The 60,948-nt window shown below is 37.8% G+C and overlaps 2 protein-coding genes across 4 annotated transcripts; both read right to left on the bottom strand.

The window, feature by feature from the left end:
- Positions 1-32,191: 32,191 nt before the first annotated feature.
- LOC122298577 (BRI1 kinase inhibitor 1-like) lies at positions 32,192-34,584 on the bottom strand. The gene is made up of 2 exons (XM_043108394.1): positions 33,115-34,584; positions 32,192-33,007 (listed from the first exon to the last, which is right to left on the bottom strand). Exon 1 carries the CDS (start codon positions 34,404-34,406, stop codon positions 33,483-33,485), a length of 924 nt encoding a protein of 307 aa, XP_042964328.1. The 5' UTR covers positions 34,407-34,584; the 3' UTR covers positions 32,192-33,007; positions 33,115-33,482.
- Positions 34,585-54,082: 19,498 nt separating this feature from the next.
- On the bottom strand, positions 54,083-60,352 carry LOC122299848 (probable protein phosphatase 2C 12). Of its 3 annotated transcripts, none has more exons than XM_043110311.1 (10): positions 60,068-60,352; positions 59,355-59,643; positions 58,367-58,538; positions 57,587-57,740; positions 57,447-57,510; positions 56,874-56,981; positions 55,606-55,731; positions 55,212-55,447; positions 54,872-55,074; positions 54,083-54,781 (listed from the first exon to the last, which is right to left on the bottom strand). In XM_043110311.1, the coding sequence occupies exons 2-10, from the start codon at positions 59,550-59,552 to the stop codon at positions 54,732-54,734; spliced, it is 1,311 nt and encodes a 436-aa protein (XP_042966245.1). In that variant the 5' UTR covers positions 59,553-59,643; positions 60,068-60,352; the 3' UTR covers positions 54,083-54,731. The 3 variants fall into 3 exon arrangements, with proteins under 3 accessions (XP_042966245.1, XP_042966244.1, XP_042966246.1); XM_043110310.1 differs by having other exon boundaries at positions 60,048-60,352; XM_043110312.1 differs by having other exon boundaries at positions 54,083-54,785; positions 60,048-60,350.
- Between the last annotated feature and the right edge of the window lie 596 nt (positions 60,353-60,948).

The following is a 60,948-nucleotide window of genomic DNA, read 5'->3' on the forward strand; positions in this document are numbered from 1 at the left end:
TCTATACTTTATCTCATTTAATTAAATATTCTACATGTTAAGCTATCCATTGAGTGAAAGTCTGGCCCACACATGAGGGGGTATTAAGATAAAAAATAAATAATAAAATCTATCACTTTGTATTAACTTAAACTTTTTAGGATAAGTGATGATTTCACAACATTCAATACTGATAGTACAAGAATACCACGATATTATTACATTATCGGTATTTATTTCGAAATATCTAATAACTCAGTTTTAGTGACAGCTCTCATCGGCAGCTAAATTTGTGGCACATGCTAGGTGTAATTTATTCTTATGCTAGTGGGTTCTACTAATAATAGGACATGAGTCAGCTTTAGTTTTGTGACGGTTAAGCCAAACAACTTGGCGCCATCCCTTTTTTCATGATTCTTTCATGCGTGCATGCAACTACTTTTTTATATTAAATTCATGTGGTTGTTGTATCCCCCAGCTTATATATCTACCTAATCCAATCCACGTACAGTAAACGTCTTGCTTGTCAAGATAATTTCGAATATGTTGTCTCAACATAGCATATAGTAACAATTACACTCCAATCATAAATGTTCTTTAACCATAGGTCAATAAAGCCTATAAAACCCCCTTGCATGCAGAAGTCCTTGGAAAACCAAACCAGAAAAGTCCATAAACCTATTTGCCTTTGCCACTCAGCTCCCTGTTCTAATAACATGACTCGTCTTGTGCATAAGCAAGGACCCCTAACTGCAGATCAGTTACGAGCTATTGTTAAAAAATACGATGCTAACAACGACGGGGGTCTAAACAAGGAAGAGCTAAAGGATGCCTTCCAATCCCTTGGTGCTCGTCTGCCTGGCTGGACAGCTCGTCGTGCACTCCACCATGCTGATGCTAACGGAGATGGAGTAATCGGGGTGGAGGAGCTTGGCGCCCTTCTGCAATATGCTTCGAAACATGGATATAACATATAATCATCTTCCCCTGTACCTTATTTTAATATCGAATCCATATATGGTGTGTCTGGCAACATGTTAGTATATAAATGTAGTAGCTAGCTAAGTTTCAACTTCCCATGATGTAAGAACCAAGTGGCGGCCGACTCCTTGTGTACTGCAAGGTTCAGTGCTTGTATGTACGTATGCATGATGAAGTAGGGCTTCTTTGTGTTAGCTTGCTATTTTCTGTTCTTCTATATATATTGTTGTTAGTATTTACCCAACGGGAAGGTTACTATAAGTTTTACCAATTCGATCCAAGCAATTTTCCTTACGAATTTTAAACTTGCTAGGATTGGGTCCTTTTGGGGACTCGTCTCTAAATACTTCTTTTTTTTATAATGCTTTTGGTGGATTTGCTAAAAAATTGGTGTAGTGGGAAAGTGAGATGATTATTGAACAAAGTAGAAACGTGGTAATTAAGCAGGGCTATTGAGTTGAGCATTAAAACTTGGATATATTGTTGCACTCGAGAAGCCAAACTAAACTGCAAATTATATATATATATATATATGAGAATTATCTTTAAAATATTGCTAGCGTAAATTGGGATAATATTTATGACCAACCTTGCAATTACAAGGTTGAGCTATAACCATAACATCCAATTTAAGAAGGGTGAGTTATAACCATCTAACTACAAGTTGACGAATTCAAACCACAAGAACGGTCGAATTGTAGGTAGCTAATATACAGGTTTTTAAATCTCCTAGAGTTCATGAACTCTAGGGTTTAGAGTAGGAGATAGATAGATATACAAATTAGATTTGATCACAATATTTATTAAGTATTTAATACTACCCACAATATTTACTCAGGCAGCCTTAAATGGGATGGGACTCATTATATGTGTCTATCTCTCTTGCTTTCACTCCAGGCCTAGTATCTGCAAATCTTGCATAGTCCTTTTGATAAAAGTGGAACAAATTTCAGACTCATGGCCCATTAGTTTTTGGTGGAATATTGTCATCGACAAAACCAAAGAAATAACTAAAAGCTGCATGGGTTAATCAACATCTTCGATTCACCATTAATGCTAATGCTATATATATATGTGTGTGTGTGTGTGTGTGTGTGTGTGTGTGTTTAAGATAGGGAGATCCCCTATTATTAATAGAAACACTCACTTTTGGTAAAGGAATACCTTATACATTCCAAATGTCATCCAACTTATTTCATAATGAAATGAGTCACTATATATCAAGAATAAAGCCACCATATACCCTACATATAAACTCCTCCCCTATAATCAAAAATATAAAACGTGTAAAGGTAAAAACAAAACCAGAACCACTTCAAACCATTCTGGCGCATGAAACTTATCTTTAAGTATGGTAAACCAAGTCTATCATTTCTGAGAATACCAATAAGCTAAGAAGAAAGATGTTGAGCCAAAGACTAGATGGAATTACAACCACTACCACCCATCCTAGCCAAACAATCTACTGCACAATTAACTTCCTTGACACATGCTGAACCCAAACCATCAATTCCTGTAACAGACACCTTATTCCCTCCCAAAAATCCTCTAAATACCACAAACTACAACGATCCTCCATCAACCAAGAAATGACTAACATCAAATCCATCTCTACCATAACATTGTTAAAACCCATTCCCTTGTAGTGTTGAAGTCCCTGCAGTAAAGCCATCAACTCAGCTTTGTTATTAGAAAAGACTCCAAGAATAGCAGTGTGATGCCCCCAACTCCCACATACGGAAATGCAGGAATCGAGGTGTCGGGATGATGACAACATGGGTCACACACCCCAACGACAAGTGCTAAGTGTATGCACATACAAAAAGTGTACAACAAAAACTGCAGTTGAATAATTAAAGTCAGTCAACTAAATACCATAATTGTTTAAATATAAATTCATTTAAATACAACCGTATAAAAAAAAATAGTACAATTTTCCATTAACAACATCATAAAAACTAAAATACATAATTCAAAGCGGGGAAATAATTCCCAATAAGTAAGCAAAGGCACCAAATCACTCCCCCGGCAGAGCTGCCTCCTCAAGCTCAGCCTCCTCATCATCTGTATCAAAATCTACGGTACCAAGAAACGATATCGCAAGTAAGTAATAATCTAAACAGTCAGTAAGATAAAAAGACATTCATGCAATAATAATATGCATGCACATGATGACAAATGCATGAGACCCGAAAATCATTTTCCCCAAAATGAATATTTTCCAACACATGCCAAAATCTCATTTTGGCCCAAAAAAATATCCAGTCCATTAAAACTGCCCAATATCAAATCTTGCCATTTTCCCAGAAAATGGCTCATTATCCATTTATCAAAATCCATATCCAATTTTAATCCGTATGTACCATGATCTCCCCTAGGGATCATTCGCACACCCTGACTCCCTTCGCCACATTACGGGTAACGACCCGCGTGTGTGTGACTTCATAACGAGTGATGCCTAGTAATCAACCAAACACGCGAAGCATTCTCTAGCCCCCGCCAACAGAGAGGCCACGGAGTCGGCACAAGAGCGCTACCATCCCGTCCGATCTTGTTGTCTTCCAACGACAACCCAGGTGACGTCACTCATTATATTACTCTCCCGAGTGACCAGAGGAGTTTCATCGAGATAATGCCCCATATTGGCTTGGGGTCGTGATATACACGCACCCAAAAAAATATTTTACACATGAAAACCTAGTTTTCATTCATACTCATGACCATGCATGCACTTATGCAATGCATATGACAAGATACAAAAATAATCAACAACCAACAAATCCCAACACCAACCAATCACACAAACAACTATGTTCTCCATTCCAACCGACCCCATGACTCCTTAGACTCAGTCCAGCACAACCAACCAATTTCACGGAATATTTGTTAATACAAAATATATTTAAATCTCAAAGGTTATTCGAAAAATACTTACAACACTTTAAAGGCAATAAAATCTGAAAGTAGAATGCACAAACACCCGATTAAACTCCCAAAAGCTAGCTCAAAAATAAACCACCAAAAATTACAATTTTTGGAAGAAAATGGGTTTCAAAAACAAGTATATTTGAGGGACATTTTGTGGAACAAAAGGGCTGGTTTACAAGATGAAAAAAGCCAAGAGTGATGGCTGGAAAATGAGGTTCACAACATGAGGAAAATAGCCAAGAAAAATCCAAAGTGAAGCTCACGGCTGGACCAAAAACTGGGCATGGTTTGAGTCAAAGAAACACCCGAAAATTCAAGGTTCAACCCACAAGCTAGTACACAAAAAATACTAGAGAAAATGAGAGGAAAAACCGAGCTTCAAGTTTCACGTTGGAACAAAAATAGAGCATGCTTTTCGGGTACAAAACAGGGCATAATTTCATGGGAAAAACAAAGGGGAAAGCAGGGGGTTTTACACCACGTTAGCAAGGAATAAACAAGAAATGAAGGAGAGGAAAGATGGTGCGAAATGAGGCTTCAACAGACCTGCAGAAAAATATAACTAGAGAGAAGAAAAAAATAAAAACACAAATGAGAGAAGAAAAACGAGTCGGTTTTGCAAAAAATTATAGAAACCAAAACAAGGAGAAGTGAAAGGTAGAAATTACCAACTGAAGAATGGTGGGAGAGAGCTACGACAACCAAAAGAAGAAGAAGAAATGAAAGAAAATGAAGGGAGAAGAAGAAGATAAGTGAGCAGTTCTGGGAAGAAAAAGAAAGAAGAAGAAGCCCTAAAGGGCATCCAAACGATGCTATATTGAAAAGGAGAAAGGGCTAGGCCTTGTGGCAACGGGCTGGGCCCCAAAATGAAAGGGCTTGGTCCAAAAACAAAGAGAAAATTCACTAAGAATAGCCCAGTCCAAAAATAGAAAGTCCACAAAATAAAAAGGCATAATAAAAATATATAAAAGCCAAGTAAAAACACTACAACTAAACATTAGTAAAATAAAATATTTAAAACCCAACAATAAAATAATTTAAGCTAGAGAGTAATTTAAATGCAAAGAAATTATTAATAGTAAGTAAGCACGTAAAAAAATAAATTTCACATCTTAAAAATCATAAAATAAATCCAACGATTAACACTCTAAATTTAAAATAAGAGAGCCATTAATTATAATAATTTAAATAATTCTTCATTAAAATACACATAAAAATGGGGTATTACGAGTAGCATATGCAAATTGCAAAGCACCTTTGTCGATGTGCAAAACACCACCTGCACCTGACTCCCCGGGATTCCCTTTGCTACTACCATCTATGTTGAATTTAAACCAACCCAAATTTGGTTTTTGCCAAGAAACAGAAATCACCTTATTCGGTTTACAAGGCTGAATAGGGACCTACAACATATTAAAAATTTCCACATCTCTCCAATGCAATCAAGAGATAGCTTTAAGTTTAACACTTATCCAATCAATCCAATACTTAACTGACCTCCATAAAGAAACAATAGTTTCCCTTTTCCCTTCCATATGAGCTGAGCATCTCCAACACCATAGGCTCCAAGTGATAATTACTGGAATTTACCCAATTAAATTCCCGACCTGCAAAGTATTTTTTGTGCATCTAAACCATGCCTCCACCAACTCCCTCCAAGTTATTTGAGCAACATAAGGAATCCCCAAAGCATTAGAGGTCAATCTCCATATAATAGCAGCTACCCTTTCCCCATAAAGAACATGATTTAAATCTTCAAAAGCATCCTCCTCACAACACACACATTTTGATACCAAATGTATACCAATATGCCATATACAACCATCAATACTCAAACTTTGAGACAAAGCTTTCCACATAGTAACCGAGAACTTCTTAAGCAACACCAAATGACATATCCAATCTAACCATTGCCTTTTAGAGCTACTACACGCACCGGCTTCTATGCACTTTTTGTTGAGAAATTACCATTTGAGTTCCCTAACCAAATCAAAATATCTGACCCCTATGTTGTTCCTCCAATCTTAGACAGAATATGATCAGTACATTCACTGCCCACCAGCTGCACTAAGAGATCAACATCCCAACTATTTTCCACCATACATTGCATAATACTCAAGTTTGGATTAGCCATAGCTTCATGTTGAGCACATAGAGGACCTGATATGAACTCGTAGGATTGGAATCCCTTAAACCCACAATCAATTTGAAAACTTATCCAAGAAAACCAAAATCAAGCCAATGAAAAATCTAGACACATTGAAAAACTTGTCTCAAGAACCTAGATTATGGGAAATTTAGACCTGTTGAAGAACTTGTTTCAAGAACCCAGATTATAAGGAAAAATGTCACAAAGGTTGTGATTTGCCTTTGATAAATTCAAAAGTTTATTCAAGAACAAAAGTAGATAAACTCAAATCACAATTAGAAATATTCATCAAATTTCATAAACTCCCTCAAAGGTGGACTACAGTAACTTAAATACCCAATCCCCCAAAAACCCTAGGCCAAATAAAATAAAAGTCTTCCCAAAATACCCCTGGCCCAAATTAAAGACTTCAACATACTTTCCCAAACTGCCCTTGGATGGGCGCCCCCTCTATTGTTTACATTCAAAACTTTTCCTTAAAATCCTAGTGGGTTAAGACATATGTAGGCCCAGCATCCTCAAACCCAATTATTCTAAACTAATTCTTATGACTAATAAAATAAGCCATTTTAATTAACTAAACAAGTCCAAAACCTCAATCTCATAAATATAATAATAAACCTTAAATCATGTTGCCCTCTTCCATAGTTTGTATGACATGGATCAAAACTGGTTCTCCATCTTTCAAGCTCATCTTAAATGTTGAAGTCTTGTTAGTTTCGTCCTAAATGGATTGCATGAATCCTTGCATAGCTTTCTTGATCTTCTTAGCACTTGACCTTGTAATTAGTCCATCTAGAACTTGCAAATGATCTTTAAAACTTGATCCACCTTGGTGCCCATCAAGACCAAAATCTAGCCACTTATCCCTCTAGAAAGAAATATGTCCTTCCTTTACAAGCCATTTAGAATTTTCAAGAATAAGTGAAATCGACGCCATAACCATCCTCCAAAATCTGGTACCTTTCTTTAGATTTACAAGTGAGATATGTTGATGTCGCACATATTTTGCCCAAAAGAAATGAGCCCACAAAGAGTTACCAATCAACAACTTCCAAGCAAATTTGATGTGAAGCGATTTTTGAATATCAAACATGCTTCTCAAACCTATACCTCCCTCATCAGTAGGCTTGCAAAGTAGGTGCCAAGACACCCACTTATGCTTCAACATACCATCTTTCGAATCCCAAAAAAAGTTACTAAACAACCTGTGCAAATTGTGCAAAACAGATTTTGGAAATTGCGTGACTACCAACAAATGAATTGGCATGCTAGTAAGGACGTGCTTTATTCGAATCAGTCTTGAACCTGAGGACAGAAACTTCATCTTCCAACTTTCTATTTTATGCCAAACACACTGCAACAACTCTTCCAAATAAAGTCCTTTCATTCTTCCAGTTATAATGGGAACCCCAATATATTTAACAAGGAATTGGCCTTCGGAGAAGCCTATCAAACATAAAAGAAACCTTCACCTAGTGGCCAAAATCTTAGAAGAAAAAAACAGGAATGACTTAGCTGCATTTACCACCTGTCCTGACCAACTCGCATACAAACCAAGAGTATTTGTAATAGCCTTAACCTACCTTTTTCCTCCATTTGCAAAAATCACCATATCATCCGCATAGAGAATATGCAAAATTAAAGGGCAACCTCTAGGATGAGAAAAATAACTAATGTCACCAGTCTCAAACTTGCTTCTCAGTAAACACGAGAAAACCACCGCCACTAAAATGAATAAAGAAGGTGAGAGAGGGTCTCCTTGACGAAGACCCCTTCCACCCTTTAAAAAGCCTTTAGTTATCCCATTCATAACAATCAAATACCATAGCATAGCCACACATTGAGAAATAATATCACACATTGAGAAATAATATTACATACCTCAGCAGAGAAACCAAAGGCATGTAACACATATGATAAAAACTCCCAATCAATAGTGTCTTAGGCTTTAGCCATTTCTATCTTCATCATAATATCCCCACCCCTAACTAGTTTATTAATATCATGTACTAACTCTTGAGTAATACTAATATTCTCAAATATACTTCTCCTAGGAAGAAAAGCACCTTGAAAAAATAAGTTGGCTCAAAACCAACATCTAATGGCTTACCAGGATCTTAGAACATATTTTATAGACCACTGAACAAAGACTTATTGGCCTAAATTTGTCAAAAGATTAAGGATTCAATACTTTTGGGATTAAAACTACGAACGAGGAAGTATAAAACCTAGGCAGTGGAGCACCCCAAAAAAATTCACAAATAGCCTCCATTAAATCCATCTTGACTAGCTCCCAACACTGTCAAAAGAATCTCGAGCCGAAGCCATCCAGGCCTGGCCTACTATCCACCAAAATAGAGAATAAAGCTTCCTTAATCTCCTGCTCTGAATGACATCTAATCAGAGCTTGATTTTTAGCATCCAAAAAGAGGCCTGAACTAATTAAGAGAGATCAGGCAACTAGCACCTTGGTCTGGCTTGCAAGAAATTGTCAAAATAAAGCACTACTGCTTCATGAATAGCTTATGGAGATGAAAGAACCCAACCATCACTTAGATGCATATCAGTCACAGACATATGCTTCCTCATCTGCAAAGCTGGAATAAAAAATTTAAAAAAAAAAAAGAATTAACTTTGCCATGATCAACCCAAGATTGCTTAACTTGTTGAGCAATATGGATCTCCTCCCTTTTTAACCAAGTAAAAAGCTCAATCTTCGTGGCCAAGACGTCAGACTCAACCCCTTTCGATAATCCCGTCTGAAGTCATAAATCACCTTCCAAACCCTTTTAATATGCTCCCAAGTACACACAAAAACCTCTTTATTCCAGCTCCTAAGAACCAATTTAAATCTTTTTAATTTAGAAGCAAGTTTAAACAAACCCAAACCACCAGTGTCCTCTTGCCAAGACTAAGAAACACACCTCCAAAAATCATGGTGAGTAGTCCACATTTGTTAGAATTTAAAGGAGCTCGGACCATACCTCAATAAAACCTCCGACATAGAAAGGATCTATAAGGATCTATGGCCTAAATAAGTAACTACACAAGAAGGAAAAAGATCCAAACATTTGGGATTACAAAAACCTCTATCCAAGCGCACCCTAGCTCCTCACCAAACCCCCTTGCCCATTGCACCAAGAGAACATGTTTCCATTAAAAGGAAGCTCAATAAAACCCCAGCATCAATGAAATTACATAAATCCTCCATTGCACAAGGCAACCTTGGATTACCTTCCCTTCTTTCACTATCATCACGAATAATATTAAAACTGCCAAGAACGAAGGGCACCAAAAGATAAAATCCCCGACCATAAACTCCAACGTTCCAAGTAAAAGCACTTTGCGTAAGCCGTTGTAACTACCAGTGATGAATCAATCAACAATGATACTTGTTGGTTAGAAAACCCAACCGCACTAACTTGCACTTCTTTTTCCCAGAAAATCCACAACTTTCCATTTTGAATGTCATTCGAAAAATGTTCATCAATCTTAGAGAATTTTTCCAGTGCAACAACTTGTATCATCTCTAAAATGCTCTGCCACAATCAATATTTTTGGTTTTTCTTTCTTAAGTAGTGTCCTAAGTCTACTTGTCAAGGTACCAAGACCACAGACATTCCAGAAAATAATTTTCTTAAACATAAATTAATCCTAAAAGGCCTACTAAAAGCCCTAGACGAACTGTGCAACACCCTCCCTGGAGCAACATCATGTTGGACTAATTTTGATTCAGAGATTACATCCCTTGCTTTCTCTTCACCATTTGAGACTGACACATGCTTCTCACCAGCTCTAAAATAAACCACTACTTGTAATTCCTCCCCATCATCAGACAATTCCCCCGACCTATCCTCCACTAAAGGAACATGTGCCAACAATTCTACACCACCAGATTCTACTAGACCACAACAATCACCCACAAGTAAAGCCCCATTATCGTTTACATCACTAGGTTCCCTTTGAACAAATCCTTCGTATAGAGCAAAAGTTAAGTTTCCTGAACCTCAGGTGGAACAGACGCATTCTCAACCATCAGAACATGGCCGTTATCAACAACCCAACCGTCCTTGCCATATTGAAACTCTTCAACACCCCAATAGGTTTTAAAATTTTGTTAACAAGCAATTCCTCTAAACCTCCTCCCTTAGAGTCTTGAAAGATTTCTATAGTCGCCTAATCCTCTTAATTGTTTTTAACCCAGACACATCCCTAATTTCCTTTCTCCTTTTGTTTTCCAACATTTTCCACCTGTTGTTTACATGTATTTTGATTGTGTCCTTGTACTTTGCAATGACTACAGAAGGCTGGCAAAGTTTCATAAACAACCTCTTGATAAATACTCTTGGGATTTTTGGGTGTACCAATCCAAAAAGATTGAATTGGATCAATAGAAATATTCATCAAAACACATACCCGAGCATCGTCTGTTCATGTCACACATCTCGTGGTATTGTCCCTTTTCTAGTTTTCCATAGGGGTTGTAATACTTTTCAAAAACACTTCAGGATAATAGTTTGGTGGAAGACCAGGAAACGTGATACAGACTGGGGCCATGATCGGTTTAGATGCTTCTGTAAATTCAGTAGACCATGGAAAAATTTTGTAAAACCACTCCATCAACATCACAACTCTCTCTAGTCATAGCCTTAATGAAATCCTCCTCATTCGAGCAACGAACGAAAACATTCCGAGGCCTCAATATCGCTGAAACCACAGGCTAAGAACCTAAACCCCATCGCCCATGGATAAAGCTTTTGATCCATTCTAGAAAAGACATCTACCGCAAGAATTTCAACACCATTGCAATTCTAAAAGGCTCGTAGACCGCTCCACTTCTTCCTTAGAAAACTAAACAAAAACCTCTCAGTCCAAAATTTTTGGCTACCTAAATGGGACAACCATCACAAGAATGGCCTAAGGGGATTGAGACAACAATTCCATGAAAGACCGAGCTTTGACTACCAATGCCAAGGGACCAGGAGCACCCCCTACGGTAGCCATACCAACAATTGCACCAAGCCAACACTAGCAGAGAAATTTGGCTTTGCCACGCGTCTCTCCTTTATATATATATATATATATATATCTTACTAGGATCATTCGAGTTTTTATGTAAACAATTAAAAGGAATTTAAAGATTCGTTTCTTTGTTTCTCTTCTAATTGTTTTGATGGCTACATGGCCCATAAATTTGGAAAATGATCCTCTCTACTTCACATTATATCAAAGCATACGGCACAATCAGCACCGAAACCATTATACCCAACAGTCACGTGAAACTTGAAAATTGAAAAGTTAAAAATTTGAAATTGAAAAATATTTAAGTTTGAATGATATTTAGATCTTAAGATGAAATGGGATGAGATATGTTGAGAGCATCTCTAATGAAACTAATGGGACCTTAATATAAGAATTATTAGATATAGTTTAGAAATAAATATTGATAATGTATTAATATTGTGGTATTCTCGTACCATCAATACAGAATACTTTAATGACATGTCGTCCTGTGATTGAAACAAGATTGTATACCATTACTCTAAAATTACCTAATAAGTACTCGTTACATCATGCTTAACTATCTTCTTACAATTCATATAATATTCAAACATCTCAAGAAATGTAATCCCGCCCATTTTTTCTGTTCAGATAACTGATAAGCACTGCAAGATGCAAATATAGCAAAGATAAAAGAATATTTCACATCAAAATATATATCAGATCGTAAAAAGTTATCGATTTTAGTAAGTGGTCCAAACAATAATAATGGAATTGGGAATCACCTCTTTCAAAGCCTCACTTTTATGTAACTTTTGGATGCATTTGCTGTTGGCAGATACTGATAACTACTCTAGTAAAGGTTCTTACTTATCTTCCCATGTTCTCATGTTCGGTTTGCTCATCTTTGACTGATCGACGACCAATGTGGACCATGGACAGTGCCACATGATTGACCACATGACACTGGCACGTCAGCCTGGCCGGACACAGTGCATGTGCAAAAAGTTTTTCGACTTTAAATTCTAATTTTTTTTATAAAATTAAAGAAAAAATTAAGAAAGTATTTTATTTTTATTTTTGTTTTTTTATTTTATAAGCGCTTGATTTACGAGTCTGATCAGGGAATTAGCATTGACAATAAAATAACTATATTACCCTTTATTCTACTATAGAATAATTACTATGTATATTGGCCCGTCTGGAATAGATGGAATAGTATAATCGTCTCACACACTGTATACTTGTGGTTGTTTTATCTCCCTTATGCATCGAATCCAATTCACGTACGTAAAAGAAACGTCTTGCTTGTCAAGATAATTTCGAATATATTGTCTCACCATAGTATATGGTAACAATTACACTCCAATCATATATGCTCTTTAACCATAGATCAATAAAGCCTATAAAACCCCCATGCATGCGGGAGTCCTACGAAATCCAAACCAGAAAAGTCTATAAACCTATTTGCCTTTGCCACTCTGCTCCCTGTTCTAATAACATGCGTTTCGCGTGGACATCTAAGGAAGGGCCCCCCCTACCCCTAACAGCAGATCAGTTACAGACTATTGTTAAAAAATATGATGCTAACAAGGACGGGGGTCTAAACAAGGAAGAGCTAGAGGATGCCTTCCAAGCCCTTGGTGCTTATCTGCCCGGCTGGAGAGCTCGTCGTGCACTCAACCATGCTGATGCTAACGGAGATGGATTAATCAAGGGGGAGGAGCTCCGCACCCTTTTGCAATATGCTTCGAAACATGGATATAACATATAATCATCTTCCCCTATACCTTATAATATCGAATCTATATAGTGTGTCTGGTAATATGTTAGTATATAAATGTAGTAGCTAGCTAAGTTTCAACTTCACATGATGTATGAACCAAGCGGCGGCCAGCTCCTTGTGTACTGCAAGGTTCAGTGCTTGTAAGTGTTTTGGTTCAGTACTGCTTGCATGTATTTATATATGATGAAGTAGTGCTTCTTTGTGTTAGCTTGTTATTTTCCATTCTTCAATATCTTCTATATATATTGTTTTAGTATTTACCCAATGGGAAGATTATTATAAGTTTTACTGATTCCAAGCAATTTTCCTTAATGAATTTTAAACTTGCTAGAATTGGATATCCTTTTGGGGACTCGTCTCTTAATACTTCTTGTCTATAATGCTTTTGGTAGATTTGCTAAAAAATAGGTGTAGTGGGAAACTGAGATTATTATTTAACAAAGTAGAAACGTGGTAAGCAGGGCTATTTAGTTGAGCACTGAAACTCGGATTGTTGCACTCGAGAAGCCAAACTAAACTGCAAATTATATATATATATATATATGAGAATTATCTTTAAATTGCTAGCGTAAATTGGGATATATATTATTTATGATCGACCTTGCAATTACAAGGTTGAGAGTGGATCTCAATTACAAAAAATAACCATAACATAAAATTGGCTAGGTATAACCATCTGCCTACAAGACGAATTCAGCCTTAATCTAATTCTAACCACAACAAGGGTCGAATTGTAGGTAGCTAATATACAGGTTTTAAAATCTCCTAGAGTTCTTGCTTAAACTCTAGGGCATGAGTGGATCTTATCACAATATTTATTAAGTATTTAATATTGTCCACAAAATTTACTCGGGCAGCCTTAAATGGTATGAGAATCACTTTATGTGTCTATCTCTAATCTTGCTCTCAGTCTAGACCCTATAGTATGTGCAAATCCTGCACAGTCATTTTGAAAAAAGTTGAACAAATTTCATACTCATGGCCCACTAATTTTGGGGGAATATTGTCAACGACAAAGCCAAAGAAATAACTAAAAGCTTCATAGGTTAATCAACATCTTCGGTTCATGCACTAACTTGAATTATACTTCAACTAATGCTATATATATATATATATCTATATTATATATCTTACTAGGATCGTTTGAGTTTTTATGTAAACAATTAAAAGGAATTGAAAGATTCATTTCTTTGTTTATTTTCTAATTGTTTTGATGGCTACAAGGCCCACAAATTTGGATAAGGATCCTCTCTACTGAGTTAAAAATGAGTTGGATGACATATTCTTGTGAAAATCTTTGTAAAATTATGTTGTAACAAGTGTTGAAGTTGGGTGAGATGAAAAGGGTTGAAGTGTGCTCAACACATCTCAAGCAGAACTCATAACAAAGAGTCCGCTCGACGTACACTCGACATAGCACTCGAGCATAACTCAAACAGAGAGTTCGCTTAAGCATCACTCAACATGGCACTCGAGTGAAATCTAAAGCACAACGTGCACTTGACTCGCGCTTGACCCTCCGCTAGAGCCAATGTTCAGACAACTTAATTTTTCGAGGGTTTGAGCACCATGTGTCTTGGGACATATAAAAGGAACTTTTTGTTATGTTCTTTGTGTGGAGATATGGAGCAAAAACAAAGCCTCCTTCCAAGAGCACTTGAGAGAAACTTCCTTCTACATTCAAAGCAAAATCTCTTGGAAAATATACCTCCACCATATCACACTCAAGATAAAACATAGTTGAGTCTCTTGGAGTGGACATGTTCATTGGCCGGAAGGTTTCTGGAGCTGCTGTTGATGTAGAGATCGAGAGGTTCTCGTAAAAAGCTATAGAAAAGTCAGAGTTCCAAGTTCCAACACTACATGCCTGTAGAGATCGAGTGGGTCACTTGTGGCATTGTAAGCCAAGTTTAGCTACTAAAAGGTTTTGTGAGTGTCTCTAAATTGGTTGTAACAAACTAAAGTTTTTATAATAGATTTGAGATGGTGTCTTACACCCGGAGTGGTTTTAGGTTTTGAAGATGTTCTTCAAATGAGTTTCCACTTCGTAACCAATTTGCTGTGTTGATTATTTGATTGATTTTTGTTTATTTGATTAATTTTTGTTTAACAATATTTTTTAATAGACCATCAAAATTGAATTACACCTATTCACCCCCCTCTAGGTGTAGTGTTGGGGTAGAACCATAGCTTTTTCACTCTCTACTTCACATGATATCTGAACCTATGGCACAATCAGCATCAAAACCATTATACCCAACGGTTAGCTAAAGCTTGGCTATTGGTGCTAGCCACTGGTGATCAGCACCAATAGCCACTTGATCATCTCCTCCTTTCTTTGTTGTTATAATAATCATTCTTAAAAATACAATGACAAACATACCTTAAGTTTAGTACAAACTTAATCATGTTATCTATAACATTTCAAGTGAAATGGAGATGATATTCTTTATATATCCAACTTGCTTTTAGATTTTCTTGCCACTTGCAGATCATTACCATATTTTGATGACCATGAAACTAGCTAGCTAGAACAATCAGCTCATTAGGTTTAAATGTATAAATCATCATTATTCAACCAATAAAATGTTTTAAATATGCCATTCCTTTATAAATTTTGAATGTATGATTCACTCATATTCATGATGAGCTACCCAAATTATATACAAGTACCACTCGTTAGGTGTAAATATACAACAAGTACCACTTGCTTGTCATGATCAATACAATTTAACTTGAATATATGCTTTAATTATGCTCTTTGAATTAATACCAATAGAAGAAAGGGCCTATAAAATTCCTATGCATATATGCATGCTGGAGCCATTTGAAAATCAAACCCAAATAGCCTATATACCTATTAATTTGCCTTTGCCACTTACTCAGCTCCACATCCCTTGGATACCTTTTCTAATAAATAATGTCATGCGTTGTAAGCCCAAGCAAAGAGTACCCCTAACTAAAAGTCAATTATGGACTATTTTCAAAGAACTTGTTGCTAACCCTGACGGTCTTCTCAGCAAAAAAGAGCTAAAAGGTGCCTTCCAATCTGGTGAGGGAGGTCGTTGCCCCATGTCAGGCCGAACCACGTAGGCCCAGCTCATGAGGCATCAATGGGCGTAAGGATAGCCAGGCAACAAGGAATATATATGAAAGGATAGGATGGGCTGGGCCCAAAGGGCTAGACCGGGCCAAGAGGCACAAAAAGGAGCAGTGATGTATCACTCACAAAATGTGAACCACTCGGTCAGAAGGCTTGACACTTCTACTAGTTGACAAGCCTTGTATGCAAGGACAAGAGTGGCCACTGGCTTGGGTTACCGACAGTTGGGCAGGCATGGAGAGTGCGCACACCATATCAAGAGCACACCTCATTTAATGAAGGGCAGGGTGAACACGCCTTGATCTGGGTCCATGTTCGTCAAAGTGGCCACACTCAGGCATGGCAGGCCTGTCACATGGCAGAAAGCCATTAGACAACACGACCTAGGTACAATGGCAGAGCCATGATCAATTTGGCAAGGGACCACCCATGTAAGGTATATATATACCCCCCTCCCCAACAAAGGGGTTAGTGGTCTCTAGATATACTTCTCTAAATTCTCAACTACTTGCACTGGCTTAGACATTAGAGGTACTTCTCACCACCCAAGCCCCCATTTCTCTCATTCTTGCAGGATCCAAATGGGGTATTGTTAAGTTGCTAGGGCTGTGAAACAAGCCATCAATAGCGGTCCATTTGTGGGATTCATCCTATAGAAGCGTGTCCTTCGTATGCCTACAACAATTCATTCCCAGGCCATGCGGAGTTAAGAAGACCAGTTTGGAGTCATGGAGGCAAGACTCACCAAAATGGGAGACACGATAAAAAATCTAATGGCGGAGGTAGAAGGCCTTCAACAAGGAAACGCCGCACCATGAAGAGTTAATGAAAAACTGGTAGGAGGAACAAAACCCAACCACAATGAGCACACTAAGTTGCGCCCCAGAGATCGCCATGGCCAAGGAAGAGAGATGCAGTATGCACCCCGAGCTCAAGGACAAATGCGTAGAAATGGCCAAGCAAATGGGCGCATCATTCTTCGTAGACTAGTTGCTCGAACCTACCATACAACATAAAGGTCATGGTTGTCTCTCCCCCACCCAAGTTCAAAGTCTCTTAGATGGAAGCATAAGACAGATCCAAAGACCCGCTGTGACACTTGGAGATGTTCAAAGCTCACATGACCCTTCATGGGTTCCCGGGCGAGATCGAGTGCTAAGCCTTCCCACTAACACTAAAAAGGGCAACAAGGGCCTGGTCTGGATCCCTACCACCAGGGTCCATTGATAGCTTCAGCGAGTTAGCACGTCTCTTTCTAACGTAGCTTATGGCAATCCAAAAGAGGAGACACCCGACCACCTATCTCCTACCGGTAAAGCAACACGACAATGAAAGCCTCAAGGCTACCTTTATTGATTCAATCGGGAGCTCGTGACTACAGACGATCAAGATGAAAAAATCACCTTGGCAACTCTATTGGGGGAAATTTGGCCGCGAGATTCATTCATGACCAAGATAGCATGAAAGACCCACATAACGTTGAGGGAGTTCATGGACCGCACCAACGATTTTATCAATGCCAAAGACACCCTTTGAGCTTTGATAGCTCCCCAAGAAGACTAAGCTAGAACAAGCGAATAAGAAAGCCGCTAGGCTAAATGGCGAAGCAAACCATGAGAGGAACAAGAAGGACACATAGGAAGTCAAACAAAGGAACAAGGCCTGGCTCAAGCGCACAGCAGAACCCATGCACATATGAGTATGACCGTGGAAGGTGAACGCACCCCAAGCTTGCGTGAGGAACCTTAATAGGGTTGGGAGAACCATAAATACTGCACCTACCACCAAACAGACCAACACCAAACCAAAGACTACTATAAACTTAAGCAAATGATGGAAGAACTAGAGAGTCTATTAGACCAACGAGGCCAGGAGGACGAATGGTAGACGCAATGAGCAAACGAGGGCCTGAGGCCCTAACGAAGTGTAAGCCCAAGGGGACGAAGGGCCAAAAGGGGGACCCAAAGGAGCTCATGGCGTCGGAGACCAGTTAGGACAGACGGCCCAATGAGTGAGATTTGCACTATCGTAGGGGGATATGTTAGAGGAGGACCCACCTTGTCGAAACGGAAGGCCCACGCCCATAGGGCTCGGTACAAGGAGGTGTTCATGATTGAGAGGACCAGCGTTGGAGCAAGAAGGCACTCAGGAGTAGCCGTCATAACGAAAAGGGCATCCTCCACCCTAATGACAATGCCTTGGTAGTCATCGTGCAAGTCACCAGCTTCACGACATGGAGAGTCTTGATTCACAATGGCGGTTCAACTGACATCCTATTCTTGAGAGCCTTCATCAGGATGGGAATCAGCCCCAACAGTCTACACCCTACCGCGATGCCGCTTAAGGGATTTACAAGGGACATTGTTAAACCAATGGGAGCTATCACCATATCTTCCTAGCCGGGAAGGCCCCCAGAACTTCAACCATGATGACCAACTTCCTGGTGGTGAAGGCCCCCTCCTTGTACAACGCAATATTGGGTCATTCCACCCTGAATAATCTAAAGGCAGTGCCATCCACATATCACCTCAAGACGAAGTTTCCTATGGATGCAGAAATGGGTGAAATTCGAGGTGAGCAAGTGCTGGCTCAAGAATGTTATGCACGAAAGTTAAGGCATGGGGAAAAAGAGGTCAAGATGGTTGAAGAAGCACGGGACACCACTAAACTGCCTCCATCGTTGACCTTGGCGAACTGGGACAAAGAGGTATACGAATGTTCAGAGAGCAAATTGGCCGAAGTATGGAGGTATACATGGACAATGTACTCGTCAAGAGCAAGAGACCCAAGCTACATTTGTTAGATCTCTGGGAGGCTTTTGTAGTATTTCGACAATACAAGATAAAGTTCAACCCATTGAAGTGCACTTCCGAATGGAGTTAAGCAAGTTTGTGGGGTTCATGTTCTCCGAATAGGGAATCATAGCCAACCTGGAGAAAGTTGAAGCAATAGTGGGAATGCCCCCCCCCCCCCCCCCCCTCGCAAACTTCATGAAGTGTAAAGGCTTATCGAGGGAGTAGCAGACTTGAACCACTTCATCACCAAATCAACCAACTAATGTCTTCCTTTCTTTAAGGTTTTAATTAAATCGCTAACTGTGATAGGCATTCGGCGAACTGAAGGAGTACTTAGCTCACCCACCACTTCTCAGCCAAACCAAACTAGGCAAAAACTTCATCTTGTACTGCCGATATCACCGCATGCTATATCTTTAGTACCGATCCATGATGCAGAGAAAGGACAACAACCCATCCACTACATGAGTCAGCAGACATTTCATGGGGCCAAGGCAAGATACCCGTGAATGAAGATGCTAGCATTGGCACTCATGGTTTCCACCAGAAAGCTAAGGCCATACTTCCAAACCCATCCGATGAAGGTGCTCATCGGTGTCCCCCTCAAGAAGATCTTTCAAAAGCTCGACACATTTGGCAGACTGATTAACTAGGCAATCGAACTAAGCGAGTTCAATGTAGAGTACCTTCTCGAAAAATAATTAATGGGCAAGTTCTAGCATATTTTGTGGACGAAGTTACCAACTTCCTGAAGGAAATACAAGTTGCACTTCAAGGAAAGCCCTAGCAGGTCTACATCGATAGCTCATCCTGCTAAGTTGGAAGGGGTTTAGGGGTGCACATTGTCACTGAGCTCAGGGAGGAGTACATCTACACGATAAAGCTCACCTTCAAAACAACCAACAATGAGACCGAGTATGAGGTGTTGCTAGAAAGAATGTCGGTGGCCAAGTTGTTGGGAGCCATTGAAGTTGAAGTAAAAGCAAATTCCCAAGTGCCTGTCATCTAGGTGTTAGGAGAGTTCACCACAAAGGGCAAAAAGTTGAAAAAGTACCTCTAGTAGGTGGGTGAGGAGTGGGACCTTTTTCACTTCTTCCGCATTTAGCAAATTCAAAGAGGAGAGGACCAAAAAGTGGACGGTTGGCAAGGGCTGCATCAGGACATGAGGAGTGCCCCCTTCCCGAACATGCAGTGATCTAGACAGTCGATGTCCCAGCCATTGGAACCAAAGTATTAGTTGTCTCCACAACGCAACCCAAGTGGGCCACGGCTATCATAAAGTTCCTTAATGAAGGCAAATTCTAGAATGACTAGGAGGAGTCGTGGAATGTTAGGAATGAGGCTGCACGGTTCATGTTGTTAGAAGGAGTGCTATATAAAATACGGTTCTCTGAACCCCTCCTGAGGTGCATCTCATCAGAAGAAGCCCAGTATGTATAAGGTGAAATACACGATAGAATCTACAAAAGGGCTTTGGCCGTAAGGGTAAGACAAGCTGGGTATTTTTGGCCCCATTCCCTCCGAGATGTAGAGTGCTTCGCCAAAACCCCCATGGAAAAGACACCTTTCACCCTTACCTACGGAAGCAAGGTGGAGATTCTAGGAGAAATAGGAATGTCCACTTTCTGAGTCCAACACTTCGACCTAGACCTCAACAATGAGATACTAAAGCAAAATATGGACCTCTTGGAAGAAAGCCGGCAAGAAGCCATGGTGCAAACGGAAAACAATAAGAGAAAAGCGGTGCAATACTTCAACAAACAGGTTAGGTCGTGTTCCTTTAAAGTAGTAGATCTAGTGCAGAAGCAGATCGAGGTGACCACCCAAGAAGAGGGCAAGTTAGGACCATGGTGGGAGGGTTGTACTTAGTAACAGCCAGTGGTAAACTTCGGTCCTACCGCCTCAAAGATGATAAAGACCGCAAACTCCCCCACCCAAGCACCTTAAGAAGTACCTTCCTTAGAAATTGCAATCTTACCTATGAATGCAATGATCGCGTTTTATGAATGAAAAGATATGAATGTTCACTTCAACTCAACTTTGTTAAGGCTGGGAACCAACAAGCCGAGTCTCTTGACTCACTACAAGGTAGTGGTAAGGCCAGAGCATCCCGAACCCACCCAAATTGACAGTCAAACACAAGTCCCTTGATTTGCCGACCTTCGTGAACAACAAGCCAACTCCCTAGACTCGCCACGATGCAATGGTCGGTTAGAGAATTTTGAGCTAGCCCAAATGGCAAGTCGGACCCAAGTCCCTTGATTTTCCAACCTTCGTGACCAAAAAACCAAGGCCTAGACTTGTTACAAGGCAATGGGCGGGCCAAAGCATCCCGAGCTCGGCCATATGGCCAATCGAACCAAAACACCCAAACGAAATGGGAAATGCATAGAGATAAAAGGAGATACACATGAAAGATACACAAAATCCTTGTATATGCATATGTGAAAAGGCTTTACATCAATAGCCATGCATGGCTAAAACAAAAAATAAAAAAAGGAAAAAGGAAAAGAGAGTCAGGACAAGTGCAACAATCAAGGCGAAGTAGGGGCTTATCACATCTTTTTCCCAAGGGTCTTGACGAGCGCGAAGGCCTATGGGTCAAGTTCGAGGGAAGCTAGGTTCAGAGTGCTAAGATCAGTTGGGGTTCTCTCGCATATAATCCCTTAGCCACTCGAGGCCCTACTTGTAACCATATCCCCGGACCTCGTCCCAAACAACTCTTACACCCTTGATCTGGGACATGACCACTCCCCAGTAGGTGCGACTAGCCATTAGGCTGGATTCCATGGTTGAGATACGAAAAGTCTTTGGCCAGGATGGTGTTGGTTGCTACAATCAAGTTCATTTCTAGAGAGTAGACCTGGGCTTCATGCTACTGCACAAGGGCTTTCTGGCTGCAGACCAAGCAAGTCAACTCGAAATGTTTGGATAGCAACTACGAGTGTGGCCCCATCCAAGGCGCATTGCTTGAGCAATTGGCCCCTTTCTTCCCAGAGTTCCAAAAGCCCTCTCTATGCCAATTCCAACTCCTCTTCTCACCTTCGCAGTCCTGTTGAACCCCATGCATGTTCATCCCTGAGATGCTTACACTCTGATGTGACTTGGGAGAGCTCTTCCTTAATCCATTCCAACTCGCCCTCTGTAAGGATCGTCACGTCTCGAAGCTCCCTGTTCAAGTCCTCCACCAGGCTATTGCATTCAAGGGTCACCTCCTCCACCTCCCAGTTTGCCTTGTGAACCTCAATGCGGGCAAGTAGTGCAAAGGAGCAAAGTGCCCTATTTTCCTCCTCGATCTCCTCTCAATACTCTTCCACGATCATGCCAGCAAATTGGTCCATAGCCTACATCACGAGTGATATTAAAAGGAAGTTGCCGAGAATTGAACACCCAAGCCATCTCGAAGCCTAAACCCATCACCTAGGCCTCTCTGTCCCAGTGTACATAGACAGTCCAACACCCCTCAATTGCCACAAAGGCTCAAATGCACTCAGGAAAAACTCAGAGGAAAGGCCCACATCGCAGTCCTCTAGTAGGCCGACCATTGCGTTGCCTCCCTTTGGCTCAAACATTAACTCCTCCAACACCAGCTCCTTAAAGGCAGCAAGCCTTGAGAAGGGTTCCGCAGTCACCATGGGAACTTCAGCGTGCATAGGTACCTTCTCGGTCTTAGAGGCATCCTTTACCCCCAGAAATTCAGACTTACCCACAGAGGGAGACTGCGGCACCAGCTCCTCTAAAATCAAGTAAGTACCAACCTCTGGCTCCGAAGGTGACAGGATGGACATGTTGTCACCACTCAGCTCCACAATGAAAGAGGGACCAGGCTCAACCCCTTCTAGATCAAGCGGTCAAGAACCTACTAGGGAAGATCGAGCTTAATGCACAATGGTTGAAGGAATAGGGATACTCCAGTGGGAGTGATTCTTTGAAGGAAGGAAACTACTCGACCTACAAATGGAGGCCCACAACGTACAAACTTGAGGAAGGCATTGAAGAAGGCCATCCAAAGATCATCATAACCTCCTTCCTTAAAAACTGCAAACCCCGAGGTCGATGGAGCCATGGTCAGTATGAACGAAGGTCACTGTACCTCCCACTCAGGGGCACTTCTAGAGGAGGGCATTGGGATCCCAAGGCAGTTAGCCCGCTTGTCACCCCTAGTGGTACAACGGGATCGAGAACCCCCAACCTCATTCTTGGGGGTCTCACCAGCTGTGTCACCCCTCTGGATAGGGCAAGAACGAGAATCCCATGCCTAACTCATAAAAGCCTCACTGACTGTGTCACGAGTGGCCTAATGCCACTTCTCCTTACCTCCAGCTGTAAGAGAGCTAGAGATGCATTTCCGACACCAAGGCGAAGGGGAACTCTCCAAGAAATTATAACCAAAGACATACGAATGGTTGGGAAAGGACAGGAAGTTTGCGATGTTGGCTTCAGTTAACATCACATTGGTCTTGGTGTCAATAGGGTGGGCCACCACCTAAGCAAGCACGATGCCAGCCGGGCCTCCTCCCTCTTGTTCAACATAAAGGACAAGCTCTTGCTATTAGGCAGAGACAACCAGATGGCCAGGACGGGAAATTCCTGGTGAACCTCCTCCCCCTCTTCCACCCCGAGCTGGAGAAGAAAAAGAATCGTCGTGACCAGTCTTTGATATGGGAGCGTCATTTCTCTAGCTTGGTGGTACGCTTATCAGAGGAATGCGCCTAGAAGCTACACAAGCTCCTGTCGAGACGCAGCACCTAGTAAACCGACAAAAACTCCTAGGCTGTTAGTTCAAGGTACTCCTCCGAACTAGAGCTGAGCACCCTCTGGAAGATCATGCAAGTGGCAACCAAAAGCCGCCAGGCATTCGGGTGGAGCTGCACTGTGGCCAACCCCAGAAAGTTGAGGACGACTAGGATAGGGTAGCAGAAGGAGAGTCGCAGTCCATTCAATAACATCAAGGATAGATGGCAACTTGAGACGCCATCCCATCCGAGTCCACCATAGTGACGCAATGGCTAGGGATCTCCAAGACCACCGACTCTAGTATGTTGTAAGCTCTGCTCAGTGTCGGGAGGTCAGAGACAAAAATGACAACTCCCAACTTTGCCCAATGAAATACAAGCGCCTAGCATCAGAAGTTTCTTTAGGGTCCATAAGAGATGAGGGAAAGGAAAAAGCGAAATAGAGAAAGTAGAAAGGAAAACCAAATAAACGAAGAGAGGCACAAGGGAAAGAGCGGAATTAAGGATTAGAGGCAAAAGTGGTAGCAGATGAGAGAAGGGTCATTAAATAGAGAAGAGTGAGACAGTTGACAAGCTGCAGACAATGAATGACCCTCCACCGGAAACCCAAGGGGCGTGACCTACACTTCTACCAGCATGACAAATGTGATTAATATTGACAACTCAATCCTCAGTCCAACTTCTTGTTCTTCGTTTAAAGAGATTTTTTTTTTTTTCAGATTTAGTACTAATCTTACTTTCTTAATTTTTTTTTCTTTAATTTTATTAAAAAAAACAGAATTTAAAATCGAAAAACTTTTTGCACATGCACTGTGCCCGGCCTGGCTGACGTGCCATTGTCATGTGGCACTACGACGTCGGCTTGGTCAATGTTGCATTGTGCATGGTCAACATTAATGATCGTCTCGATCAGTCAAAGATGAACAAACCAACATGAGAACGTGGGAAGATAAGTAAGAACCAATACTTGAGGGTTTTGATCAGTATCTGCCAACAGCAAATGCATCCAAAAGTTACATAAAAGTGAGGTTTTGAAAGAGGTGATTCCCAATTCCATTATTATTGTTTGGACCACTTAATAAAATCAAAAAATTTATACGATCGGATATATATTTTGATGTGAAATATTCTTTTATCTTCGCTATATTTGCATCTTCCTGTGCTTATCTGACCAGAAAAAATGGGATTACATTTCCTGATATGTTTGATTATTATATGGATTGTAAAAAGATGGGTAAGTATGATGTAACGAGTAATTATTAGGTAATTTTAGAGTAATGGTACACAATCTTGTTCCATGTCATTAAAGTTAATAGCCTGACATTCTGTATTGATAGTACGAGAATACCACATTAATATTAATACATTATCAGTATTTATTTCCAAACTATCTAATAATTCTTATATTAATTAGGTCCCATTTGGTTTCACTAGAGATATCTCATTTCATCTTAATATTCAAACATCACTCAAATATAAATACTTTTCAATTTCAAATTTTCAACTTTTCAATTTTATCTAATCATTGCAACCTTTCCAAACTTACAAAAAAAAAATCAACTTTTTTAAATCCCAAAATAAAAAATATATTTATATTAAAAAATTATATTCTAAAATTATTTTTATTTAATTTTTTTTCTCATTTCTCAAAACTCGATAGAAACATCTTAACTCAAAAAATTTTACTATTATTAACAAATTATTTTACTAATTACTATTCATAAATTTTTTATCTCATCTCATTTCATCTTATATATATAACCAAACAAGACCTAAATCTAAACGAGGGCCTTAGTTTTATTGATAGTTCTCATGAGCAGCTCAAATTTTTGGCAAAAGCTAGGTGTAAATTATTCTCATGCCACTGGGCTCTACTAATAACATGCAACTTGGTTTTGCGATGGTCACGCCAAACAACTTGGCCCGGCCATCTCTTTTTTTATCGTGATTCTTTCGTGCGTGCATGCAACAAGTACTTTTGTACGTATATTGTGGTTTTTGTATCTCCTGTATATATCGAATCCAATACACGTACAGGCCGGGAAACGTCTTGCTTGTCTAGATAATTTTGAATATATTGTCTCATCATAGTATATAGTAACAATTACACTCCAATCTTGTATGTTCTTTAATTTAACCATAGATCAATAAAGCCTATAAAATCCCCATGCATGTGGGAGTCAATCGAAAAACAAACCAGAAAAGTCTATAAATGAACCTATTTGTCTTTGCCACTCAGCTCCCTGTTCTAATAACATGACTTGTATTGTGTCGACTTCTAAGCAAGGACCCCAAACCGCAGATCAATTATAGGCTATTGTTAAAAAATACGATGCTAACAATAGCTAAAGGATGCTTTCTAATCCCTCGGTGCTCATATGCCTGGCTGGAGAGCTCGTCGTCCAATCTACCGTTCTAATGCTAATGGATCGGAGATGGATTAATCGGGGAGGAGGAGCTCCAGTGCCCTATGCAATATGCTTTGAAACATGGATATAACAAATAATCATCTTCCCCTATACCTTATAATATCGAATCTACATAGTGTCTGGTAACATGTTAGTATATAAATGTAGTAGCTAGCAAGTTTCAACTTCACATGATGTAAGAGCCAAGCGGCGGCCGGCTCCTTGTGTACTGCCAGGTTCAATGCTTATATGTATGTATGTATCATGTAGCGCTTCTTTGTGTTAGCTTGTTATTTTCCGTTCTTCTATATATATTGTTTAGTATTTACCCAATGGGCCGGGAAGATAACTATAAGTTTTACCAATTCCAAGCAATTTTCCTTATGAATTTTAAACTTGCTAGAATTGGATCCTTTTTGGGACTGTCTCTAAATACTTCTTGTCTATAATGCTTTTGGTGGATTTGCTAAAAAATAGTTGTATTGGGAAAGTGAGATTATTATTTAACAAAGTAGAAACGTGGTAATTAGTTAATTCGAAATTTTTTAAATTTCTATGAATAAATATTAAAGGAAGGCAAGTTATAACCATCCTTCTGCCTACTTTGTGACACCCCCAACTTCTACAAATAAATATGTAGAAATCGAGGCATTAGAATAATGACAATACGAGTTGCGCATCTCATCGCCAAGTGTCAAGTGTGTATACATGCAACACGTATACAATAAAGAAAGCAACGGAATAATTAAAGTCGGTCAACTAAGTACCAGAATTTATTTAAATACAAACTCGCTTAAACATAAGCGTACCAAAAATGTTATGAAAATAATTTTCAACAATTACAGGTAGAGACTCCAAACTACTCCTCCAGCAGAACCTCCTCCTCGTCCTTTGCATCAAAATTTACAGTACCAAAGACGATACTGCAGGTAAGTACTAATCCAAGCAACCCACAAGATAAAAATACATTAAAACCTCAACAATATGTATGAACAGGATGCCATATGCATGAGATCCAACAATAAACTTTTCTCAAAAATAATTTCTTTTCCACCTCATGCCAAAAATCATATTTGGCCCAAAATATTTATGTTAAAACCTTTTCCTCACTATTTTCTCAGAAAATGGCACAAAATCCAAGTCTCAACTCAATATCTATTTTCATTAACCGTATGCACCATGACCTCCCCTAGGGGTCATCTGCACACCCTGACTCCTTTCGTCACACCATGGATAACGACCATGCATGTGACTTCATAACGAGCGATGTCCAATTCCTCGCCCAGTGCGTATGTAGCCAAGCATCTTCTAGCCCTTGCCAGTAGAGGGGCCACGGAATCGACATGAGAGCATTACCATTCCGTCTGATCCTGTTGTCACCCAGCAACAACTTAGGGGACGTCACTTAATATATTCCACTCCCAAATAACCAGTGAAACTCCACCGAGATAATGCATCATCTCAGCTTGGGGTCATGATATACAAGCACCCAAAAATATATTTACACGTGAAAACTCAGTTTTCAATATCCAACACATATTCATGCATGCACCATGCAATGCAAATGACAAGACACAAATATCCAACATCATCCAAACATAAAATAGCTCCATCTTCAAATCCATCCGACCTCTGACTCCTCTGACTCAATCCAGCACAACCAACCAAATCACAATGTATTGTTAAAGTAAAAATATATTTAAATCTTAAAGAAAGTTTGAAAAATACTTACAGCTATTTAAAATAATTTTCAGAGGATTAACGAGCTGCAAAAAATATCGGCAAAACAACGTAACAATGCAAAATGCACTGTGGTCATGGATACCAAAATACCCAAATCTGAATAGAGGCAAACAAAGACTATGGAAGGCTAGGGAATGGCTCATGGAGGTCAATGGAGTTGATCGTGGTGGTTGGTGGCCATGGGTTGCTGCGCACGAAGGAGATCGGCCAACTTTGAGGAAAAGAGGCCGTGTGAGAGTGAGGGAGAGTGTGGTGGCTATAGGTCATGGTGGGGCATGAGAATGGATAGGAGGTCACTGGTGGATGGGGAAACCATTGGTGGTGGTGCGGTGGCCAGGTGACGACAGACGACAGTGGAAAGGGGATAAAACCGTGAGAGGTCATGGGCTTCGTGGGAGCAAACAGCTGGGAGTTAGGGGCTGAGATTGGTGGAGGATGTTGGCCGATAGGAGGGGAAGCTGTCGTGGTGGTGGTGGTGGTGGTGGTGTTGCTGAACGGTAGCTCAAGGCGGCACAGGAAAATACAAACCCATTCCGGCTACACACGACTAGGAGAGAGAAAGAGGGGACGTGGGGAGTGGTGGCTGGCATGGGTGAGCTCGTCGGTATGAGAGGAAGGTGGTGGGGAGGGCAGTGTCAACCGGCGGTGCACGGTGGCTGGGCTGGCTGGAGAGAGAGACGCACGAAGAGAAATGAGGGGGCACACACAGGGTGGAGGCAGGAGAGGAAGAAAGAAAAAGGAAGAAGAAAAAAAAATATGAAGGAAAAGGAAATGAGGTCCAGCATTTTCCAACGAAAATAAATTTTAAAACAATAAATTAAATAGAATAATTTAAACACGATGACTTAATAAAATAAAATAATAAAATCCAACAATAAACTAATTTAAAATAAAGAGTATAATAAAATAAATAAAAGTCAAATAAAAATATTACAACTCAATATTAATAAAATAAAATAGTTAAAGCCCAACAATAAAATAATTCAAGGTAGAGAATAATTTAAATGCAAATTAATTATTAATATCAAGAAAACACATTATTTAAATCTCACAACTTAAAAATCATAAAACAATATAATGAAAAATATTTTTAATTTAAAATAAGAGAACCACTTATTATAATAATTTAGATAATTATTCAGTAAAAATACACATAAACATGAAGTATCGCATACTTCCACTTGTCCATAATTGGATTATGAATAACATAAAACTACCAGCTTTTTGGATATATCTATCTATCAAATTTTGTATATGTTGCTAGAAGCACAAAAATGTTGATATGATCTGATCCTAAAACATGATAATAACCATTGATTATTGTGTCTGTTCCCGTTTTGGTTGGCTTTTTTTTTATTATTGGTACCAAAGATCTAAGAACAAAGTCTTAACTAATCCTAAAAGTGCACAAGCCCTAAAGTTCTCCAATCCAATGGTCCCTAAAAATTGTTTGCACTCAAGAAGATTTAAAACTTAGACTTGAAGAGATCATACCACCAAGACCAAGGCCTTTACCACTTAAGCCAACCCCTAGGACTTTTTTTTACTTGTTATTAACATATCATCATTTAGATATTTTTCATTTCACTTCAACTAAAGAAAATCCATTAATATTAATTATGAGGCTTTTTGGACCTTTTATTTCTTAATTTAATATTTCATTAAAAGATGATAATTCATGTCACACAAAATGGAACACTCTATAGTTTAACATGATATATGGTTTAATGGCAAAGAAGAAAAAAAAATTGATAGCTTAATCACCAGAAAAAAGGTTTTTTGAATGAGCCCTACAAGATGCATTGCTCAGTTCTGTCCAAACCTATTGCACTCCAGTGACCAACTACCTACATGCGCCCTACCATGCAACCTCATAGTTGCCAATCTACCATGACAAAGCAAAACTGCAGCAAAAATCTTCATGCATGACCCTCATGTGCATCTTGTTCCGCACTTGCCTGCCATGCACCGCCTTGCTATACTATGTCTGATGGCTACACGCGTTGTACTAGTAGTTTCAACCTCTTCTTTAGGTGGAGTATCTGAATACAAGCCTTGTTCAACTGTGCCCACAGACACCTTCACAGGTGAAACTCAGTCAACCACATGCAAAGCCATTCAATGCTAGACTTCCTACCATGTTTTTTGTTTTTCCTAACCATTGATATTGAGGCAAGGAATACAGGTCTCTTCAAGAAACATCTCAAGACAACAAACTACAACGCATCTTCAACATCCACCACCTCTAGCGGTGGCATCACAGTTCACATAGCTATGCAAACTGTAAAAAATTGTCATTTAAGACTATATCCTCTTTGTAGGGTATGGGTGAGGACCAAGTTTTTTGTCCCAAAACTCTTCTTCTTTTCTTTACTTTTGCATGTGGTTGTTGTAATGGGATGTTTGTTAAAGAACCCCACCCCCTTCTCATCTATCTGATTTTTCTTAGGTTAATGATGATAAATATGCTTGATTAGGAAAAATAAAAAAAGAATGAGCCCTACAGAAAAAGGCCTATGGTTGGGAAAGAGAAATTCTGGGGTGTTAAATCCAATGCAATTGATAAGCATACAGTGTTTGCAGCTCCTGAAATAAACTTCAATTTAAAGTGCTTCTTCCAACTGGTCGGTTGTTGCGCCCGTTATGCTCTTTCATGGCTTTCAAGTGGCGGTTCAGAGGGGAAAAAAGAGCTTTGATCTGAGTGGGGTTTTGATCTGGTGTAATAGTAGAGAAATAAATTTTATTTGCAAGTTAGTTTTCTAATAAACAAAACGCATCATTAGTCTGAAAATTTTAGGTGGGTAAGTCATGTGTATTTAAAAAAAATAAAAAATAAAAAAATAAAAAAGGTGTAGAAATTTATGGTCTACACAAAAAGAATCAACTTTTTAATATTGGGTTTCACTTTTTTCAAAATAAGTGCTCGATACTTAGACACTCTAAGACTATATCTGACATTACTCTTTGTTTTATAATGATTGTCGTGTGTGCCCATGGTTTGATAAATAAATAAATACAGCAAATAAATGAAGTATATGGTTCGGCAACCATCCTTATGCAGAGTTAATATGTGAAATCCACTCTAATGGTCATGTTTGATACACAATCTCAAATTTCCATATAGCTAGCTATATGTTACAGCGGAGATATTAAAAGCATTATCTTGAGAGATATAACGACTATATAAAGGGTCCTGAGAAGACTCAATCAATTGCATCCATCATTACATCTTGTCGTCCCTTCTTATCTATCTATCTATCTATCTATCTATCTATATATACATACACATCATTGTCAAAATCCAAAACATAGCACTACATGAATTTGTGTCCATCACATGTACATGATTCTACGTTAATGTAAATCATGTGTCATTCTTGTACACTGTTTCTTTGTATACACTCAGCAGCCCATCAATTCATGAGACCCACGGCTTCGTTTAATCCCATCCACACTTTCCCTTTTCAAAGCCCTGATCCCACTGCTTAATGATTAGAAAAGGTTCAAGTTCTTTTTCATTTTTCTCCTTTCTTTTCTCCTGAGAGGATTCATTCTCTGGAGGTCAATAACTACTTACCAGTAGTTACATATTGACTGATGTGAGGATTCATTAAGCATATATATACCCTACATTACTAATACAGTGAGCCATGATGAAACTGCTCCCACACACCCTTTTAATCGTATTGACAGTTTTGAACCTATTTTTGAGTTTGAGTAATGATACTAGTAATGATGTGTATAAATCTCAAATAGATAAGTTATGTGCCATCTTTTTGTAAAGAAGATGACTCAATTATGAAAAAAAAAAAAACTCATTCGTTTTTAGCGTGACCCACCTTTTTATAAAGGATCTATGCCGGACTTGTAAAGCAGCTCTCTGTAATCACTACTTGAACGAAAAATTATTTGAAATAAAATTTAAGATGAAGAACAACATTTTCTATAGTAATTTGTCTCTCTTAATATATATATATATATATATATATATATATATTACAAAATAAAATGTATTTGGCAAAGAAGAGCACTAACTGGATTTGAGAAGCTAGGTTTGATTTTATTCCTAGCCTACAGCTGAAAGCGTTTATGTGGGTAGATATACACATCAGTTGGCATTGATATCAACTAACACCTGCCATGACCCATTAATCTCCTAACACCTACATGAGAGAAGTACTGTAAAACTACAATAATACTTCTTCAGAAATACAAACCAGGGAAAAAAAACAAAAACAAAAACAAAAACATAAAAAAAGAAAAAAAGGTTTTTTCTTAAATTCTAGTTGGGGATGCTTGGATGCATCTTCAAATATATTAAGTCTGCTGTATTATATTTCCTACATGGGGTTTTAAACTTTGGTGGATTCTGTCAAAATAAAGACATCAATACCATTACAGGATAAGTGAAGAACTTGAGTCCTTTCGTTTATATGCTAAAATTAACAAAGATCCAAAAGAATGCTTTATTACAATTTAGTTAATTTCCATGGAGATTTTCAGGACTCATGAAACAGTAAATGGTTCGAGATAAGTTTGAAGGTTCATCAAACCCAGTTAAAAGTTTACCTTGCAAGCATTGAAAACAAGAAAGCAACCCTTTTTTGGGCAACCAAATTCCTATTAGAAAAGAATAACTACATTGGTGCATGGCCAGAGTATTAAAAGCAGAAATACACCATGCAACTACCAAATACATGAATGAACCCAACCTCTCCTTTATTACACTACAGCCAATCAAATCAACAGTAGACCGATGGAGGCATTCTGACACCCATTTGCAACATTCATGCAGTCCTCTTCAGCATAAACAGAAAATGGATACAGTTTGGCCATCCACAAAGCCCAGGATTCATGGACCTCTCCTTAACAGCAAGTTCCAGCACACACATAGAACTGTCATGCATAATAGCAAAGTATAGTCCACCATGCCCCGAAGTACACCTGATGGTACCAATAAATGCATCAGAACCAGCATCAAAAAACATATTACAACACAAATTCCTTCAATAATCCTGGAGAAGTGCATATATTGTTGGAAAACCGCCCCAAGATGTCACAACTCACAAGCCATGCATTTTTTAGAGCAAACACATCCCTCGATTGACCTATTCCTCACCCAAAACAATATATCTCATTCCACTTTTTTCTCAACTGGTTGAAGAAAGTCTGGATCTCCTTTCCATCCAAATAGATTGTAGACAGCAGCAGCAGTAACCATGAATTTAATGGTTTAGTGCTTTAAACACTGGCCATTGAAATTAGCTGCCAGCCATTGTCCTGTTTCTATCCGGTTTTTCACTCTTGGGATATAAAGCTTGGCACATAGGTAAAACCAGATTTTCACAGAGAAGGAATAAGGAGGAAAAAAAAAAGTGCTCGAGATTTTCCTCTCCTGCGTCACAAAAGAAACATTTAACATGCTGAATTAGATCAACTTCACAAAGTCTCTCCTGCAAGTTCAGCCTCCCTCTGATGGCAAAACCATATAATAAAGCATACCTCTAAACGTTGATGTCAATCAACTCGAGGGCCTCTACATCCAATCAGATTGCGTGCACTCTGAATGGAAGAGATACCATTCTGGGTTGCTGTCCACCAAATCTGGTACCAAAGAGGTGAAATCAGGGGAAGCGTCTGTCGTGAGTTCCCTCGATTCTAGAGAATTCAACGAAGGCCAATTCCAAGAAGCACCAAAAACAATCCCCCACTTTACCTTGTCTCCCATGCGATAACCGTTTAAAAAACTTCTGTACAAGCTCCTTTATTCAGTGTCTTTTCAAACTCTTCAAATATATACTTCTATTTATATAACACAAACGTCCCTGTAATAATCGAACTTAGAATGGAAATTGAAATATCAATCTAATCTAAGCTTTGATTTTCTCTTCCTTCGAAATTGAGTTCTTGCAATGAGCAATCGCAGCTTGAATAGCTGCCTGCAACTCTTCCATGGTGCTGTCACTAGCAGAAGAAGGAAGCGCTGCAGTTGCTACAAGGAGGCCACTATTTGCTGGAGATGTCCTCATTGAGGCTGGTGCTGAAAACTCTCGTCTTCTTCCTCCCAACTCTTGCTTATTTCTCATGCTTAAGTCACCTGAAAACGAATACGGTTGGCGACGTAATCGGATATTCTCTCCTCTCCTTCTGAAGAACATTAATGGCCGGAACATCCTCACGTACCTCCTCAATACATGACTCACATCGAACCTCAGCTTCCTCTTGTGTTTCTCCTTATCTTTCTTCTCTGTAACTTCAGGCCCCCTTCGCCGTCTTGCTAACCCAAATAACGAGAAAGTCCTCGACTTGATTTTTCCCATTGTTTCCACAATGTTCCCTTGAAAGTAGTTGCTTTTGTTAACGTTGTTGGTGATGATGTTCCCATTTCTGGTGCTGCAGCTGTTGCTATCTTTATTGGGATCTTGCTCATCCAATGAGCCTCTGATTGGGAGGCTGAAGCTGTCCAAGGTATTAGTAGAGGAGCGAGGAGAGACAGGGAGGTGAGCGAGGAGGCGGAGAGGAAGCAGGTGGCCATGGAAGAAAATGTCATCTGCAGGAGACAAATCAGCTGCAAGTGAAGGTGGCAAATTGGTTTTATCATGGATCGGTGTTGAGGAAGAGTGGAGAGAGATTGTGAAGGAGAATTCATGGGATGGAGAGGAGGATGATGAAGGTGGTGATACAGGAGATGTTGGTGACTGTTGCTTTGCCGCTAAGGCTTCTTTTCCTTCTTGTTTTGACTTCCTATCTTCATGATGCTTGTCTACTAATTTCACTCTGGTGTTTCTGTCCATAACTCCAAAGACTATTCTGCAGACAGATACTAAGATCTGGAACTCTATCCGAAATCCTCTCACTTTTAGTTTTCGATTCTATAGATGTTAGCAAACCTTTTGAGAGGGATAAAGGGATCAGAAAGCAGTGGAGAGAGAGAGAGAGAGAGAGAGAGAGTCTTGTCAGTCTTTTTGTGCAGAAAATTGCGTCATACATTCACCAATTGTCACGCATTTATCTGTTGGTAATGTAGACAAAGGTTGTGGTGACCATCATACCATCTAAGAGGAATGTGAAGAAATGTTGATTATCTAAGACAAAGGAATTTGATTATGTGTAAAAAGGAAGTTGGTGTATCCTCGAATCTAAATTCTCTCTAGATGTTGGGTTCTTGATATGGAAAACGAGATTACAAGTATCCAATTGTGCCAAAAGTTGGATTAGGTCTGATTTGTTTAGCGAGTGAAAAAGGGGACCAAAGAAGTTTGAATGCACACCCATTTTTCAAAAAGTATCTTAGCAACTACGTTGGGAAATGTGTTAAAAAAGTTTTATGTGTAACTGAGCAACAATCTTAGGAGACATAAATAATGTGACCAAATGCAGTTGGCATACTTACACAAAGGTGATGTGACTCGGAGAGCTTGAGTCTTTATGTGATACCTCATATGATAATGATAAAAATAGATAGTGTATAGAATCTCATATTATTTGGGAAGAAGACGTTTTTGCACTTTGCTCCAATATGGCTCCAATTGTATCATAGACTCATTCTTTTGGAATATAGGCTATGTGGTTTGAGTTTTCCATTAGAGCATTATACTTTAAGAGCATTTTTTGGAAAATTTAAATTGACCTCTCATTCTATTACATTTTTTAAATAAACATAATATTAAATATTAAGATCTTGATGCAGAGGATCCAAGTCCAATGATATTAAGCTGGCAGACTCAATGCAAATAGCACTAGACTACCTCAAGAAGCAAATCAACACAAAACTCATAGAAAAATATGAAGATTCCTCGGTTTGACGAGGAAAGGCTAGTATTCCTCAGTCAGGCAAGGAAAGGTTGCCATTCCTTGGTTGGGTGAGGAAAGGGGGGTGACATGGCATTCCTTGGTTGGGCGAGGAAATAGGGGCAATATCGCATGCGCATCAGTAATTTGGCCATAACTTTAGTTGCAGGTCTAAGAATCGCACACATGACCCCAATTAGGAAAGCTTTTTTTGACGCAAACATCATGGTCACCACACTACGCTTGGTGGTCCTTGTTTTGACCCAAAATCAGCCATTTTTCACTCTGAATTGTCATTAAAGTTATTGTTTCCATTTTTAAGTCATTTTTCTTTTATAATAATGTTTATTTTTAAGAATGGTTTTATTCCAAATTTTTGGCAAGTATCTTATTCCATAATTTTATTTGTCCATAATTAAAATTTTGCTTTCTTTTCCTTACCTATTTAAGCCCAGCTTGTGGGTTTCAGAACATATATTCGATTTTTATAAAGAAACCAACCTCAAAGTTCTCTCTGTTTACATTTTTCTTAATCTCAATATCTAACTTCTGTTGCTTAGCTAGCCGATAGAATAATTCTTATTCTGCTTCGGCATTAGTGGGCATCAGAGCATTAGCATTTTCCTAAAATGATTTATCATTAGTTTTCATGGTTGGTGGTAGAGGTCGTGGTCGGCATGGGCAGGTTCCAATTGAGGAAGTTCTTCACCGCAATCATTACATACAGGACAATGATTGCAAATTTGCAAAGGCAAATAGCAGAATTATCCTAATGGCTAGAGGAGAAAAAATTGGAGAGTCAAATGTATGATCCAATATTCTGACTCTAATTTCAAGAACCCATATCACAATTGTGCTCAGTTTCGGGAGTAATGTGGTAAGGAGGAGTGAGGTGGACACCTAGGCTTCAAAGTTGATCTACTGGAATTTTTGGGTAATTTGCAGGCTGAGGGTTTCATCGACTGCTTGCACAAGGTGGAGCATATATTTAATTACAAAGATATCCCAAATCATATGAAAGTGAAGCTGGTCGCCATCAAGTTGAATGGCTAAGCACTTGCCTGGTTGAAGCAATCTCAAGAGCGACAAGGCAAGGCCAATATTGGCGATTGGGAGAAAATGAAGAACAAGATGAAGGGTCATTTTTTTCCGTTTGGATATACTCAAACCTTGTTTCTGCAAATTCACATATCAAGGTAGGGGCGAGATCTGTTCATGATTACACTGAGTAATTCTATCAGTTGGTGGCTCAAAATGATCTTTCTAAGACTAAAGAGAAAATGGTAGCACTATGTTTGGGTAGTTTGTGGCATCCTTTGTAGAATGTCCTCGTCCACTACTCTCTATGGACTATGATCATGAAAAGTAGCAAACTAGGCGACCGATGTCTAGAGGAGATCAAAACACACGAGAGGGGCCATCCTTGGTAGACTCGCCCTAGTCCATGACAACTCAAGGTTAGAGTTTAGACGCCACTAATATTCGATGTTTCATATGTGGGGAGAAAGTCATAGGGCAACTGAGTATAGAAAGTTTGCTAATGAGAAGGGAAAAAACCTTCTAAATAACAAGGATGACATAGAGTATGTTGGGGGAACCAATTTATGACAGGGACGACAATGAAGGGGATGTTTTGCATAGAGATGGTAACAAGACCCTTGTCGTCAAAAAAACTTTACTAACTCCAAAGGGTGATTCAGGCAAAAACTGGTTGAGAATTAATATTTCTCACATTACCTATACTATATTTGAAAAGGTGTGCAAACTGATCATAGATATATAGTGGTAGTTGTGAGAACATGGTCTCCGAGGAAAGAGTTCTAAAGCTCCAACTCAAAACAGATCATCACTTAAAGCTGTACAAGCTGTCGTTGTTGAAGAAGGGCAGTGAGGTCACAATCGATTGATGGTGTTTGGTGTCTTTATCTATTGGCAGGATATAATTTGGCAATGCATGGTGTGATGTGGTATCTATGGATGTTTGCCACTTACACTATCGAAGTATGATTGAAGTGTAGTTAATGATGGGCGCAAAAACAACTATTCCCATAGCATTAAAGAGAAGAATGTCATTTTAGCACCTTATAAGGAGGAAGTTGTTTCCGCTCCTGAGGTCGAAAAGGAAAACATGTCGGGCCGAGTTCGCTTGCAACTGCTCCAAGAATAGAACTACACAACAGCCTATTTGAGGTTGTATAAGGGCAAAATTTGTCGGGCATACTTGACTTGGCATCCATTCCACATACTAGTTATCTGAAGTTAAGGCCGAGGAGATGGCAGTACACTTTCAAGGAGTACATGACCAAGTCAAACAAGCAATCCAGGCTAGCAATGCAAAGTACAAGGCTCAATCGACAATCACCATCGCCAAAGGAATTCTTTTCTTTAGCTATTTAAGCCTGGCTTGTGGGTTTCAAAACATATATTCTATAACCCTAATTTAAGAGTTTTATCTCAGAATTTTCTATTTTGCTTACATTTTTCTCAATCTCAATCTCTAGCTTTCATTGCTTAGTTAGCCATCAAAATAATTATTATTCTGCTCCAGCATCAGATCTCATTTTATTTTATTTTCAATTGTATCATCCAATGCAAATTATGCAGATCTTTCAATATTAACACATGAAAGAATCAACCTCTCTCGACCCCAACCCCAACTTCCTTAACTGCCAATACTTGCAGAACAAGCAAGAGAGTTGCCAAGGCAAATGTTTGGATACCCAACCCATATCTATATCTTTCTGCCAATCTCATACAAAATCAAACCCCAATCATTCTAGGACCACAAACCAAAAGCAAATCCATCCAAGATGTCTTGCATTTATACCTTCAAGACCCATAGGTATAGTTGTGCTCCTCATCAGTGTCAACCTTTGAGACTCATCAATCTTTACCTTCGAGACCCACGATGTGATCACAAGTCTGTCCTTCGAGACACATGATGTGGTCATAGACCACGACAACTTCCAAGACTTGCGACGTAGCCTTGAGTCTATGCATAGGGACCACAAGAAATGATGGAGGAAGAGGAATAGAATAAGAAGATATAGAGAAGTCAGGCGGCTAAGGAAATGAGAGGATTTTTTTTTTTTTATGTACTCATTGATTGCAAATGGGTGGGTCTTTTATCGAGCTAGTGGGGTACCTATTCAATTCTTCAAAAATTTACTCTTAATATGCTTATTTGGCTCATTCGACGAGCAAGTTCAATTGACTTGTCTACCTGCCCTAATGTTGATTCTAAATAACTAATTCAATCTTATAGTTGTTTGCCATGAAAATAATTGTTGGAGCAAATCTTTGATTATAGCAAAACAATGGTTGAAGATCTCTGATCTCATATCCTTTGCATCTCAAAATGAAATTTATTGACAAAGGCTACTCACTACAACAAAAATAGGTTTTAGTGACAGATGAAACTGTCACAAGAAATGCAAAAAACGTCACGAAATATATTTGGTGACGGTTTCTGACCGTCACAACAACTGTCACGTAATGTGCGTCACGGATTACATTTGGTGACAGTTTACTGTACAAGCGTCACTAAAAATATTTTTAGTGACGGTTGGAGATGTGCCGTTTGAAATAACGTTCGAACGTATGATTTTCTGTGACGGTTAGAATCCGTCACAGAATATAACGTTCGAACTTAAAATTATACGTTCGAACGTAAAAAAGAGGAGCTGACATCCGAACGAGAAAAGCTAACGTTAGTTGATTATAGTTCGGACGTATAATGTAAACGTTCGAACGTTTATACGTGCGAACGTTACGTTCGAATCTCGAATCCAACGAAAATGAAATAATGTCCGAACGTGTGTATCATGACGTTCGGACGTTAATTCGAATGTTAAATGAGTAGAGTTCGAACGTAAAGTGTACGTTCGGATGTTTGTAACGTTAAACTTTTTTGACATTCGAACGCTTTTTTAAATTGGGGTTAAACGTTCGAACGTTTTGTTACTATTTTGTAAGGTTACGTTCGAACGTATTTTTGAACGTTTAATACTATTGAAATGTATTTTTTTTACATTCGAACGTACATATCAGAAATGCTAAACTCATCCACTTAATAAACAAACCAATTGTTTCACATTACAGTACATATTTCACAACCAATATTGTTTGAAACTGTTTTCAAATTAGATGTAAAAAATGTAATACAGAAATAAGATTCATTTCTTTTTCTTTCCTCGCCCAGCACGATTCTGTTGCAATGACATAACACGCTCCATTTGCAGCATCATCTCCCGCTGCACTTGCTCTTGGACCTCACTACGGATTCTTTCGTCATGTTCTCTTTGTTGGTCCTGCAAACTCGTCTCTAAATGAGACTGTCGCTCTAAGAGGGACTCCAACTCTTGCGTCGTGCAGCTTCTAAATCTTTGATAAGATTATTAATTTGTGATGTCGATGAGGTTGAGGAAGATGAACCGGAATGCTTGAAAGATCGTCCCAAACCTCTTGCCATACTAGAGTTGGGCCCAAGCACCTGTGAAAAAATGTCCAAGTCACTAGGAGAGGAATCCCCAGAAGCTGACTGCATCTCCATCATTTTTCCCTGCAGTTTGAAAGATCCAAACACACAATAAGTAACATATTAAAAGAAATACAAATAAAAAATAATTTAATCACATGTTACATAATTTATTTAACAAAAGGAACACCGCTTACATAATTAATTGCAGCTGCAGGATCCATCCACTCACTATGCTCATTAGTGTGAGCAGCAGCATAGACATGAATGAGGGAAAAGTTTTCAGGATCATCACGTTTCTAAGAAAACGACATTAGCAATTTGAAAAAGACAATATTAGTACTTATATAAAAGAATAATAAGAAAAAATATGAATTATTACGTTTATTAATTACCATTTTTTCAGCAAGACGATGGAATGATCTTGAACCAGCACGATGGTGAATAGTCAGAGCATATCTATTATTTGCATTTGTAGAACTTAAGTGCTACAAAAATAATTCTCACCGTTAATTGTAATATATGTACATACATATAATATAAACAACAAATATAAATGTAAATAATTCTAGAATACCTGATATTCTGGAGAGGCAAAAAGATCACAATACTTTATCCAGTCGTCTAATTTCATCTGCTGGAAATGGGACTGTGCAGCCTCTTCAAACGTCTCAAATTTCTTGAAATGGTCGTGACATCGTCCCTTGTGACGTCGGAATAGTGTAGCCATTAACTTATTCACAGTTCTCAAATCCTCGCTACGACCAAAGTCGAGGTCAAATTCATCCTAATTATAAATTAGGAACGTTAAAAATATAATAAACTAATGTAGGTGAAAAAAATGATATAATAAGTAAACTCACCAGCACACGACTCCGAATGTGTTCCTTAATCTCATTCGGCACATCTCTCCAGGAGCGCACATAAAATGGAGCGTAAGCTCGAATTACTGTGCCAATATAGGAGGAAAGCGTTGTTGCACTATCATTCACTCCTCCAGTGGAATTATCAGGAATTGTGATTTTCAATTTACCATGCCTTCGATTTTTCTCAAGTGAGATGCCGCGTGTATAGCCACGACTGCGACGAGCCAATTGTTCATCAACTAATAGATGATAGTATAATTTTGAAGGTTATATATATTATTTATTGAAACAAACATCTTCAAGTATATATAGTATTAACGTAAACATTCCTTACCGGTAGGTGTCGACTGTGCATCGTTCTCTGTAATGTTAACTTCATCTTCAGGAACAGACTCCTCAGGTGGGGAGTCCTCAATGGGTTCAGGACTTGGACTCGGTGGAGGAGGCACATTTCTCCTTTGTCTTTTTGGCGGCATACTTGGAAATGATTATATATAACAAAAAAATAGTATTAGAATAAATTTATATTTATTATAAAATTCTATAATGGCTGTATATGAATAAACTTTTTAGTACTTTTAGTCTTCATCTTCGGATGTATTTTCCATGTTTGTTTCAGAAGGTCTCTATATAACATCTTCGTCATCATCATCAAGCTCTTGTTCGTCATCCTTATCCACTTCCCCCCCGGATTCTTGTTCGTCTTCTTCTTCTGACTCTTCTTCTGTACTTTTCTCACTTTCTTCAATTGAGTGATAATTTAATGAAGACGGGTCGAGATGGATGAGTGGGACGTCATCTCTACATAAGGGGAGCAACTCGAGTGCACCGAGGTCAACAAATAAGTTAATACCCTCTCCTCCATCTTCCTGGTAGGCCTCTACATTTAGAGTGTCATCTTCATCTCCACTATTATCGTAATCTGCACTCGTTCCTACTTCATATATATTTCGAGGGACAAATTTTTGTACAACTCGCCAAGTTATCTCTCCACTATCTTCATCAGCACTTTTCATTGGATCAATCAAGTAATAGATTTGAGTAGCTTGACAAGCCAGTACGAATGGATCATCTTCGTACCATTTAGATGCAGTATTGACACTCGTAAAATGATTATCCCTATATATCGAATCCCGACCACCGCCTAGATCCCACCAATCACATTTGAAGACATATGTTATAGACCCACCCAGATATTTCAATCCGATAATATCACAAATGACACCATAATAATCAATATCATCTGTTCCATGACTCCCCTCGACCAAGACACCACAGTTTTGAGTTTTTCTATTACGTTCACGGTCCAGAGTATGGAATCTATAACCTCGAACTGTGCATGCAGTGTATTGAAGTGCTCTGTTTGATGGACCACGGGCCAATGCATACAATTCAAAAGAGACTGATTCGGGATCACGAGCACGTTGTTCCAATATCTAACAATTTAAATAATGTCATTTATTAAATATTAGCTAGAGTTAAAACTTTCATCATGTAACATATAGTATAGAGTTTAGTTCATACACGTTGTTCAAACCATCCAGAAAATTCTGACTCGTGTCTTGCCACTATATCCTCGACGCCTTCCATCTTAAGTTTGTCCATGTGCTCACTGTATAGTATATATTATCATATTATTTTACATAACAATAGTTAAAGTTGTATATAATCTTTAGAATTATTTAAACCTTGTACAACGACATACTTGAGATAGTGATCAATCTCCTGACAATTATTTAGTACGTACCACCGAACTTTACCCAACTCTGTATCAAGTAAATCGTAACCCGTTTGTGCACCCAAAGGTCGTACATTTTGAGAAAACACTGATAGCTCACGAGAAGGCGGAGCAGCAAGATCAGCATTTCGTTCTTGACGAATAAATCGTGTCTCAACACCACGAAGATATAAAGAGCAAAATGTTAACCATTCATCGTGTATATAGGCCTCTGCTATTGAACCCTCAGCTCTGGCTTTATTCCCAACAGTGCGCTTCAGTCGACCTAAATATCTTTCAACTGGATACATCCAACGGAACTGTACTGGTCCACCCAACATGATCTCCCGAGGTAAATGTATTGCTAAATGGACCATGACATCAAAAAATGACGGTGGAAAGATTTGCTCAAATTTACATAGTATAGTAGCAATGTCTTCTTCCAGTTTCTGCAGCATATCTCGCTTCACTACCCGAGCATACAAATCCTTAAAAAACATACACAGTTCAGTTATGGCAACACGTATAGGAGATGTTAGCTTCCCACGAATTCCCACCGGTAATAACTTCTGTAAAAATACGTGACAGTCATGACTTTTCAATCCACCAATTTTCCAGTCATCATGACTTACGCATCTACTGATATTTGAAGCATAACCATCTGGCAACTTCACACCTTGCAACCATTTGCAGAAGTCCATCCTCTCCTCCCTTGTCATTGTAAAACATGCATGCGGCATGACCACCCTCTCACCATCCACTCGTAAATGCAAATTATGTTTAATTCTCATTCTCTCAAGATCTTTCCTTGTCTTAATCGTATCTTTCGTCTTTTTATTGATGCTCATCAATGTACCCAGTATATTATCACAAATATTCTTCTCAATATGCATTACATCCAAACTATGTCGCAACATGCAGGACGACCAATACGGCAACTCAAAAAAAATACTACGCTTTGTCCAATTCAATTCTGCTACGCCTCTTTTTCTCTTGTTCTTTCCCCGACCTTTGCCAAAATTGTTCGCTGCCACATGTACCAATTGTTCCAGGATCTCTTCCCCAGACAACTCATTTGGCGCAATTCTATCTTCTACGCGTCCATCAAACTTAGCGGATTCTGTTCTCCATGCATGATTAGTTGGTAGATAACGTCGATGACCCATGAAACACAACTTTTGAGAATATTTTAACCACTCACTAGTAGTTTCTTTATTACACGTCGGACACGCTAACTTTCCTTTAGTACTCCAGCCAGAAAGATTCCCATATGCCGGAAAGTCATTTATCGTCCACATTACCGCAGCATGCATCTGAAAAGTTGTTGATGTGGATGCATCATAAGTTCTGACACCTGCTTCCCATAACTCTTTCAACTCTTCAATCAACGGCTGCAAATATACATCAATGTCATTCCCAGGTGATCTCGGGCCAGGGATAAGCAAAGTTAACAAAAAGTTGGGCACCTTCATGCACCTCCATGGTGGAAGATTGTACGGAATCAACACTACAGGCTAAGTGCTATAACTTGTACTCATATTTCCAAAAGGGTTGAATCCATCAGTTGTGAGTCTGAGACGCACGTTCCTTGCTTCTATCCCAAACTCTGGATACTGATTATCGAAAGATTGCCACGCAAGTGAGTCAGCAGGGTGCCTCATAAATCCATCATTTTGAACTCTTTTCTCTTTGTGCCACTTCATATCGTGAGCTATTTTCTTACACATGTATAATCTTTGCAACCGGGGTTTCAATGGAAAATATCGCAATACTTTAACCGGAACGCTTTTCTTATCCTTCCACCTCGACTCTCCGCATACAGGACATGCTTGTTTCTCCTCGTTCTCATTCCAAAATAAAACACAATCATTCTTGCACGCATATATGGACTTATACTCAAATCCTAATCCCTTTCTCAACTGTTTCGCTTCATAAAAGTTCTTCGGCAATGCAGATCCTTCGGGAAGCACTTCGTTAAATAAGTCTAATACCATGTTAATTGCTTTGGTTGACATTCCACACAATGATTTTATGTGAAGCAACTGCACAATAAACGACATTTTAGAATGTTTTGTACAACCTGGATAAAGCTCACGCTTTGCATCTTCCCACATTTCTGGAAAATTATCTGAATCATTCCGTCGCCCACTTGAGCCATTGTCGTCAACCTCATCCATAAACATCCCAGCTCCAATGTCACTCAACATCTCCTCCATCTCATCTCGCTCATAATCATCATCCACGTTGTGCAAATTTTCCCGCTGACTGAATAAGTCATCCGCTGATTCAGCATACAGCTCACCATGCAGTACCCATCGAGTATAGCCCAAATCCATACCATTCACAAATATATGACTTTCAGCTTCATCCAATCCGATCGCACACAAATTTTTACAACCTCGACATGGACACTTAATGTAACCACGACTATCAGCAGACGCCTTTGCAAAATCAATGAAAGCCCTTACTCCACGCGCATAGGGTATGTAATCTTTTCCAAGTCTATCGCGTAGACGCATCCAACTTTTATCCATTTCTAAAAACATCTAATTTTTTAGTAATTAAGGTAAAGTTAAATACACATGCATGTCATGATACATCATGTTCAAAGTACTCTTTCTCAAGCTAGTTGGTCCTATCCCATTCGAGATTATATTCTCCATATTGCACAATTCCCGTCACTCTACTACTTTGAACGTTAGTAAAAATTTCGGCAGCACTTCCTCATAGTTCTCCAAGTATACATGTTCACATATAGGGATTATGACCCTAAGAACAGTATACCCGAAGAACAAATGAGGAAGACACCGAAATTTCATACTAAACGTTCAAAGTATGAATAACGTTTATGTGCAATACAGATAATATAATCTCAAACTGTCCACACTGGACAATTCAGGAATTAATGTACACCTAAATGTACACTAATTCCCAAACGGGTCTAAGGTTATTTATGCAATGTTATACAATATCTAACAAAAAAGTCTACAAATAAATTAGCGCACATTGTTTGAATTATACCGATGTACTAATAATATTTATATTATTAATGATTGATAACACTTAGAAATTATTTGTAGACTTATATAATTCCTTATTTATTATATTATATGTCATTTATCAGCTATATAATATATAACACTACTATAAAATATCTTATAATTACAAATATAAGTTACTAATAACACTTATTATATAATTATTACTATTATTGCCAAAATTATTATTGATAACACTTAAACAATATCAGTTATTATATAATTATTACTATTATTGCCAAAATTATTATAATTATTATAATAAAATATAGTTATTAAATAAGTAACTATTATTATAATTACTTATCTATTTCTTATTAATCATTTTTTTATACTATACATTACATGATAATTATTATTATGGATTAATACTAATATACTCTATACTATATATTATTAGATAAAATATTTAGGATTATTGAGCTATTAGATAAATAAGTATTATTATTTTATAATACTTATTTATATTATAATTTTAGTAATACGATTTTTTATATATACTAAATAGTTATGCCTTATAATTGACACTTAGGGTCATGTGATAATTTATTATATTAGTTATTTAACTAATTATATATATAATAGTTATAATTGTAATATTATAATTTATAATTATGATCATCCAATAAATTATATACCAAAATTGTTATTCTTACACAAATAATATAACAATTTATTTATTAAATAAATTGTTATATATATTCTTTTATAACAACAAATTACTAAAATAGACACATAAACTAACAAATAATTATTATTCAAAAACATACACTATACTAAAACATTATCACATTAAGAATAAACATATTCAATAACAATAATTTTTCTTTTTAATTCATCCAAACAACACAAACTTAATCACAAATTATATCCACAATAAAATATAACAATAGAGTTTAGTATATATACCTTGTGCTTTAAATAAATTCTTCTTCAAAAATCACAACTTCTCAACAATTCACAACAAATGATCCTTCAAAAAATACACAATACTAGTTAGTTAAATATATATGAAATAAAACATTGATAATTATCATGTATATTACAAATAAAAAATGAGAAAAACCATTTACCTTAATGCTTAAAAAAATACCTTTGCAAACATATACTCACTATAACCCTCCACTTCTTCTCTTCCTCTCTCTAAAACTCTCTCTCTCCCCACTGCTTTCCACTTCCTTTAGTACTCCGTCTCTCTAAAACTCTCTCTGTCTCTCACTCTAACACGCACGGAGGAAAGCAGAAATGAATCTGCTTTCCCGTGCGTGAAAGTTTTATTTTCTGCTTGTTATGCAATTAACGTTCGAACGTTCATTAATGAACGTTCGGACGTTTGATTTTACGTTCGAACGTTTAAGCATTAACGTTCGAACGTAAAATTATCCCGCCCTATAATTATACAGTACGTTCGCACGTATGTACGTCCATCCAACGTATTCATCAGTAACGTTCGAACGTTAATATAGTATGTTAGAACGTACTGTGCAAATTTGGTTTAAGCGGGAAATTTCCCTCCGAATTTATTATAACGTCCGAACGTAAATTCGAACGTTAATATTATTATTTACATATTATATATTTAGTATATTCCTCATAATATACTTATATATTAAATTATAAATTATACAATATTAATTAATATATAATTTGTACCAATTATATAATATATAACATAAATATTATATAAGAATGTACTATATATATATTATAACTTTATATAAATATAATATATATAAAATATATATTATATTATAACTATAATATATAATATACTTATTATATATTATAGTTATAACAAGTATATTATAATATATTATATTGGAAAAATTGTATATTATCCTAGTATAGTATACTTTAATATAGTATATCTAATAACTATATTAAAGTAATATAGTTATATACTAATGTAGTATAAATATTATATAATATATTATCTATATTATAGTCTATAATATAGTATAAGTATTATATACTATATTATCTATATTATAGTCTATAATATAGTATAAGTATTATATAGTATGTTATCTATATATAATAACTATATAATATCGTATAATATATTATATAGTAAATATATTATAGATATAATATAGTACTAGTACTATGTTATATATACTACTTGTATATAATATAGTATATATACTACAAATATAGTGTAATACTTAGTATACTATACATATACTTTATATGTATATACTATATATATATTATAGACTATATAATTACTATATAATATACTATAGTTATTATATAGATACTATAGTATATACACTATAGTATTGGATATATAAATAACTATATAATACTACTATATAATATATACTATATATATTAACATTATATACTACTATATAATATATACTATATAATAACGGTTTCAATAATACGTATATAACACTATATACGTATTAAAACTACATACACTATAACACTATATAGTATACACTATATAGAACATAAGTGTAATATACTATATACTATATAGTATAACACTATATAGTATATAATATACGTATATTATACGTATATAATATTATACATTATATAATATATAATATTATATATTATATATCATATTATATAGTAATATATAGGTAATATAATATATATTACATTATATATATTATATAATATATATAATATAATATATAGTGTAACAACGTTCGAATGTTATAACCAAAACGTTCGGACGTTTTGATTGACGTCCGAACATAATAGACGCACGTTCGCATGTTAACACAACGTCCGAACGTAAAAGTTATACGTTCGCACGTATGCTTTTAAGTCCGAACGTGATATACATAACGTTCGCATGTGGAGTTAACGTCCGAACGTTAATTAATTAACGTTCGGACGTTAACTGTATATAAGGCCAGGCACGACGGTTTCCAGGCCATAACTTGTACGAAACCGGTCCGGAAACTCAAACTCTCTCATCCTCTCCGCCACGCACGCCGCTGCAACCGTCGCCATCCGCCACCGCAACCGTTACTAAAAGGTAATGTGCCCTCTCCCTCTTCTATTTCCTTGCTTTTAATCGGTGGGTTTCAAAAATTCGAAACCCACCGTAGCCCGGTTATAAAACTTGCATTTCCGGCCACCATTCGCAGTAAAATGATAGAATAGGACCGTAGAAACATTTCCCATCTTTTGAAATTCATATTTTGGTTGTTTGTGGCTTCGAAACATGCGTTTCGAAGCTTTCGGTAATGGCTGAGTCGACTCAGCGATTCCGTGTCGTAACGTTCGGACGTCACGACACAACGTCCGAACGTGTGACCTTTTGTATTCAATACGTTCGCACGTTATATTGTTACGTGCGAACGTATTAGTTTTACGTGCAAACGTTTTTATCCAACGCTTTAACGTAACGTTGGATAAAACGTTCGAACGTAATCCGTTGGTCTTCTTCGGCTAGTAAGAACGTCCTAACGTATGACGGTTCAAATTCATTACGTCCGAACGTTTAGGTAATACGTTCGGACGTAATGAACTTATTCGCACGTTTTTATCGAACGTTTGAATGAAACGTTCGATAAAAACGTCCGAACGTTTCATCTTTGTATATTTGGACGTATTTTAACGTGCGAACGTACATTGTATTAACGTTCGAAAGTTTACAATATAAAATTTTTTTATATTGTTTCTTTTAGGTATTATTATTTTATATATTGAAAAAGTGAGTTTCTTTAAAAGTTTTACTCGCAAAATTATGTAAATTTATAAGGATGATACTTTAATTTTTAGTATAATCCATATATGTCATAATACGTATGTATCTGTGATTATAATCATTTTTTTAAAATGTTATAACTTATATATATTTTTTTATTTTCAGGATATGGCTCAGTATATGACGACAAGGAAGCGAGGGAGGGATGGAGGCAATCCGGACATCGCTCGACTGGGGGCACGAACTGTTATGGGAGAACGAGAAATCCTCATTAATGAGTTTGATGAGCTCAGCTGGGAGCAAAAGACGCTGAGAGACGTCTTCGTCACCAGAGGCTGGGGCCCCATATGCACATTGAGGGGAAAGATTTACCCCACAATGGTTCGAGAGTTTTACATTGGGATGGTCACCATGCCTAACGATGCATCATCCCATACTCTCAGTGTACGCGGTGTACAGTTTCAGTTCTCGGCGGATGTTCTCGCCGACTTGCTCCAGATTCCGCGTATGTTACCTGAGTCGACAGCTGCTCAGGCTGATGACATAGCAGCTGCATTTTCCCCGGGCATATTCGAGGCAGATCCAGCTGCTTCTGCTTCATCTTCGGGCCCTGTTGAGTTTATGCCCAGTCATGAAGAAGATCGACCCGAGGGCGATCCTATTGCTGCTGAGGTTGGTGACGATGAGCGAGACCAGGATTTCTACATCCTCACTGGCACGGACCGCACAAAGCTCGATAGGCCGAACTCCTTCAGCCAGAATCAGCTGCTGCCTTTCTTTCGCATGTTGCACATTTTTGTTGCAACAAATGTAGACCCGGTGGCACATAAGAGCACATTCAGTCGGGCTCGTGCACAGTTCCTGATTGGCTTGGCACGTGGTGAGTCCATTGACTTGCCCCTTGTTATATTTGAGCAGATCCGTTACGAGGCCAGCATCGTTACCACGGATAATCTCCCGTACGGAGTCATCATCAGCCGCTTATTACTAGCCCGGGGAGTGCCACTCCAGGCGGAGGAGATGGTGATAAACCAGATGAGCCCTATCGACATAACCACACACCGCCGGAGCATTGGACAGGGGAGAGGCTCAGCTCGGCGTCAGTCTAGTCCTACGCCAGATCTTGTTCCCCCGACTGAGTCTGGGGCCGATGTTGCTCGCCCGTCGGCGAGTACTAGTCAGCAGCCGGGAGTTACATCTGCTGGGGATGTGCGACCTGCTTGGGTTGATACAATGATGACAGATATGAAGGCGCATATAGACCGACAGATCGATAGACAGATTGCACATATAGATCAGGCTGTCGCACATCTTGCACATCATGTAGATGTGCTAAACAATAAGGTTGAGATATTGACTGAGGAGTTTCGATCTTTTGTAAACCAGCAATTCTGAAAGTGATTTGTAAAAATTTATCATTCGAACGTTTTTTATTTTCGACATATGTAATGGACACAAATATTTAATGTATGTATTGTGTAGCTTAATTTCTACTCTTAATTTTTTTTTAATATAACGTTACTCAACCTTACTATTAAAAAAAATATATATTATGGTTAATTTATGTAATTTTACATATAACGTTCGAACTTTATCACATTAACGTTCGAACATTGGCGCTAATATATTCACGTTCGCACGTAAATAGTTAAAACGTTCGAACGTTTGCGCTAATTTTTTTACGTTCGCACGTAAATATACATAACATTCGAACGTTACTGTGACGTTCGAACGTATTATGTGAAAAGTCCGAACGTTTTGAAATTCTTGCCCAACATTTAGTGACAGTTCTCACAAACCGTCACAGTAAATACGTTTTAGTCACAGTTTGGAAACCGTCACTATTTATAATCTGTCACTAAAAGCCATATTTGTTGTAGTGACTTTATGTAAAAGCAAGCACCAATGTACCCTAAGAAAGAGTAATGCTACTATGTCCCGTAATTTATACCACTTATTTTGTTTCCTTAATGTAGTAACACATTGTGGTGCCACAGGACTTTAAAAAAATAAAATTATATATTCAAAACAAAATGACACCCGAAAACATAAAAAAGAGAGAGACTAAAATTTTAAATTCCTCATACCCTTTTATGTTTGTGTTTTAAATTTTTCTAATGAGTCGCACCACATTATAGTACCACGTCAATAAAGCAAAGTAAGTGATATAAATTAGGAGGTATAGTAGCATTACTCCTAAGAAAAATGGAAGGAGAACTTAACACTTTGAAGGCAACGGTAAATCAAGCTTCCAAATACCTAAAAGAAAGAAAAAAGAGGAGAGAGAATAAAACTCACATATCTACCGCATGATGTGGGTGGTTAGGGTGGAAAACCTATGATCCAACAACTAAATACGACCTCTACATTGTCTCCCCAGGCTTTTCGAGTTAGAAGATGTGAAAGAGTTTGGGGATGAGATTATTTTGTAGAGGAGAGAGAGTGGATGGGATGACGATTGCATGCTTGATGCATGGTGTCAGCATGTGCAGCTCACCCGCAAACTAGAGAGGGCAGGGAACAAATGCATGAGCGAGGAGTAGTAGAAAGCCACAAGTCTCGACCGGGGAGTCGCTCTTACTTAGAAGTAAACTTACAAACGAACATGTTTTTATATAATACATTAGATCTATTTTATAATAAAAGTAATTTTATAATAAAAGTAAATTTTTAATATAATATACCATGTTAAGTCATATCAATTTATGAGTTTAATTTTGTAATGTCTTTTTATAGTTAAAATATTTCTCTTTAAAAAGTAGAGTTATAAAGCACATCATCCTCTTTAAATATTTCTCGTTTTATGCGTTTTTATTATTTGGAAGCCAAATAATTAAAAAGATAAAAGTGTTCAACAAGATAGGCTACCTGGTCTTTTTTCTTAATTAAATATCTTATATCATTTACTTAAATCAACATAAAAAGAGATATTTGCAAGTCTTTGTCGACACATTTCAGTCAGCAACTGCTAAACTAATTCTGATATTCTAGTTCAACCTTCTTGTAGTTTTGGTGGCCAGCTTGTATGGTGCCTCCAAATTCTTTGGAAGTGCCAATATGTTCAACATCTCATTCACTTGGACAACATAAAGTAATGCCACATACATTTGTAGAGTACGCAAATACAGTACAGTTATTGTGAAATAGTGGAATCTACTATTAAAAAGTTAATTTTTTTTATATGAATCCCGTATTTATTTATTTTTTCAAAATGATTATACGACGCTTGCATAATCACGACTTCAATTATCATTTCTCAAGCAAAAATGGCCTCAAACATGGCTGGTTGATATAGTTTCCCTGTAACGGGGATTGTTTGACTAAATTGGATGGTTTAATTTTAGAGAAAGACAAACACATCATGTAGACTCTATAATATTTAATGTTGACGGTATAAAATTTTTTAGCAATATAGATCACACGTAAATTTTCAGTATTTCCTCTATCGCACTCTACATTGGACTATTCAAATTGGCCAACAAGTTAAAAGGGAATGAGTCTCGATTGAGTTTCACCTATCAATCAATTCATACCAGAAGAAACAAGGAAGGGAGAAACGAGTATGGTTCATAGATGGCCGCCATGTGACTACCTGTTTATGACCGTCCGATCTTTTATTAGACGGTTAAGAAAACTATAGCCAGATAAAGGGATAATAGACCTGAATGTTAGGTGTTGGCCCACACACACGTGCAGAAGGTGGTCCAACCAGCACAGAGGAATTTTGTTCGTCTAGTTAAGGTCGACATGTCAATCATGGAGACATTATTTTGGTATACTGACTCTCATCTTCCTCATCAAACCACGCAGAAATCATTTACATTGAAAAGATTTCGCACTCAACCCCATTTGCAAAATCTAATGTATCTTTGGCTAGTAACTTTCCCTTTTATGCTTTTTGCCACTAGCCACTGGAGGTATATCTCACACAAATAATGCTAGATGCAAGTTTAGAACGTGTAAGTTTCATGCATCCTTTTCAAAAAAATAGAGAGATCCATCACAAAATAGTGGGTTTTTCAAGTGGGATCCATAATTTTTAATTGTAGGTCTCACTTTTTTCAAAGAATCTGCACAAGACTTGCACTTTTTAGGACCACACAAATCATTTTCCACCTCATACTCTCTCCATGACTGACAGATTCAAACTTGGGGACAAAAGCCAAGAAGCAAAGGTGGCAGACAAAAAGTATCCATCATCTTTACTCTGTATGGGCAAGCATATTGGTGGTGAATATGGGTGCTTAAAAAACTTGTGAAATAAAAATTAGGATTTATCGATTTATTTTCAAGAATAAAGAGTAAAGTGAAGACCATGAAATGGACCCAGAACCAAAAAGGTAAACGTGATGGAGCTTTCTGTACTGTATTCTTTCTGTACTATATTCTTATAGAGAATGAATCAGTAACCACGACAAAGTGAAAGAGTTCATGCCTCATTTTGAGGGGATGTTAAATTTGAAAGAAAATAGCTTCGTTTTGTTTGTTATGTGAATCCAGATCGGATGCTTACTCCTCTCATTGTTCTCAACAGAACAAGTGAAAGATGAACACAATGGCAAGAACAGCAAAGAAGAAAATTAGTCAGTCAACCTGTAACTTGTCTCCAACAAACCTACAGGAGCATTGTCTAAATCTTGTCCCATCCAAAGGCCGTCTCAATCACAAGATTCTAAACCATAAGAGACAAACATGGTATCACAAAAGTTAATATGCAACAATATATAATGAGGGAGTGCATCAATTAACTAGATTGAATGCCTAGACCAAGCATGGTCAAATAAAACTTGTCAATTGATTCAAACAGTTATTTGCATCGACATATTTGAATTACAATAGCGGCTCACTTTGAATTTGATGACGATAACAAAACCAAAAAAATTGTAAAAGGTAAAGCGGCAGATATTTTGTTTTAAGAGATTCCAAGTTAGTTATTGATTTATAAAACAAAGGAAATACAGCTAAGCAATGAGTAACACATTAAACAAACCAAAAGCAGAAAATCAATGCTAATCTTCTATTCTGAAAGCTCATCTTCCTGCTACTCCAAGGAAGGATGAATTTTATGTTACATGAACACATTCTTCAGCAAGCTGGTAAAAGAAGTTTCCCAAATTTGGACTGAATCTAGAGGTCTCATCAAACTCCCTATATAATACATTACACCAAAGGCTGCTTTCATCAATTGTAACTCTATGAAATGGCAGCACTGGCGTGTAGTGGAATCAACCCAGAAAGAAATGAATTACCTACAATGCGTGATTCTGAACTGGTGAATTTATCAAAGCATCCACAACTCTTTTAAGGGAGGAAGGCACAGGAATGTTGTTTGGAGATCAGATAACGAATCTTCAAAACAGCAAACACCTCTAACTGTGATAATCTGACTTGAAGAAATGGAACATTAAAAAGGTGATCCTCAAAAAGATCCAAAGTGGAATGCCAAATAGATCCAAGAGCTGAACACCATCCATGTGAAATTGAAGGGAAATAATATTTTCTGGAAGCTTCAACTTTCCATTTACGATCAAATTTGAAACAACTGTTAATGCTTTCAAAATATGGATATAGCTGAGAGATGACTAGTCACTTCCACTATTATGTCTATCTGAGAAAGAAAAGAGCAAGATTAAATTTAAGAAACGTAAGTTGAATTTTCAAAACAATGTAAAGGGAGAGGAAGAATTGTCATACCTCCTGATAATCTTTTCCCTTCCATGGCTTCTTTCTTCTCTTGGCAACTTAAGCAAAGGAAAGGGCCATCCCATGGACGCATCCTTCCTGGGTTTGATGAACCATAATGTATTGAAACACCCTCTCCAGGTTTCATCTCTACTTGACAGACTGCACACGTGAATAACCTAAACATGTTGCAGAGCGGGTACTTCGTATCTAACCTGCATTCCACATAAGCACATCTTGCATTACAAAGATCGTGCCAACATAATGGACAGGTAGAAAATAGGCATCGGTCACATGATGCCGGATATGGGGAAAAACTCAGACTAATTGATATAGTTTTCAAAGCACCAACCTCTCTGAAAGCATAGCAGATCCTTCCTCAAATAGTTCCTCCATCACATCAGGCTCAATGTATTCTTTATCAACATGAGAAGATGATTCTGAGGACTTTCTACGAAACATAGACTTAAACACGCCTTTTCCCAGCTTCTTGGGTGCTGGTAAAAGAGAAGCAGGCTTCTCCTGTGGTAATATGTCAATTACAATGCAGGTTGTATCGTCACGAAGTCCCTTTGCTTGTAATGCTTCCTGAAGTAGAACAAAAAAAGGTAAAACAAGCCGTAGAAGTAGGCAAGCAGGCATGGAATTTGAAAAGTTTAGGAGTCGGGCTGTAAATGTTGTGATTAACCGGAAGGAATTTTGAAGTGCTCTTAAAAAGCAGCATCTGTTTTACTCATATGCCATACTTTAACAATTTGTGCAGCTGCAGCATCTACCGGCATCTCACGACAACAATCAAAAGCTGTCTCTGCAGTTAAAGCATCCCAAACACCATCACTTGAGATAATAAGCCTACCACCAGCTGTAGATAGCTGCAGATATAAGATATCAATTGTTAAAAAAGGTCAACTAAATAATTTAGTTGTGTTAATAGTTTTTTTTTTATAAATAAATAATTTTATTGATCAAAGAATGGCAACGCCTGAATTACAACTCTGATGCCCCACCTAAGTGGGCACATTAGAGGCAAGAAAATCTCGAAATGCCATGCCATTAAAATCTACAGCTATGGCCCATCTACAAAGAGTACTGAAAAATAAAAGTTTAAGCTCCTCCAACGATCTTTCCTGGTCTTCGAAAGTCCGCTCATTACGCTCCCGCCACAAACTCCACCAAATCCAAATAGGGATCATCTTCCACATAGCTTTAATCAGTTGCCTGTCTTATGCTTGGCCAACTGGCCAACACTACCTCAACCGTTTTTGGCATCACCCAGACCATTGCCGAATGAGTGAACACCTCATTCCATACGGTTCTTGCTACATCACAATGCAACAGAAGATAATCTACCGACTCTCCCTCTCCTTTGCACATACAACACCAGAATGTGATAACACCAGTCTGTGTTAATAGTTTAAGCATCCCAAACACCATCACTTCTGTAAATAGTTGCATAATTCACTACACTTCGTGCTGGGGTTACTGTTATAATGTACATTGTAATGTGTATATGATAATCTCAACTAGAAGTTTGAATAATATTGTGTTGTTAGAAAATTTAATATAGTTTCTCATGTATAAATTAATCCGGCTTGTATTGTGGATATTTTTTTATTTGCAAAGAGGAGTGCCATGGTTATAGATGTTATCATGCCCATTATGGTGTTTATAGCATTGCCCTCAATCTCCAACACCCCACCCCCCGGGGGCATGGACATCCAAAGATTTGGATTGAGAAAAATTATCACGCTGGTGTAGATGGCACATCCTCCATACCACTAACCTGATAAAATTTGATTTGCAAGATAATTTAATTTTAAACTTCTTTTACAACTCAAAGCGGTGTGGAGCATGTTCTCCACACCAGGTTGCAAGTAGAAGGACTTGTATTGAAATAGGTACATATGCAAACAAGGAAGATCAAACAAAAAATTTGCATAGAGAGAGGATCCTCGAATTTAATCATACAATTGGAGATTTCCAGAAGAAGAAGAAAAGTAGAGTATCCTCAAACCTTCACTTGCTTTACATAAGGAACAGGAACAACAAACTCGCCAACATCCATATCACCAATTGATCGGGAAAGGCACAAACCACCAGGCCAACACCTCAGAGGACCAATCTACAAAAAAATTCATTAGACTAGTTACATAACCAGCTTTATAGCATGGATGTAAAACCATATGTAGAATTCCTCAATGTGCGCGTTCAAAGTTTCCAAAGAATTCAACAGGAGGATAAATCGATTTTGAATCATATACAGGCAGATTGACATCATGGGTGTATCTGAACAGAAATATTTAATTGCGAAAGATTTTAAAAGATTCTGAAATCTTGTATGCTTTAAGTTCTATGCTCCTATGATTCAAATCAATCATAACCTAGAAAATATGGTTCATTTGGTAAGAATTGCCCATGCTTTTATCATGATTCAAGTTGACCTGGTTTTCATTCAAATTTTCATGTCTGCAACAAAATCGATAGTGAAAACAAAGAAATATAATTACGAAGCGCGATGGATTACCACTTTCTCACTTATTTATTAAGTTCAAGAATTAATTCAAAAGAAATTCAGACATATAGATACCTCTGCACCACCACCTGTATTAAGCCGACCCACTTCACCCCCACTGGAAGTGATTCGCTCCCTCCTAATAAAATAGAGAAAACTTAGAGCTGAAAGGGGCATTGATAAGTGAGTCTAAACACCTTAAATTGATAACTTACTCCTCTTCATTGCAATCAAGTCTGTGATCTGCCGACAAGTAATAAATACCACCTTCAGCAGGTTCAAGTATGCAACGGGAATCACCAACAGATGCAACTGTTATGACCCATCCTTCTATTATTACAAAGGTGGCAGTTGTTCCTGATCTCTGTGCTGAGGTAACCATAACAAAATGCATCAATAGCATGCATGGAAATTATAGTACAAGAAAATTAAATAGAGACATTATAGGAAGAGACATAGAGCTACATAGCAAACTGTCCAACACACTAACCTTTACAAGAAGAAAAACAAAAGTTAATCGTTGTTACTATTGCTTTTTTTATAGGTAATCATTGTTACTATTGTTACACATGTATAGATGACGAGTAGTATATGTATCTGCATTTTTGGAAAGATGATATGGAAAACCGTTAGCTACCGACCTAAACAACTAGAACTACATAAATGGCACACAAGTAGAAATACAGAATTCCAGAGCTTTTAAATCCAGGGAAAAATTATAATTCTAAGCCTACATAAAAGCTCCACGACAACGGATCTGGCAAAACCTGAGGTCCTGAACTTGTGAATATGCCAGGAGTTACAAAGGCATTAATTAATAGTCTGAATAAGCTAGGTTAAAATTACAGGACCAACTTGATTATATCTACATTGAACCCAGATTAACTCTATATGTGCTGTTTTTTTTTTTTTAATAAAGAAAAAATAGGTGCTATGAAGCCTATGAATAAGAAAATAAAACAAAAAATTAACATTTGTGTAGAAACTACTCATACCTTGCTCTTGAAAGTCTTTATCTGTTTTAACAAAGCCTGCAACCAAAGCCCTAGGAAGTGCTGCAACCCATTCATCTCTATTAAGATCTGAAGGAATAGCGCCTAACACATTATTGAGGAGATTCTCCTTGGAGTATATAGCAGCAGCAGATCCATTATGTCCATCAAATAGCTGCAAAACAGCCGATAAAATATGAAGGAGACTGTGAAGGATCAAATACTACAATATAACATAGATGAAATGTAGGCATGCGTACTCCAATGGTTTTCAAGCTCATAGATAACTAATATAGTAGTAAAATGGCACAAATATACCAAAACTGAACCAAAAACCACAAATCAGCATAAACAAAAATGGAGAAGATATAAGCAAAATCACGTCAAATTAACTGATGACTACATACCCAAAAGGCTAGCCTTTATATTCCTTGTCTGGCTTAAAATATTGTGAAGACCAAGTCAATCTTTTGCCAAAAAGGGAAGACCTGTATACAGAAAATCATTCATGTCTAGCTAAGAGCCAACTCGAGATCAACCTAACTTTGACTTTCCCAAGGAATTCCCCATCATTAAACACTTGCATATTCTGAATCCTTTCAGCTATCAACTAGCATTTGAACGGTGTAGATCTAGACATGCACGTAATGGAATATAGCACTAAGCAATTAAGGTCAATGACAGACATGGTAGAAATAACATTACTTTCCATGTTTCCGAGCAACCATTTTTAATGTATAAGTTTAGGTCCTCTAATATTCAGTTTCTTCCAATTCATCAACCTTAATTCCATTCAAACTGCTAAAAGATCATGAATTGACATCCTATACAATCAACCCTTATCTCAAAAGTAGTCAACCACGAATAACAAGAAACTCTAAAGTCAAAGAACGTTCTGAACGCAAGGACCAATCAATCAACATATCAAACCAGGGAAAGAAATTTTGATGCAATCCCACACAATGTAATATTCAAACAAAAAAAACCATACCCCGAAAACGGAGTAAGTAGAGATCCCATCTCCAACCACCCTTTGGCATTCCGTCTTCAGTAAGGTAAAATCCTCCCCTTTCTTGCTCTGGCTGGCCTGACCATGGACAATTTCGGGCCTCTCAATCCTCTCGTTCTCCAATTCACGCTTGAGCAGCACCGAAAGCGGGACAGTGTGATGCTTACTCCTCGTTGACATTGTTCTCGCCGCAAGAAATCCCACTATAGACTCTCGCCAAAGAATGTACCCACCAAAAACCTCTAATCCTCCATGTGCTCTGAGCAAAGCCCTGAAATAATCAACCAATTCTCAAGAATCAGACACTTCATAAATAAGTTCCCAAAATTTCCAACTTTGACAGGAAAATCATAGATTTCGAAAGCTTCACAGCGATCACTGAGACGTACGAAAGAGTTAAGATCTTCAAATAAAATGGATACACATTGAAAGGAGAAATAATATTACAATCAAGAATTTATTACATACAAAACTAAACCGTAACTCTCCATAACGGAGTAACTCATCGTAAACTGATCAGAAAACGCATATGAGAAAATAATGTCGGAAACCCATGTCAATGTAGATGATGACAAATCCACAGAAAGCTTTAAAAAGGCGAGATTTCACAAATTCTGATGGATACAATCACAAGATCCAGAAACAAAAATGAATTGAAAACAGGGATATATTTACGTAAGGGAATGGAAGCTGACGGTGGCTATGAGCGGCGAAGGGAACAAGATGATAGCAATCGGAACAGGCGCTGCGACCAAGGAACATGGATCCCGGCGTACTGCAAAAATTCCATCGTCGAAGAAAAAACAAGAGTATCCAAAATTAAAAATATAGAACAAGAAGAAAAGCGCAAATGCAGCTGTCCTCTGCTCTTTAAGCAGCCAACATGGCACCAAAACGCGAAGTCCAAGCTCGTTCGGCGCCCACGACCCGAGCCGACGTGTGGGCTCGTCCCAACAGCATTGTCTTTCACTTGCGGCGCTTTCCGAACCGTCGGATTAGGCATTTTCAGGGACGTAAAGGACGTAAAATATCGATGGTTTGGGACATCTCGAACACGTGGCTTCCCATACGGATGATGTTAAGTAACAGAGATACGATATTTATAATAGTAAAATTTGTTAATGTTGCGTGATTTTAAAAAAATAAATAAATAAATATAATATTTATAATTTTATATGAAAAAATTATTAAGTTTTTAATAATAAATCTTATTTTTTTAAAAGAATTATACGATTATTATATATTTTATGACTATAAATAATATTATTATAATTACTAAAACTATAAAAAGATTTTATAATAATAAATTTACAAATTAACGTATTTTCATATCATACATTAGATTAATTTTATAATAAAAATAATTTTTTGATATGACATAAATAAAATCATGTATATTTATAAATTTACTTTTATTAAAAAAAAATTATAACTAAAATATTTTTTATTTCTTCCCAAAGAAAAATGTGACAAAGAAGCATTAGTCTTTTGTCAATGGGTAGGCTGGCGTTGGATAAGAAATCTTTTGCAGTACTTAAATCATCTATATAAGAGTAGTTTTTCATTTACAGCAAAA

The sequence above is a fragment of the Carya illinoinensis genome, chromosome 16 (genome assembly GCF_018687715.1).
Source record: "Carya illinoinensis cultivar Pawnee chromosome 16, C.illinoinensisPawnee_v1, whole genome shotgun sequence".
NCBI lineage: Eukaryota > Viridiplantae > Streptophyta > Magnoliopsida > Fagales > Juglandaceae > Carya > Carya illinoinensis.

Bases quoted from the DNA above. Each gene is read 5' to 3' on its own strand.
- LOC122298577 (XM_043108394.1), bottom strand. From the start codon at position 34,406: ATGGACAGAAACACCAGAGTGAAATTAGTAGACAAGCATCATGAAGAT.
- LOC122299848 (XM_043110311.1), bottom strand. From the start codon at position 59,552: ATGTCAACGAGGAGTAAGCATCACACTGTCCCGCTTTCGGTGCTGCTC. The intron at 56,982-57,446 runs GTATCTATATGT...ATTTTTTTGTAG, and splicing joins ATACAGGTGGTGGTGCAGAG to ATTGGTCCTCTGAGGTGTTG. The intron at 55,448-55,605 runs GTATGGCATATG...GTTCTACTTCAG, and splicing joins CAGCTGCACAAATTGTTAAA to GAAGCATTACAAGCAAAGGG.